We start from the raw sequence: 72,089 nt of genomic DNA, 5'->3' as shown, positions 1-72,089 counted from the left end.
CCAGGATCTCTATCTAGCTGGCGATACGTTGTGTCATCCATGCACCTGACGCATCCAGAAAGTCTGTGGACCACCTACCCCGCAAGATATCCATAACCGAGATAGTCGTGCACCGTCGTGAGCAGTGCGGCTCTCATAGGGAAATATTCTTTCTCTACGGCGTCCCACGTATTGGCTGGCGTTTTCCACAATGTGTCTAGCTCCTCTTTCAGCAGCCCCAGATACAGATTGATGTCGTTCCCTGGTTGTTTCGGCCCTTCAATTAGCATACTCATGTGAATGTACTTCCTCTTCATGCACATCCAGGGGGGAAGGTTGTACATCCACACAAACACAGGCCAGGTGCTATGTGTGCTTCTCTGGCTGCCAAACGGATTGACTCCATCGGTGCTCGCGCCCAACACGATGTTCCTTGGATCGTCCCCAAATTCTGGGTGTTCGAAGTTCAACGCTTGCCACTGGCTCGCATCCTTAGGGTGACTCGGCATCTTGTCTTTTTTATTTATCTCCGGATCATTTCCGTCATCTTCTCGCTTCTTCTCCTCCCTATCCGCGTCCCAACGCAGGAGCTTTGCTAGCTTAGGGTCCGCAAAATACTGCTGCAGATGAGGAGTGATCGGAAAGTACCACACCACTTTTCGAGGAGCTTTCTTCCTCTTCTTGTATCGAGTGACGCCGCACACCGGACATATGGTAGACTCCGCGTGCTCGTCCCGATAAATGATGCAATTGTTCATGCACACATGGTATTTCACGTGCGGTAAATCCAGAGGACACACAATTTTCTTCGCCTCCTCGAAACTGGTCGGGCACTTGTTCCCCTTGGGAAGACGTTCGTGCCAGAATGACATGTTCTCGTCGAAGCATGCGTCGGTCATTTTGTGTTTTACCTTCATCTCCAGAGCCATGAGTGTTACTTTCAGGCGGGTATCCTCGGGCCTGCATCCTTCATACAATGGAGTAACCACGTCTATCTCCAGTTGATCCAGCTTGGCTTTCTCTCGGGCGGCAGCTCTTGCGTTATCCGTCTGCTTGAGAAGCAGCTCTTGAATATGAGGGTCCTGCACCCAGCCTCCATCGTTGTCTGCTCTGGCATCTTCATCTTCATGATCATGCCCTTCGTCTTGATCTTCCTCATCATCATGTCCGGCATCTTCTACATGATGATTGTGTACAGCATCACTGTTGTGATCATGTCCTGGAGATTCTTCATCTTCTCGCCCGCCCTCGCCGCGGTGGTTGTCTTGCTGCCCTTCCTCATTTCTTGCCCGGCCCCCATGGACGACTTCATAGTCATCTTCATCACCTTGCCACCGATAGCCATCCATGAAACCACGCAAGAGAAGGTGGTCCCGCACCTTCCCGGAATCCGGGTCTGCAATAAGGCTCTTCAGCTTGCATCTTCGACACGGACATCTTATCTCCGTCTCGTTCTTTTAAAGCATCTCAGCCTTCGCGGAGCTCAAAAACCTACTCACGATGTCTTCAGTCATCATGCGGACCATGGTCGCCTACGGGGTAGAGCAAAACGATATTTTAGAACCAAGAAAAAATTTGGCATGACTTTCCCTAAAAATAGGACCAAAAAGAATGCATAGTGCCAAAATTCTCGCCGAAACGGAAATGAATCAACATTCCGGCAAAATATTGGCAACTATCGCATTTCAAATACAGGTACCTGCAAACACAAACATATGCAACACCACAAACATATATAGATCTAGCTAGGCCATAAAAAGTGCATGTGCACGTTGTTGGAGGGAGAAAAAAAGTAGATCTACAACATAAAGATAGCTTTCCCCTTACTTACCTATCAAAAAAAGGTAATTTAACCACTTAATTTGGATGAATCTATGGTGCAAATGAGGTGAGGAGGAGGAGGAGGCAGCCGAGACAAGCTTGGAGGAGGAGGTGGAGAGAATGAAGTGAGGAAAGTGAGTGTGTAGGTGTGGCTGTCCAAAATATCTAGTTGGTCCCAGGTTACTAATGGTGCACCACCCACAAATGCGCCATTAGTAACCCTGGTACTAATGGCGCACCAGCTTGTGGTGCGCCATTAGTAGTTTTTCAAAAAAATGATGGTAGTGGCGCACGTGGTGAGTGGTGCGCCATTACTAGTTAAACTAGTAATGGCGCACTGTTCCCTGGTGCGCCATTAGTATTTTTGGAAAAAAAATATGTTAGTAGTGGCGCACCATTGGTGTGGTGCGCCATTAGTGTGATAGACACTAATGGCGTACCAGCACATGGTTCGCCACTTCTATATAGTAGTAGCGCACCACATGTCTGGTGCGCCATTAGTGTCCATATTATCTATAGCCCTTTTCCTAGTAGTGTAGAGTTGCAACGAGAGGAGGTAAAATGGCTTGGGAACCACTTTATCTTGAGGGACACCTTAAAAGAATTGAACAAGATTCACAAAGAGCTAACACTAATGCACCTAGTTCTTCTAGAAAGAAAAAGAAAAAGAAGAATGATAGGACTTCACATGCTTCTAGTGAACCTGAAATAGAAAAACCTCCTGATAATGAAAATGAAATTTATATCTCTGATGCTGAATCTCAATCTGGGAATGAACACTCACCTAATGATAATGAAAAAGATAATGATGAGGTTCATGAAGACACTCAGCCAAATCATAAAGAACTAGGTGATGATGTGGAGATAGAACCACATGTTGATCTTGATAACCCACAAGCTAAAAATAAAAGGTATGATAAAAGAGACTTCATTGCTAGAAAACACGGTAAAGAAAGAGAACCGTGGGTTCAAAAACCTATGCCTTTTCCACCCAAGTCAACTAAAAAGAATGATGATGAAGAATTAGAATGCTTTGCTGAAATGCTAAGGCCAGTCTTTTTGCGTACTCGCTTGACTGATATCTTGAAAATGCCTCCCTATGCAAAGTATATGAAAGACATCATCACTAATAAGAGAAAAATACCGGAAGCTAAAATCTCCACTATGCTTGCTAATTATACTTTCAAAGATGGAGTACGTAAAAAACATGGAGAGCCGGGAATACCAACTATACCTTGCTCTATCAAAAAGAATTATGTGAAAGCTGCTTTGTGTGATTTAGGAGCTGGTGTTAGTGTTATGCCTTTCTCTTTATATAAAAGACTTGACTTGAATAAACTCACACGTACTGAAATATATTTGCAAATGGCTGACAAATCAACTGCCATACCTATCGGTATCTGTGAGGATGTAACGCCCTCGATGCGGCTATATCTCCCACGTGTCGAAGCACGACTTAGAGGCATAACCGCATTGAAAGCAATTTCGCAAGTGAGGTAATCTTCGCAAACAACCCATGTACATAAATAAAGGGAAAAGGTAAATAGTTGGCTTACACTCGCCACATCACACAAATACATAAATAAGTCATTACATTCATCCAATACACTCAAGGTTCGACTACGGAACCAAAATAAAGATCAACCCCCAAATGCGACAAAGTTCCCGATCGCCCCAACTGGGCACCACTACTGATCATCTAGGAAAGACACGTAGTAACAACGAGAGGCTTCATCGAACTCCCACTCGAGCTCGGTCATATCATCTGGAGCGGTATCATCGGTGCCTGCATCTGGTTTTGGAAGTAATCTGTGAGTCATGGGGACTCAGCAATCTCACACCCTCGCAATCAAGACTATTTAAGCTTATAGGAAGGGTAAAGGTATGATGTGGAGCTGCAGCAAGCGACTAGCATATATGGTGGCTAACATATTCGCAAAAAAAGAGCAAGAAGAGGAGGCAAAAGCACGGTCGAACAACTATGATCAAAAAGTGATCCTAGAACAACCTACGTCAAGCATTACTCCAACACCGTGTTCACTTCCCGGACTCCGCTGAGAAGAGACCACCATGGTTACACATGCGGTTGGTGCATTTTAATTAAGTTAAGTTTTAGGTTATCTACAATCGGACATTAACAAATTCCCATCTGCCCATAACTGTGGGCACGGCTTTCGAAAGTTCAAATCCCTGCAGGGGAGTCCCAACTTAGACCATCACAAGCTCTCATGGTCAACGAAGGATATTCCTTCTCCCAAGACAATCCGATCAGACTCTGCATCCCGGTTACAAGACATCCTCGACAATGGTAAAACTAAACCAGCAAAGCCGCCCGAATGTGCCGACAAATCCCGATAGGAGCTGCACATATCTCGTTCTCAAGGCACACTTAGATGAGCCAGACGTCGGGTAGGCCAGTCCAGAGTTGCCCCTGGTAGCCCCGGACATCGCTCAGTTGGACCAACACTTAGAGAAGCACTGGCCCCGGGGGGTTAAAATAAAGATGACCCTTGAGTCTGCGAAACCCAAGGGAAAAAGGCTAGGTGGCAAATGGTAAAACCAATGTTGGGCCATGCTGGAAGAGTTTTATTCAAGGCAAACTGTCAAGGGGTTCCCATTATAACCCAACCGTGCAAGGAATGCAAAATCTAGGAACATAACACCGATATGACGGAACCTAGGGCGGCAAGAGTGGAACAAAACACCAGACAAAAGGTCGAGCCTTCCACCCTTTACCAAGTATATAGGTGCATTAAGATAAACAAGATAATATTGTGATATCCCAACAATAAACATGTTCCAACAAGGAACGATCTCCAATCTTCACCTGCAACTAGCAACGCTATAAGAGGGGTTGAGCAAAGCGGTAACATAGCCAAAAAACGGTTTGCTAGGACAAGGTGTGTTAGAGGTTTGACATGGCAATTTGGGAGGCATGATAAGCAAGTGGTAGGTATCGTAGCATAGGCATAGCAAAATCGCGAGCATCTAGCAAGCAAAGATAGAAGTGATTTCGAGGGTATGGTCATCTTGCCTGCAAAGTTCTCAAAGTTGCCTTGATCCTCGTAAGTGAACTCAACGGGCTCCTCGATCACGAACTCGTATCCCGGCTCTACCCAAGCAAGAACAACAAGCAAAAAGGAACACAATCAACCACGTGCAATGCTCAAGCAACATGATGCAAACATGGTATGATATACGGGATGCGGTATGTGATGCATATGCATGATTTGAAAAGGAATGATTGAACTTGGCCTCAACATGGAAATCGAAGAGTGCCACTGGAAAGTTGAGGTGATTTCGGTCGAAATCGATATAAAGAACACCGGAATCGGATGCACGGTTTGGAAATGGCAAGCAAAATAAATATGGCCGCGGTCTGCGATAATCAGCAAGTGACCATCTAAATGCATCAAGAACAAAATGCTACAGCACTCCAACATAGCAACAAAATACATGGCAGGGATCCACTCGTGATGCTTGACAAAAGATGAACACTGAGCTATGGCTAATTCACTCATTAACAGGTTCAAACAAGCATGGCAACAGTGCAAAAGATTACTGGTTACAGACTTCGTGAAATTAACATCATGTCAGGAATTTATCATCAGGAAGCAATCTTTAGAGCATGAAAACTACATGCTACAGGAACATATCATGGCAAAGCAAGGCATGGCATGAAGCTACTCTAAGCATATAACAAAAGTACCTTAGTGACCATGAGCCAAAAGGGATCAGAAAATACAATTGCAAGCATGTGAACATAGCAAAAAACATAAACAGATTAAGACTTGGTGAAAAACTGGAGCATGCAAAACAGTTAACAAATAGGCATGTTTACGAGCTCGATGCACTCACTACGAGGAATTGCATGACAAACTAAGCATACACCCATCAAGAAGACATGGCATAGAAGCTATACATGGCAAGAACAACAACATAGAATGCACAGATCAACAACAACAAGCTCGGCAAAATCGCTAAACATGTTAACAATCTGCCAGGAACATTTTATAGCAAAAGTAGAGCTCGATTGACTCAAGCTAGGGTGCTCCATAATGTCAAACAAAGATATGGATGGATAGAGCATCACAATATTAAAAAAACATCCTTACTGATCATGCTCAAAAGAGGCACGGATCACTAGGAAACAACATGAACATATGGCATAAAAAGAAAGACAGGGCAAGGACTTAGTGAAATTCTAAGTCCCTGAAATCAGCATCATTGAGTAAGCTACTTTGCTTGCTTGTGCTAGTCACCACAAATATCACAAAAATACATTGCATACACCCCTGTAAAGATGGCATGGCATTCTATAAAACACATGTAGAGCTCAGGATCATAGCATGCACACATTAATCATAGCAAAAATGGCAAAAGTCTATTTGCTGAAACAGATCTGAAATAATCATCGCATATCCCTCTTCCAACAGCATTTCGGTCATCAACATGATCTCAAATGAAAATGATGCAATGAGATGAAATGATGTACTCGTCGAGATGAACATTTTGATATGCTACACGCACGAATCGGAGCTACAATGACAGAGTTATGACATGACAAAGTATGCAAAAAAATAACAGGAGGAGAGGGCAAAGTCAACCGGATCTAGGGTTTGCACGCGCCCCGAGGTCAGATCCGAGCTCGCCGGAGCACTGTTCGCCGGAGAGAGCAGGCGTCTCCGGAGTGGAAGAGGAGCCCGCCGGGGACGTCGTGGGTCGCCGGAGGAGGAGGCGCGGCGGAGGGCGGCGGTCTCGGGCGGTGCTTGCGCGGTGGTGCGGCGGCCGGAGCTGCTGTGGCGGTCGCCGGAGATGGGGAAGTGCGGCGGCACCGGCGGAGGTGCGGCAGGTCGGCGGCGAGGCACGAGGAGGCGGGGAGGCGGCGCGGCGTGGTACGTGCGGCGGTGGGCGCGCGGGCCTCGAGGGCCCCGGCCGGGCAGAGCGGGCCGGCGTGGCTGCGGGTGGTGGTGCGCCACGTGGCAGCCCCCAGTTGGCGCAGACGGCGGTGGCTGCGGGTGTCCAGTGCGCCCGGACATGTCCGGCGCGGCGATAGGGAGAGGTGCTAGGTTTAGGGTAGGGAAGACCCGAAAATTTCGGGGGGATGCCTTTATATAGGGGTAGAGGGAGCTAGGAGGCTCCAAATTGAGCACAGTTTGCGGACATGCGATCGTGATCGAACGGACTAGGTGATGGAGAGGATTTAGATGGGTTTTGGGCCACTTTGGAGGGGTGTTGGGCTGCAACACACACAAGGCCTTTTCGGTCCCTCGGTTAACCGTTGGAGTATCAAACGAAGTCCAAATGGCACGAAACTTGACAGGCGGTCTACCGATAGGAAACCAAGGCCACATGACAAGTCTCGGTGAAATCCGAAAATGTTTAACACCCGCACACAAAAAGAGGTAGAAAGGGACCACCGGAGGACATAGGTGCACCGGAATGCAAAACGGACAACGGGGAAAATGCACGCATGCATGAGACGAACACGTATGGAAATGCAATGCACATGATGACATGATATGAGATGCATGACAAAGACAAAACACATGAAGACAAAAACCCGACAACGAGGAAATAATATAACTTAGGGCCGGAAATGGCAAGAGTTGGAATATAAATAAGGTAAATTACATCGGGGGTGTTGCAACACTCCACCACTACGAAAGGATCTCGTCCTGAGATCTAGGACTGGAAAAAACTCTGAGTACTCAGAACGGAGGTGATCCTCGCGTTCCCAGGTGGCTTCACCGTCGGAATGATGTGACCACTTGACTTTGAGGAATTTGATTGACTTGTTGCGAGTCTTGTGCTCAGTTTCTTCAAGAATAGCAACGGGGTGCTCATGATAAGACAGGTCTTCTTGGAGATCAATGTCTTCGAAGTTGACGGTGCGGTCAGGGGTCTTAAAGCATTTGCGGAGCTGAGAGACATGGAACACGCCATGCACGTTTACAAAATTGGAGGAAGCTCAAGTTGATAGGCGAGATCGCCTCTCTTACTGACGATCTTGAAAGGACCAACGTATGTAGGGGCAAGCTTCCCTTTGATACCGAAGCGACGAGTACCTTTCATTGGAGAGACACGGAGGTAGACATGGTCTCCGATCTCGAAAGCCAAGTCATGATGCTTACTGTCATAGTAGCTCTTCTGGCATGATTGCGCGGCTTTGATATTATCACGAATGACTTTGCACATCTCTTCTGCCTCTGTGATCAAGTCATTGCCAAGAAGTTGACGTTCACCAGTCTCTGACCAGTTAAGAGGAGTACGGCACTTCCTGCCATAGAGAATTTCAAATGGGGCCTTGCCCGAACTCGCTTGGAAGCTGTTGTTGTAGGAGAACTCAGCATATGGAAGACAATCTTCCCACTTCATACCGAAAGAGATGACGCAAGACCTGAGCATATCTTCAAGAATTTGATTAACTCGCTCGACTTGGCCACTAGTTTGAGGATAAAAAGCTGTGCTGAAACGGATGTTGGTGCCCATGGCCTTCTGAAAAGAATCCCAAAACTTGGAGGTAAAGATGCTGCCCCGATCTGAAGAAATAAACTGCAGAATGATGTGCAGAGAGACAATCCGAGAGGTATATAGCTCTGCCAATTGAGCTGTTGTGATAGATTCTTTGATAGGAAGGAAATGAGCCACTTTAGTGAGTTTGTCGATGACAACGAAGATAGCATCATTGCCACGCTTGGACTTTGGAAATCCAGTCACGGAGTCCATCTCAATATGGTCAAACTTCCAGGGTGGATAGAGAGGAGTGAATTGTGAGCCTCGTTCATAATGACTTAACGAAGGTCACCTTTAGGCACAACAATGCGATCCTCGAAGAAGAGAGTATCCTTGTCATCGAGACGATAGCACTTGTACTTGGGTTGACTCTTGGCAATCCCAATTTTCACCTTCTTCACCATAGCATCAAGAAGTTGAGCTTCGCGAATCTGATCTTCCAAAGTAGGAGAGACCTGGAGGTTGGCCAGAAATCCTTGAGGAACAACTTGCAGATTGAGTTTGCGGAAAGCTTCACAAAGCTCGGGTTGGTAAGGCTTGAGAATCAGACTGTTGCATTAAGCCTTCCTACTCAATGTGTCAGCAATTACATTAGCCTTGCCTAGAGTATATTCGATACTCGGATTATACTCTTGAATCATTTCGACCCAACGAGTCTGCCTGAGGTTGAGATTAGGCTGAGTGAAGATGTACTTGAGACTCTTGTGGTCAGTGAAGATGTCCACTTTTCTTCCCAATAAGAGATGTCTCCAAGTTAAAATAGAATGCACAACTGCCGCCAACTCGAGGTCATGAGTGGGGTAGTTCTTTTCATTGGGCTTCAACTGGCGAGAGGTATAGGCCACAACTTTCTTCTCTTGCATCAACACTGCACCAAGACCTTGAAGAGAAGCATCACAGAAGACCTCAAATGGTTTGGATTCATCAGGAGGAGTCAGAACTGGAGCAGTGACTAACTTCTCTTTCAGGGTGTTGAAAGCGATGTCACATTCAGGAGACTAGACATACTTCACATGCTTCTAGAGAAGGTTGGAAAGAGGCTTCGTGATCTTTGAGAAGTTCTCGACGAACCTTCGACAATAGCTTGCGAGCCCAAGGAAGCTGCGGAGTTGCTTCACATTCTGAGATGGTTCCCAATTCACAATTGCAGACACCTTCTCAGGATTCACCGCTATGCCCTTGGCAGAAATGATATCCCAAGGTAGAGAACCTGATCGAGCCAAAACTCGCACTTTGAAAACTTGGCATAGAACTAATGTTCTCTGAGCTTATCTAGCACCAAATGCAAGTGCTTGGCATGATCCTCCTTGTTCTTGGAAAAGACCAAAATGTCATTGAGGTAGACCAAGACGAAGTCATTTGTGTAGGGGTTGAAGATGAAGTTCATCATGCGAGAGAATGTTGGCGGAGCATTGACGAGGCCGAAAGACATGACAGTGTATTCATATGAACCATAGCTTGTTCTGAATGCTGTCTTAGGGATATCTTGCTCACGAATGCGAATCTGATGATAGCCCATATGGAGATCAAGCTTGGAGAATACTTGAGCACCTTTTATTTGTTCAAACAACTCGTTGATGTTGGGAAGTGGGTACTTGTTCTTTATAGTCTTCTTGTTCAATGGACGGTAGTCGACACAGAGTCAGTCCATTCCATCCTTCTTCTTCACAAAAGAACACCACAACCCCATGGAGAAGAACTTGGTCGGATGAGACCCATCCGCTCTTGAATATCGAGTTGCTTCTTCAGCTCCTTCAACTCTTCAGGTCCAAGCTTGTAAGGACGCTTGCAAACAGGTTCCGTGCCAGGCTCAAGATCGATGACGAATTCAACTGGCCGGTGCGGAGGCATTCCTGGAAGCTCTTATGGAAAGACGTCTTGATATTCGCAAACGACTGGAATTTGAGAGATGGCATCCAGCTCACCCTTCTCATTGAGAGAAAACAGACGAATGGTATCATCCCTTGCGGCAAAGACAATTACATCCTCAGACGAATGAGTAAATTGAATCTGCCTGGCAGCATAATCAGGGTGAGCCTTGTGCTTAGAAAGCCAGTCCATTCCAAGAATAAGATCAATATCCAAGTTACCAAGGACCACTAGAGAGGATAGAAACTTATAGTCGCCCAACGTGATAGTAACATCCGGGGCCATAGCGCTTGCATTCATGAATTTACCCGGAGAAACAACTGATAACTGCCTAGGCAATTCTTGTAAAGACAACTCATGCTTAGAAACAAATGGTCTCGAGATGAAACAATGCGATGCACCAGTGTCAAAAAGAACTTTTGCAGGAATATCGTTCACAGGAAGGTTACCCATGATGACATCTGACGAGTCCTCTGCCTGAGCTGCATTCATCAAGTTGACCTTAGCAGACTTGGGGTTATACTTGACCACTGCGGTGCTGGCAGATCTCACAGGAGGAGGAGGAGGAGGTAGACGCCTCTGATTGAAGCATTTGTTGGCATAGTGACCCTTCTACTGACACTTGTTGCACGTGACCTCCGAGAGCGGACGGTGATACGGAGCACTTGATATTGGAGCTTGAGATGAAGTCTTGTTCTCAAAGCCTAGGTTGGGTGGGTGGGAAGATCCATTGCCACCTTTGCTCTTTTGCTAATAAGGCTGACGGAACGGAGGAGGAGGCAGCCAATACTTTTGCTGCTTAGCCACTTGAGTTCAGGAAGAAGGAGTTGCATCTCTGACTCGCTTCTTGGAAGCATCGCACTTGAGTTGAGCAGTCTCTTGTTTCAGTGCCATGTTGTAAAACTCATTGTACGTCTGAGGCTCAAAAAGGACGAGAGCTAGTTGGAGATCTTCTCTGAGGCCACCCCTGAACTGATAAATCATGATCTTCTCGTCAGGGACGTCTTGCTTGGTGAAACGAGCGAGCCTCTGGAACAGAATGTAATACTGGTAAACAGACAAACTGCCTTGCTTCAGGTTGCGAAATTCCTCACGCTTGCTTTCAACAACACTCTGAGGAATGTGATGAGCTCTGAAGTCTTGACGGAATTCATCCCAGGTAATCACATGGCCTCCTCTGGAATCTTTGTATTGCTGAAACCATTCTGCAGCTTGGTCTTTGAGTTGGAAGGAGGCAAACTTGACAAAGTCCTTAGGCCTGACGTTGCTGCACTCGAAATGCTTGCATATATCCACGAGCCAATCATCAGCGTCTGAGGCCTCGACATAGTTGCTGAAGGTCTTTGGCTGGTTAGCAAGGAACTGGTTGAGTGTAGCAAACTGATTCTGATTGTTGCCATGGCCATGATTCCCTTAGTTGCGCTCTTACAGAATTTGCATGATCAGCTGCGTGTTTGCTTTGGTAGCGGCCATCACAGCTTGCCATGCCTCCGGAGGTGGAGGTCGTGGTGGCGGGTCCTGATTCTGATTCTGACCCTTAGCAGGAGCCATCCTGAAGAGGTGACATCCGTTAGGATCTTGACAGACATATATTGAAGCTGAATCCAATAGATAGAAATTGCAACATAAAGTCTTAACATCCGAACAAAATGAACGAATGCATTCCAATTGAAATGGTCACACTTCCATAAATTGAGAAGCCACTTAGATAGAGGTAGAATAATAAAACAACAAGGTACAGACATGAACAAATACTTGGTGAGGATTACCCAATCACAAACCAAATATCCGCAGAAGAAGAACTAGAGCTACAAGAATTCCCACCTATGAAACTCCCGAACCTTTCCGGTTATGCAATCAGGTGTTGGGGATACAGGGGAAGCATAATATCTCACCCAAAGCTAGCAAATCCTACATCCAGCTGTATCCATCCTTCAACACATAACCAAGAAACCTTCGGAAATCATTTACCTCAACCTTCGAAAAGCATCCGTTATACAAGTTATGGCAATACTCCCGAACTCCCGCCCCAGTACTGGGTGGCATCGAGGTTATCTCACCAACAACTGCATAAAAGAGATTTTCAATGTCGGTGAAACTCAGGTATTCCAGAATTGCAACGATAAAATTGTGACGACAACACCTCGGAGCTCAACTCCCCGGGACACTGCCACAACCCCTAAATGATAGGAGGCACCAAGAACAATGTTCTCGTCACAAATCGATCGGAACGATTCCAAGATACCCGCGTGATCCTAAAAATTTTTTTAGTGAAATTTGAGAAGAGAAGAGTCAAAACTCTACGTCAGGATGCCTCACCAGAGCATCGAAGGGACTGAGGAGTAAAAAGAAGTCCTACTCTCCGATATATATAATTCTAAATGACTCAAAACATTTTTCTAGACTCAACAACGTCAACGATTCGATCAAGCAGGGGGCTCCTAAGGTCGGGGAAGGCTCTGATTACCAACTTGTAACGCCCTCGATGCGACTATATCTCCCACGTGTCGAAGCATGACTTAGAGGCATAACCACATTTAAAGCAATGTCGCAACTGAGGTAATCTTCGCAAACAACCCATGTACATAAATAAAGGGAAAAGGTACATAGTTGGCTTACACTCGCCACGTCACACAAATACATAAATAAGTCATTACATTCATCCAATACACTCAAGGTCCGACTATGGAACCAAAATAAAGATCAACCCCCAAATGCGACAAATTTCCCGATCGCCCCAACTGGGCACCACTACATTTTATCTGGGAAAGACACGTAGTAACGACGAGAGGCTTCATCGAACTCCCACTTGAGCTCGGCCATATCATCTGGAGCGGTATCATCGGTCCCTGCATCTGGTTTTGGAAGTAATCTGTGAGTCACGGGGACTCAGCAATCTCACACCCTCACGATCAAGACTATTTAAGCTTATAGGAAGGGTAAAGGTATGATGTGGAGCAAGCGACTAGCATATATGGTGGCTAACATATTCACAAAAAAAGAGCGAGAAGAGGAGGCAAAAGCACGGTCGAACAACTATGATCAAGAAGTGATCCTAGAACAACCTAAGTCAAGCATTACTCCAACACCATGTTCACTTCCCGGACTCCGCCGAGAAGAGACCATCACGGTTACACACGCGGTTGGTGCATTTTAATTAAGTTAAGTTTCAGGTTATCTACAACCGGATATTAACAAATTCCCATCTGCCCATAACCATTGGGCACGGCTTTCGAAAGTTCAAATCCCTGCAGGGGAGTCCCAACTTAGCCCATCACAAGCTCTCACGGTCAATGAAGGATGTTCCTTCTCCCAAGACAATCCGATCAGACTCGGCATCCCGGTTACAAGACATCCTCGACAATGGTAAAACTAAACCAGCAAAGCCGCCCGAATGTGCCGACAAATCCCGATAGGAGCTGCACATATCTCGTTCTCAGGGCACACTCGGATGAGCCAGACGTCGGGTAGGCCAGTCCAGAGTTGCCCCTGGTAGCCCCGGACATCGCTCAGTTGGACCAACACTTAAAGAAGCACTGGCCCGGGGGGGTTAAAATAAAGATGACCCTTGAGTCCGCGAAACCCAAGGGAAAAAGGCTAGGTGGAAAATGGTAAAACCAATGTTGGGCCATGCTGGAAGAGTTTTATTCAAGGCGAACTATCAAGGGGTTCCCATTATAACCCAACCATGTAAGGAACGCAAAATCCGGGAACATAACACCAATATGACGGAAACTAGGGCGGCAAGAGTGGAACCAAACACCAGGCAAAAGGCCGAGTCTTCCACCCTTTACCAAGTATATAGGTGCATTAAGATAAACAAGATAATATTGTGATATCCCAACAATAAACATGTTCCAACAATGAACGATCTCCAATCTTCACCTGCAACTAGCAACGCTATAAGAGGGGCTGAGCAAAGCGGTAACATAGCCAAACAACGGTTTGCTAGGACAAGGTGGGTTAGAGGTTTGACATAGCAATTTGGGAGGCATGATAAGCAAGTGGTAGGTATCGTAGCATAGGCATAGCAAAAGAGCGAGCATCTAGCAAGCAAAGATAGAAGTGATTTCGAGTGTATGGTCATCTTGCCTGCAAAGTTCTCAGAGTTGCCTTGATCCTCGTAAGTGAACTCAACGGGATCCCCGATCACGAACTCGTATCCCGGCTCTACCCAAGCAAGAACAACAAGCAAAAAGGAACACAATCAACCACATGCAATGCTCAAGCAACATGATGCAAACATGGTATGATATGCGGGATGAGGTATGTGATGCATATGCATGATTTGCAAAGGAATGATTGAACCTGTCCTCAACATGGAAATCCAAGAGTGCCACTGGAAAGGTGAGGTGATTTCGGTCGAAATCGATATAAAGAACACCGGAATCGGATGCACGGTTTGGAAATGGCAAGCAAAATAAATATGGCCCCGGTCTGCGATAATCAGCAAGTGACCATCTAAATGCATCAAGAACAAAATGCTACAGCAGTCCAACATAGCAACAAAATACATGGCAGGGATCCACTCGTAATGCTTGACAAAAGATGAACACTGAGCTACGGCTAATTCACTCATTAACAGGTTCAAACAAGCATGGCAACAGTTTACACACTTCGTGAAATTAACATCATGTCAGGAATTTATCATCAAGAAGCAATCTTTAGAGCATGAAAACTACATGCTACAGGAACATATCATGGCAAAGCAAGGCATGGAATGAAGCTACTCCAAGCATATAACAAAAGTCCCTTAGTGACCATGAGCCAAAAGGGATCAGAAAATACAATTGCAAGCATGTGAACATAGCAAAAAACATAAACAGATTAAGACTTAGTGAAAAACTGGAGCATGCAAAACAATTAACAAGTAGGCATGTTTACGAGCTTGATGCACTCACTACGAGGCATTACATGACAAACTAAGCATACACCCATCAAGAAGACATGGCATAGAAGCTAGACATGGCAAGAACAACAACATAGCATGCACGGATCAACAACAACAAGCTCGGCAAAATCACTAAACATGTTAACAATTTGCCAGGAACATTTTATAGCAAAAGTAGAGCTCGATTGACTCAAGCTAGGGTGCTCCATAATGTCAAACAAATATATGGATGGATAGAGCATCACAATATTAAAAAAAACATCCTTACTGATCATGCTCAAAAGAGGCACGGATCACTAGGAAACAACATGAACATATAGCATAAAAAGAAAGACAGGGCAAGGACTTAGTGAAATTCTAAGTCCCTGAAATCAGCATCATTGAGTAAGCTACTTTGCTTGCTTGTGCTAGTCACCACAAAGATCATAAAAATACATGGCATACACCCCTGTAAAGGTGGCATGGCATTCTGCAAAACAAATGTAGAGCTCGGGATCATATCATGCACACATTAATCATGGCAAAAATGGCAAAAGTCCATTTGCTGAAACAGATCTAAAATAATCATCACATATCCCTTTTCCAACAGCATTTCGGGCATCAAGATGAGCTCAAATGAAAATGATGCAATGATATGAAATGATGTACTCATCGAGATGAACATTTTGATATGCTACACGCACGAATCGGAGCTACGATGACAGAGTTATGACATGACAAAGTATGCAAAAAAATAACAGGAGGAGAGGGAAAAGTCAACCGGATCTAGGGTTTGCACGCGCCCCGAGGTCAGATCCGAGCTCGCCGGAGCACTGTTCGCCGGAGAGAGCGGGCGTCGCCAGAGTGGGAGAGGAGCTCGCCGGGGACGTCGTGGGTCGCCGGAGGAGGAGGCGCGGCGGAGGGTGGCGGTCTCGGGCAGCGCTTGCGCAGTGGTGCGGCGGCCGGAGCTGCTGCGGTGGTCGCCGGAGATGGGGAAGTGCGGTGGCGCTGGCGGAGGTGCGGCAGGTCGGCGACGAGGCGCGAGGACGCGGGGAGGCGGCGCGGCGTGGTAGGTGGCGGCGGTGGGCGCGTGGGCCTTGGGGGCCCCGGCCGGGCCGAGCGGGCCGCCGTGGCTGCGGGTGGCGGCGCGCCATGTGGCGGCCCCGGTTGGCGTGGATGGCGGCGGCTGCGGGTGTCCGGCGCGCCCGGACGTGTCCGGCGCGGCGAGAGGGAGAGGAGCTAGGTTTAGGGTAGGGAAGACCCGAAAATTTCAGGGGGGTGCCTTTATATAGGGGTAGAGGGAGGAGGCTCCAAATTGAGCACGGTTTGCGGCCACGCGATCCTGATCGAATGGCCTAGGTGACGGAGAGGGTTTAGGTGGGTTTTGGGCCACTTTGGAGGGGTGTTGGGCTGTAACACACACGAGGCCTTTTCGGTCCCTCGGTTAACCGTTGGAGTATCAAACGAAGTCCAAATGGCACGAAACTTGACAGGCGGTCTATCGGTAGGAAACCAAGGCCGCATGACAAGTCTCGGTCCAATCCAAAAACGTTTAACACCCTCACATGAAAAGAGGTAGAAAGGGACCACCGGAGGACATAGGAGCGCCGGAATGCAAAACGAACAACGGGGAAAATGCTCGCATGCATGAGGTGAACACGTATGCAAATGCAATGCACATGATGACATGATATGAGATGCATGACAAAGACAAAACACACGGAGACAAAAACCCGACAACAAGGAAATAATATAACTTAGGGCCGGAAACGGCAAGAGTTGGAATACAAATAAGGTAAATTACATCCGGGGTGTTACAGAGGATGTGCCCGTTGTTGTTGGTAATGTTACTATTTTAATTGTCTTTGTTATACTTGAGATGCCCGAGGATGACAACATGTCGATTATCCTTGGTAGACCCTTCTTGAATATTGCAGGGGCTGTTATTGATTGTAGAAAAGGCAAGGTCACTTTTCATATTAATGGTAATGAGCATACGGTGCACTTTCCGAAGAAACAATTCCAAGTGAATGGTATTAATGTTATTGAAAAATCTTCGACAATCACTATTGGAAGTTTTCAAATACCTCTACCTACTATCAAAAAGAAATATGAAAGGCTTATTGTTGGGGAAATGCATATCCCCACTGAGGTAACTTAGTGATTTGCGAAAGTTCTTCGGTTTCATACTAATTGAAAGTGGTTGTTAATAAGACTTGATCAACCTTATTAATGGATCATTTTTGAACGATATGAAGTTGATGAATTTAGTAAGCACTACTTTCTGTCCCTACTTTTTATTCTCTGTTTTTATTAGTTAAATAAAATAAAATTCCATGTTTTGTTTGTTTTCTGAATTTCCTGTGCAATAAAAAAATGACCCAAAAATAAAAGTTCTCAGAATGATCTGAAATTTAATACAATTTTTTCTGAATATTTGAGAATTTTTGGTGCAAATAACATCAGAGGGAGGTGCACCAGGTGGGCACAACCCACCTGCGCGCACCCTGGTGGGTTGTGGTCCCTATGTGGGCCCTCTCACTTATCTCTTTGGCCCACATTGTCGCCTACCTCCAGAAAAAATCACTCTTGCTCTCTCTCTCTCCCATGTTCTTGCTCATTTTGATGCTATTTTTTATCTCTTTGCTCGAAGCTCCGTTTCCGAAACTGTTTCGAGGGATTGTTGCTTGGTATGTGACTCCACCAATTGTCCAATTAGTTTTTGTTTTAGTGCTTTATACTTTGAATAAATAGCTACTCTTGGTGCTGTTGTAGATGCGCTTACATGTTCAATTCTTAGTGTTCTAAGTAGTTTGAATGCTTGTTATGGCCTTTATGTATCCCTATTCGTAGTTGCTATCAATCTTACAAAGTTTTGTTGGAAAAATTTGTGAACTAAAAATTCAGATTTTTGTTCATAGGAAAAATTGTATGCGGACATGAATATCTTTAGGAAATATGGCTCTAAGAAGAACTTCAAGGGTGTTATTGGGGAGTCTTCTGACAGTGATCTCTGCCCTCAGAGGTTGGCGGAGGTACGGCCGTGCGAATGGCCGCACGCTCCGTTCTTACAAGAGGCTGGAATTCATGAGGAGATAATGCAATATATTGCCAATGCCGGTCTCACCGACTTCATCGCAGATAAGTGTGACCAACATCAAATCCTCACAAACATGTTTGTTCAAAGTTTTACATTCATGCCTAAAAATAATCCTCCTAAAGTGAGCTTTGATTTATATACTGAAAACCATCAGATACCACTTACTGAATTTTGTGATATATGCTTGATCCCTTCTGATGGGAGCTTAGCTGAGTCTAGGCCGGCTGGGTTTCAGGATTTTTATCACACTTTGACAGTGGGAGATGAGAGGGGGGTGTCAGCCACTACGACTGCTAGCATACACTTTCATGTCTTACATTAGTTTGCTTTATTTGTTGCTAAGTGCTTGCTTGCTAGAAAGAAAGTAGGTGCGCTCAGTGCACCAGACTTTGTTGTTTTACACCGAGCACTAGCGGGCGACAACACCTATAGCTTGGGAGCTATTATGGCCCGTCGCCTCCATCTTAATAAATCACAAGGTGAAATACATGGTGGGATTTATGCTACTCGCTTGGTGGCTCACTTCGAGGCTGAGATACGCCCTCATGATTTCCCTCTGACCAAAGTTTACCTAGATCGTGCAGCCATGGATCACCACCATTTTACTGATATCGAATCTCCTCACATCCCTATTCCGTATAACCTGGTTTTTAGTGTGAGGACTCATGATTTTATTCCATCACCTGCTCCTGCTTTTGTTTGATTCTGTTACCAGGGGCGGATATAGGATTATGCCTGCAGACATCATCGTCTATCGGAACACTCAGGCTGCTGAGGAGGCAGCACAGGAGGAGGCTCCACAGTGGGATCAGTGGATGCCCGCTCCTCAGTACCCCAACTACTATCCGGACTACTGATCGACTACCAAGTTAGGCTAAAATCCTAAGCTTGGGGGAGTACGCACTACAAGGATTCCAGTCTATTGCAATAAAATTTATTGCTATAACTACGTTTTGTTCCAATTAAACACAATATTACCACAAATTCTCCGATTGTGGTAGTAGGCTGCACATATTGCCATAACTTAGTTTGTTCACGATAAATACTAAATTTGTTGCAATAGAGGCTTCATATTGCAACGAAATGTGTCGGCGTTGCAATATGGTGGCGGTATTGCGAAAAAAAAATCTGTTGCACGAGGGCAGTTATTTTGTTGTGATAGAGACTATGTATTTCAATAGAATAACTATTTGTGGCAATATTCAGAAAGATATTGCAACATCAGCGTGACATTGCATTAGTTACACATACTGTTGAAAGAAAGTGGCTACCTATTACAACAAACGGCATCGGCATTGCAATATGGCGGCGATATTGCAACAAACACATTCCGTTGCACGAGGCAGTCATTTTGTTGTAATAGAGACTAGGTATTTCAACAAAATAACTATTTGTGGTAACATTCGGAAAGATATTGCAACATCAGTGTGACGTTGCATTAGTTACAAGTAAAACAGTGGGAAAATATATTATTTGAATTTACAGATATTAAGTTATGACTTTTGCCAGCTTTAAGGAGTAATTAAATATTTTTAACTGTACCAATTCAATTAGGGAAAATTTTGTTTTTCCCACTCTAGATTTTGCCAATTTTCCTTATACCATTCTAGATTTTGACATATCACTTTTGCCACTCTTAGCTTTTGACAATTATCACAATTGTCATTCTGTGGGAAAAACAAAATAACTTTATTTCATTTTTGCCACTCTTAGCTTTTGCAATGTATCACAATTACCACTCTGAATTTTTTTCTTTTGCCACGGGAATGGCAGTTGTGGTAATTTCCAAAAACTAAGAGTGGCAAAAGTGAAATGTCAAAATATAGAGCGGCATAAGGAAAATTGGCAAAATCTAGAGTGGCAAAAATAAAAATTTCCCTTTTAATTAACCAAAACAGTGGAAAAAGTTTATAAATGGATAGAACACACTTTCTTGATAGGAATACATATTTAATTTGTTAAATTTGGATTTGAAATGGGCAAGTTCTTGCCATTTTAAAACTACGGTGTTTTCTGCCAAAAACATGGACTTGTCAGATAGAACTCGAAAATAGAGGATCCCTGGTGTGAAAATTGCCAGATCCATATCTGGAGCTAAATCTGATCGAGGACTTCTTTAGTTGCAGCCACTGACCTGCGGGCCCGGGGCCTCACTGGGGCTGACTAGCGCGGGTGACAACCACGGCGACCTCCAGGGGCGATGACAAGTGGGGCCAGCGAACGTAGTAAACCTAAAAAAAATTGGAGGCTCTCGCTTGGGCAGGAATTCGAACGCCCATCCACCATGTTGCACATCAAGGTTCAGACCACTGGGTTGTGCATGTGTTTGTTAAATTTTAGGGGTCACATTTTAAATATGTTGTACCCGTGAGGTTAACTGCGCGAAACTTCAGAGTTGCAGCCCCATCAAGAATTCAACCACCGAGGACTAGTGTCTCTTTCCCATTTAGTGGTTCGTGTCATTAAGTTGATTTAAAAAGGTTGAATCATATGGTTCGTTAAACTCTGAATAAATTGTGTCAACAAATAGCCAGGTCATGTCATCACGACGGCAGGACAACATCACGATCTTAGTCTTCGCTTTCCAGCACACCGGACCAATGAAGTTCTTCCAACAACAAGAAACTTCCACACATCCAGTACTCCAGGGAGCACATTGTAGGATCCTACAATAGTCACATCCAAATGGAATACAACAGTAACAGGTCCACTTATCGCCAAGTCATCTGGAACCGCACGCCTAGGTATGAATACATTTTTTTCTTTCTTATAGCAAATGAAAGAATAGGTTGTTTTTGACAAATTTGTGATATGCCAATAAGTAAATCTCAAAACTAAATTGGTTTGGTTGATACTCCCTCCATTTCAAAATAAATTTCTTTACATGGTTGAATCTCTATGATTTTTGTTAAAAAAGTGACATAATTGGATTTATAGTTGCTTGTGTTTTGGGTCACTTGGTGAACCAGCTCGGTCACACTGACGACTACTATGCGACCGACATGCCGTGTTGTTCTGTCCTGTCATCACGACAGCAGAACAACATCACGATCTTAGTCTTCGCTTTCCAGCCCACCGGACCAATAAAATTCTTCCATCCAGTATCTGCAGGCAGCACATTGTAGGATCCTACAATAGTCACATCCAGATGGAATACAACAGTAACAGGTGCACTTATCGCCAAGTCATCTGGAACCGCACGCCTAGGTATGAATACATTTTTTCTTTCTTATAGCAAATGAAAGAATAGGTTGTTTTTGACAAATTTGTGATATGCCAATAAGTAAATCTCAAAACTAAATTGGTTTGGTTGATACTTCCTCCGTTTCAAAATAAATTTCTTTACATGGTTGAATCTCTATGATTTTTGTTAAAAAAAGTGACATAATTGGATTTATAGTTGCTTGTGTTTTGGGTCACTTGGTGAACCAGCTCGGTCACACTGACGGCTACTGTGCGACCGACCTGCCGTATTGGTCTGTCCTGTCATCACGACAGCAGAACAACATCACGATCTTAGTCTTCGCTTTCCAGCCCACCGGACCAATGAAGTTCTTCCAACAACAAGAAACTCTCACATATCCAGTATCTGCAGGGAGCACATTGTAGGATCCTACAATAGTCACATCCAGATGGAATACAACAGTAACAGGTTCGCTTATCGCCAATTCATCTGGAACTGCATGCCTAGGTATGAATACATTTTTATTTCTTATAAAAAATGAAAGAATAGGTTGTTTTTTGACAAATTTGTGATATGCCAATAAGTAAATCTCAAAACTAAATTGGTTTGGTTGATACTCCCTCCGTTTCAAAATAAATTTCTTTACATGGTTGAATCTCTATGATTTTTGTTAAAAAAAGTGACATAATTGGATTTATAGTTGCTTGTGTTTTGGGTCACTTGGTGAACCAGCTCGGTCATACTGACGGCTACTATGCGACCGACATGCCGTGTTGGTCTGTCCTGTCATCACGACAGCAGAACAACATCACGATCTTAGTCTTCGCTTTCCAGCCCACCGGACCAATAAAATTCTTCCAACAACAAGAAACTCTCACACATCCAGTATCTGCAGGGAGCACATTGTAGGATCCTACAATAGTCACATCCAGATGGAATACAACAGTAACAGGTCCACTTATCGCCAAGTCATCTGGAACCGCACGCCTAGGTATGAATACATTTTTTTCTTTCTTATAGCAAATGAAAGAATAGGTTGTTTTTGACAAATTTGTGATATGCCAATAAGTAAATCTCAAAACTAAATTGGTTTGGTTGATACTTCCTCCGTTTCAAAATAAATTTCTTTACATGGTTGAATCTCTATGATTTTTGTTAAAAAAGTGACATAATTGGATTTATAGTTGCTTGTGTTTTGGGTCACTTGGTGAACCATCTCGGTCACACTGACGGCTACTGTGCGACCGACCTGCCGTGTTGGTTTGTCCTGTCATCACGACAGCAGAACAACATCACGATCTTAGTCTTCGCTTTCCAGCCCACCGGACCAATGAAGTTCTTCCAACAACAAGAAACTCTCACACATCCATTATCTGCAGGGAGCACATTGTAGGATCCTACAATAGTCACATCCAGATGGAATACAACAGTAACAGGTCCGCTTATCGCCAATTCATCTAGAACTGCACGCCTAGGTATGAATACATTTTTATTTCTTATAGAAAATGAAAGAATAGGTTGTTTTTTGACAAATTTGTGATATGCCAATAAGTAAATCTCAAAACTAAATTGGTTTGGTTGATACTCCCTCCGTTTCAAAATAAATTTCTTTACATGGTTGAATCTCTATGATTTTTGTTAAAAAAAGTGACATAATTGGATTTATAGTTGCTTGTGTTTTGGGTCACTTGGTGAACCAGCTCGGTCACACTGACGGCTACTGTGCGACCGACCTGCCGTGTTGGTCTGTCCTGTCATCACAACAGCAGAACAACATCACGATCTTAGTCTTCGCTTTCCAGCCCACCGGACCAATGAAGTTTTTCCAGCAACAAGAAACTCTCACACATCCAGTATCTGCAGGGAGCACATTGTAGGATCCTACAATAGTCACATCCAGATGGAATACAACAGTAACAGGTCCGCTTATCGCCAATTCATCTGGAACTGCACGCCTAGGTATGAATACATTTTTATTTCTTATAGAAAATGAAAGAATAGGTTGTTTTTTGACAAATTTGTGATATGCCAATAAGTAAATCTCAAAACTAAATTGGTTTGGTTGATACTCCCTCCGTTTCAAAATAAATTTCTTTACATGGTTGAATCTCTATGATTTTTGTTAAAAAAAAGTGACGTAATTGGATTTATAGTTGTTTGTTTTTTGGGACACTTGGTGAACCAGCTCGGGTCACACTGACGACTACTGTGCGACCGACCTTCCGTGTTAGTCCTTGGCACTAATCTACATCAGTAGATGTGTGATGATCCTATTAGTACTGTAGAAGTTCAGCCTTAAATGGGCTAGTTTTTTTAGTTGGGCCTTGTGTCGCCGCAAAGACTGTTTATCGCATTAAGCGATTCTACAAGGTAGTCTAGCGTCGAGGAGAAGCAGTGTCGGGCAGGCCATATTTGCGCGAGGAGGTTGAAAAAAAATCTAGAATAAAGAGAGCACACCAGGTATCGAACACAGGTCGCCAGCATAATAGCCTACGCCACTAACCAGTCCGCCCAAAAGTAGTTACTCGTTCGAAGTAGGATCGCAGCCTACTAGATGCAGCTGGAGGATGTCTTCTCTGGTTTTCTTTGTTTTCTTGTTTTTTTTCTCCAGTTTTTTCATTATTTTCTTTTTTTATTCTCCATTTTGTTTCATTTTTTCTTTCTTTTTTGATTTTTATTCTACACTTTTATATACATGTTCATCATTTCTTCAAATATTTGTTCAACATTTTTTAGTACATGTTCAACATTTTTATATACATGATCAATTTTTTTAAAATACTTGTTCAACATTTTCCTTTCTTTTTTTCATTCTACATTTTCTTATATGTCAATGACATTTTATGAATAAGTGATCAACATTTTTGTATAGACGTTGAACACTGTCCCAACGGTTATACAACATTTTTCAAATATTTGTTCAACATATAATATGTGTGTCAACATTTTTCAAATACATGTTCACATTTTTCAAATACTCGTTCAACATTTTTTAATACTTATTCAACATTTTTCAAATACTTGTCCTTGTCCAACATTTCAAAAAACACATTTGAAAAATGTTGAACGAGTATTGAAAAAAGTTGAATAAGTATTGAAAATGTTGAACAAGTATTTGAAAAATGTTGAATAAGTATTAAAAATGTGGAATTAGTTTTTGAAAAATGTTGAACAAGCATCTAGAAATTGTTGAATAAGTATTTAAAAAATATTGAATAAGCGCTCAGACAATTTTAATGTGCATACAATAAATGTTGATCGCTTATTAAGAAAATGTTTTTCACATATACAAAAATATAGAATGAAAACAAAAACAAACATAAGAAAAAAGAAAAAATGAAGAAGAAAAAAGAAAACCAAACAAAAAATGAGAAGAAAAAATAAAACCAAACAAAAAACAAAAGAAAAGGGGGAAAAGAAAAAACCTAGAGAAAACCGAGTAAAATGAAGAAAAAGAAAGAAGATAAAGAAAAATAATAGTTGTGGCATGCACTGCTTTGAAATTGGCCATCTTTGAGGAAGAATCTATGTTACGAGAAGGAACAGGTCAGTTGTGATGGTAAAGCGGTCATTGCATCATATGTCGACCTTAAAATGTTTCGTACACTTAATATACACCGTTGTATGATCCATGTCAAAATTTGAGATTTTTCAGGGTTCATTTGCCATATTCAAGTCATTTCATGCATTTCTTGGCATTTAATGAATACAATTCAATTTTGAATTGCAAGTGCATGAAAAAGTTGGCCAATTTGGTTTGAAAAACTCTACTTGTCTTACTGAGTCTATATTTGCGTCTTATCCAATGAAATAGAAGGAGTTACACACATGAGGGTGGCAGACTCGACCTTGAACATGGAGATTATTGATTTTTTTAATTCTATAAAATGCAAACGAAATTAGAAAAAATTGAACTTGGCATGGTGCCCTCGTATAACACTAGGAGGTTGTGATAAAAATTTGATATGGTTTCATAATAGTTGTGACTTAACCTTCTTAGAAACCGGGCCATCTTTGAGTAAGCATCTAGGTTTCAGGAGGGAATGAGTTTGATTTGAAGGCGAAGTGGCCGTGCATGAAAAGATTGGCAAAAATTGTTTTAAAAAATCCTATTTGTGTTCAAGAGTCTATATTTGGGGTCATATAAAAGAAAAGAAAAGGGGTTCAAAACCTGAGGTTGCCTAGACTTGACCCTGAACATAGAGTTTGTTGATTTTTTTTTTAATTCTGAAAATGCAAACGAAGTCTAGAAAACATGAAATTTGGCCTGGTACCCTCATATGACACCTAGAGGTCATGGAAAAGATTTGAAAAGGTTTTGCAAAAGCTATGGCGTCCGGTGCTTAGAAACCAGGCCATCTCCAAAGAAGAATCTATCTTTCGAGAGGGAACGAGCCATGTTTGAAGGCGAAACGACATATGCTTCATCCACTAGCCTTGAATTAATTATTTTCATAGAACTTAGTACATTTAGTACCTCCACTCTCACGTAACAACACATAAGCAGTATACACAAAAATTGCTAAATTTCTAGCAAGTATTTCCTACCACCGCACATCGTTGACAATGCCTAGGTCACTAGTGAGTTGATTTTTTATTGATTTAAGTAAAATCCATACAATACATAAATATTCACTAAAAATATGAGTAATATATGAAAATATTTACCAGTTATAATGGTCTACTTTAAATGTGGAAAAAACATAATTAGATTTTTTATTCATTTCTTCTAAAAAGATGTACTAATTGGAAATATAGCTTTCAGTATATGACCACATTTAGATATTTTTTCCCTTTATTGGTTGCGAATAGAACTTTGAATTATCCCCAACATAATTTTAAGTTATGATAGGGGAGATGTTTCAACTATTTTAAGCTATGAGAAAGAACAACACATATGTTCCTAATTGTTGGTTTGTGATTTTATGTTAACCTTATTTGATTTACATGCACCTCAAATTAACTTATTCAATAAGGAGACATAAATTCATTTAACCTATAACAAGTATTAAACAAATTCTAAGTTTATTGAAACTCCAATCAAATGATAACAATGTATTAAATCACTTTGAAAAAATCGAAACTTCTAAAAACAAAATATATGTGGTATGTAGATGTAAAAAGTGTGCTAGGGTAATATGGTAATTTTTTGCAAATTGTTTTAGAACGGTGCCTTACTTAGGTATTTGCAAAACAGAAAAAAATCTGGACTACCTTGCTCGTTGGTGGGCCAAGAGTCAACAAGAGCCCATTAGGTTCCTAGCTGAGTATGCATGTATCCTAGGTGAAGAAAACTGTGGCTTCTGATTGGTTCACTCTGCCCTCACACGGATTGCCGGTCACAGCCGTCAGATCCTCTCCAATCCAACGCTAGCAGACTGGTTCCCGTCTCCCGTGTTTCTTCTCCACCCACGAGGAGACGTATCCGCCGATCCTTCGATCCTTCCCAGATCCTCGCAGCGCCTTCCTTCCTCCTTCCCCTAATCCACATCTTCCTTCTCCCAGCATCTCCCTTCCACCATCCCCTCACCGAAGGCAAGCACAGCCCCATCGAGTCTACGACGCCTAGGCCGACATCGAACCCTTTGCGGGTACCACGCTGGGCCGCCGAGGGGTCTCCATCCACCGGTCGACGAGGAGCAGCACCATGGAGGACGCACGGCCGAACGGTGCGACGGCCTTCACTTCCCGAGCGTTGGCAGACGGGGTCTACGGCGCCAACGGGATGTCTTCCCGTTCAGAGCGACCGGTGCCCATGTCGCTGCAAGGCGCTTGCCGCCTCGATGACTGGCTCGTCCATATAAGCAGCGAGGCCCCTAGTATAGGAAGGCATGGAAGGTTGTCCTTTTTTGTTCTATTCTTTTAATTTTTCCGTTTCTCTTCCCGACCTAGACATGTTGAAGGCTCTATTTTTTGCAGGTGCTGCTCCGATGAGGAGAAACTGCTGCTACAGGACGTTCTCCCCCTCTCCTACCCCCACACGTGGTGAGCTCCAACCTCTCTTTCCACCCCTTGAACATCTGATCTGAAGTGGACATCAATTGCAATTGTTATGAACACAACATAACAGCAAATATTGGTTTAGTTTCTATGTGCAATTCGATTGTGATTGTGCTGGTTTGATGATGCTTGCTTCAAAAAAAGGAAATCATGGATAATAGAAGAGGGAAACAGCGAGCTTCCTTTCAAATTATTAATATTAATAATCATTTGGTTCATGAAACTTTCATTTCTTGCGTGAAATCTGTACGTACTATAAATGCCACCATCAAGTTAGCTCAAACACAGGCAGCTTGATTGATTTCTATATATGCTAGCAGCAGTAACTACATGTCTCCTATACTAGCTCGATTCAATTCCATACTAGCTCAAGAACACTAGCTATTACATGTTTGTTCGCTTCGGAGTAGCAGGCATCCTCCATGGACGATTCGGAGCTGCAGCATGCACATATTTATTCTGTTTGAACTCTGCATGACATGAAATAATTATTTTCAGTGTTTTTCTCAACTTGTTTTCATTGTTACTTGATATATACTTAGCTTGTACTTGAAGCTATGGGTTAATGATGATGATTTTGTTCTATTTGGAGGCATTGGTGCCCCATCATCGAGTGCACGGATGCAACAACAGCAACAAGATCATGGCCATGCGTATCATCAATCACACCATGGAGATCATCCATCTCCTCACCGATGCTAACTCAATCCAGATCACCGCCGATGTTATCATCCACATGTATCTCTCTTGGTTTCCTTTATTCTCTCCTGCCTTTGTGACGTTAGTATGTCTGCGCTGACTAGTATTGTTGGATCTTGCCAGTTGAATGGATGGTTGTGGTAGTAGAATGGCATTTTTGCTTAGGTACAATCATACTTATGGAGTAGTAAATAACATGTCATGTCATTCTCCAAGTCTGCACATAGCATTGTTATTTTAGGAGCAGATTTCTCATCCTTAAGAAACCTAAACTTTCTTATTTCTGGTATGCAATCATATGACATGTCTCATGTAAATGAATATGGGTTCTTGTCATTTTTTTAATCTACAATTGATCTAGTGTTTTTTACATGGTAGTTTAATATCCTCCTTCATTTTCTAATATGCAAACTTCTAATATGTGAGGTGCATAAGTGCATGAAGTGCGGTTTGCATTAGGCTGCTCCTGCTTGACGGCAGCCTGGTCCAGCGTCACTTAACCGTTGTGACCTAGCTGGTTTGGTTTAGCTTCGAGCTGCGCACCGCGGAGTGGGAGGCAGACACGCTCGTGAACATCAAGGCCGGATCAAGTACGATGGTGAAACTATAGATTGAGTCACAACTTAAATCAATAGTGGATGCTTTTAGTACATGTACTCGTGCTTATGCTTTAGACATTTACACTTGTAAAACTGTTCTGATCCCTGAGTTACATGCTTGTTGACACAGTATTATCTCAAGTTAGTTTGGCGATAGTTATTTTTAACAATGGGGCTAGAATAATTGTATGGCGTATGTTATGTTGGGCTCATTAACTAGAACTATTTTTTTTATTTCTTGATTGCAGGATCCAAAGGTCTAGCTCCATTGGACTCTAGATCATGGATAGTTTAGTCTTGGCCCTTAATTAGGATGGCTAAATTACATTTGAGTATCATTTGTTGGATATTTTCTATGAGAATTATGAATTTTATGAATCGACATATTATACATATGGTTTTGAATATTGTAATTGAATACCTGTATTTTTTTTATGGTTGCAATAAGCTATTACCACAACCCACTTTTGGTTGCCACATGTTAGCACCACAAAAAGTTTAAATTGTTGCAATTGTTTCTCGCAACAAACATTTCACCCGTTGTGATATCTATTTATCACCACCAAAACTAATATGTTGCAATTTCTTGTTACAATGATTGGAATATTTGTTGCCATAAGTTAATGCCACAAGTGTAGTGGTTCGTGGCAAAATGCCTAATACCACGAAAACAAGGATTGTTGCCATAGTTTATTGCCACAATTGACTATTGCCACGGAAGAGTATGCGCCACAAAATGAGCGTCGTTGGCATAGGTTGTTGCCACAAATGTCCTATCGCCACGAGCTATTAGTCGCCATGATTCGTTACATGTTGCATTAAAGCTATCTCCACAATGTAAATTGTGGCATCAGGTGAGTGTTGCCATGGGAAAACATGTGGCAACTTCGCACATGGTTGTTGCAATAGCAGACTTTATTGCCACGGTTGTTTTTTTGTGGCAATAACCTATTACCATGTGTCCAGTCGCAACGGCTGCCAACGAATGTTGTTTTGTGGCAATAGGTACTTATCGCCACAAATCGGCATGTATTGCAATGATCGATTTTGTTGCAATAGAACCGGATCCTTGTAGTGATGTATGTCTCACCGACATTACATTCATGTCCACTTATTTCATTTGTCGGTGTTCACACATTTTCATTGTATTATCCATGCTTAGATTTATTTTCTTGCTTTCTTCTTATGTGTTTGAAAAACTTTAGAAAAACCAAAAAAATTTAGTTGTAGTAATTTACTTTCTATGCATGCTTAGTAGTAGTGCTAAAAGAAAATCCAAAAAGATTTCCTTGTTCTTATTTTACTTGTTGGGAGCTTTCCCGTGTAAATAGCTTTTCTCGTTTTTGCTTTTTATTTGCTTGTTGAAGAAAAACCAAAAACTCCAAAAAAATTCAATGTGTTTCTCTGAATTTCTTTTCTTTTATTCGAGTTATACCAAGGAGAAGACCACGATGAAAATGTTGAGTGGCTATCATATGAATAATTGATGAACTAATAAAGAGCCCATTTTACCTTGCTCCTGTTGAATAAAATGTTTGCAGATTCTAGCTTAGTCCATGGCACTCTTGCACTATTATTATTTTCATATCATTCGGTCGTGCAAGTGAAAGGCAATAATGACGATATTTGATGAGCTGGTCGTGGCAAGGAGAAACTGGTATGAACTCAACTTGTCTTGTTTGTGTAAATATGTTTAACCTAGTGCCCATGATTCAGCCCGTTATGATTAAACAAGTTTGCAATGACAATTAGAGATTATAGTTTCTCATGCCATGCATAAGTAGCTGGGAGTGGATAATGATTTATCTTGGATATCAACATAGCATTAAAATGATTGTGATGTAGTATGATGATATGGCATCCTCCTACGAATGTTCGAGTGGCATGCTACCTCTTGAGCACTGTGTTGGTTTTCCCTTGAAGAGGAAAGGGTGATGCAGCAGAGCAGCGTAAGTATTTCCCTCAGTTCTTGAGAACCAAGGTATCAATCCAGTAGGAGGCCACGCACGAGTCACTTGCACCTACCCAAACAAACTCCTCGCAGCCAACGTGATAAAGGGGTTGTCAATCCCTTTACGGTCACCTACGAGAGTGAGATCTGATAGAAATGATAAGATAATATTTTTTGATATTTTTATGATAAAGAGAAATAAACGTGCAATTAAAATAAATGGAAAACGAAATAACTAAGTATTGGAAGATTAATATGATGGAAAATAGACCCGGGGGCCATAGGTTTCACTAGTGGCTTCTCTCGAGAGCATAAGTATTACGGTGGGTAAACAAATTACTGCTGGGCAATTGACAGAATTGAGAATAGTTATGAGAATATCTAGGTATCATCATGTATATAGGCATCATGTCCAAGACAAGTAGACCGACTCCTGCCTGCATCTACTACTATTACTCCACACATCGACCGCTATCTAGCATGCATCTAGAGTATTAAGTTCAAGAGAACAGAGTAACGCTTTAAGCAAGATGACATGATGTAGAGGGATAAACTCATGCAATATGATATGGATACCATCTTGTTATCCTCGATGGCAACAATACAATACGTGCCTTGCTGCCCCTACTGTCACTGGGAAAGGACACCGCAAGATTGAACCCAAAGCTAAGCACTTCTCCAATTGCAAGAAAGATCAATCTAGTAGGCCAAACCAAACTGATAATTCGAAGAGACTTGCAAAGATAACCAATCAGACATAAAAGAATTCAGAGAAGATTCAAATATTGTTCATAGATAAACTTGATCATAAACCCACAATTCATCGATCTCAACAAACACACCGCAAAAGAAGATTACATCGAATAGATCTCCACAAGAGAGGGGGAGAACTTTGTATTGAGATCCAAAAAGAGAGAAGAAGCCATCTAGCTAATAACTATGGACCCGTAGGTCTGAAGTAAACTACTCACACTTCATCGGAGAGGCTATGGTGTTGATGTAGAATCTCTCCGTGATCGATACCCCCTCCGAGGGTTTTGGCTCCGTATCTGGTAGTTTGGGGTACGTAGGTATATATAGGAGGAAGGAGTACGTCGGTGGAGCAACGTGGGCCCCACGAGGGTGGAGGGCGCGCCTGGGGGGGTAGGCGCGCCCCCCTACCTCGCGCCCTCCTGGTTGCTTTCTCGACGTAGGGTCCAAGTCCTTTGGATCATGTTCGTTCCGAAAATCACGTTCCCAAAGGTTTCATTCCGTTTGGACTCTGTTTGATATTCTTTTTCTGTGAAATCCTAAAATAGGCAAAAAAAACAGTAATTCTGGGCTGGGCCTCCGGTTAATAGGTTAGTCCCAAAAATAATATAAAAGTGTATAATAAAGCCCAATAATGTTCAAAACAGGATATAATATAGCATGGAACAATCAAAAATTATAGATACGTTGGAGATGTATCATGGCTTGACTTGGTACATGTGCATGCACGTAGTTGAATCAAATCCAACATAGCCTTTATAATATGTATGTTTATGGTGTTCATATCCTACTCATGCTAGTGTCCAATGTTACTTATGCATAATGCCTGGTTATGATCGTTGTTGCTCTCTAGCTGGCCGCTTCCCAATCTTAAATTGCTAGCCTTCGCCTGTACTAAGTGGGAATTCTGCTTGTACATCAAAAATCTTGAACCCAATGTTATTCTAGATGAGTCCACCATACCTAGCTATATACGGTATTACCCTGCCGTCATAAGTAAATTTGCATGTGCCATCTCTAAAGAACTTCTAAAAAATTATCCGCTTTGTGTGCCTGGATCGTTCATGGAACGACAGGAGGTAGTCGATATCTTCCGTGCTAAGCATATTATCCTCATGTCGAGTGTTTATTCACTCGCCATCACATGAGGAAATGGGCGGTAATAGGGATGCCCAGTCCCAAAATGCAAAATACAAAAAGAGTTCATCTCTTAAATAATCAAACAAAAACTCCCAATAGAGTCAAAATCTTTACTTTCCACTTGGGAACCGCCACTAGCGTGCTTAGCATGGAAGATGTTGATAACTGATGGTCATGAAGTGAATGAGAAGGGTGCATGTCTCAAAATTTCATTTATCTCTGTTTAAAAAATTGAGCTCTGGCACCTCTGCAAATCACTACTTCCCTCTGCGAAGGGACTTTCTATTTAATTTTATGTTGTGTCACCACCTTCTAAAAACAAGCGCCAGAAACTGAGTAGAGCACAGCGGTCATGATTTATGCATTGTGTATAGCTAATGTTGGGTGCATCATGACTGGATCTTTTCTATCATGAATTACAATGTTTAGTTGCTGCTTGAACTTCGGAGGTGCTCTGCATTTATGTTTTGCGGCGAGATACCATTATTGTCATATTATATCATGGTTGTTTTGACAACGTGTTGCTGTTTGAGATACCTTATTATTGCCCGCTAGCTGATTATGTCATTGATATGAGTCATTATAATCTTTAAGAGTTATTGTCGACGTGGTTAGTTATAATGTTGGCTGAAAATCTGAGTGTTGTTTAAGCTTATTTATGCAAACAAGAGCAAAAGAGTTCGTAAAAGTTTTTTTTCTCACTTTCAGTTTATCAATTGAATTTCTTGAGGACAAGCAAATGTTTAAGCTTGGGGGAGTTGATACGTCTCCAACGTATCTACTTTTTCTCACGCTTTTCCTCTTGTTTTGGACTCTAATTTGCATGATTTGAATGAAACTAACCCTGGACTGATGTTGTTTTCAGCAGAACTACCATGGTGTTATTTTTGTGTAGAAATAAAAGTTCTCGGAATGGAACAAAACTTTGCGAGGATTTTTTATACCAATAATAAGAATTTATGGAGCCAAGACCCACCAGAGAGCGGCCCCTGGCTGGGCACAACCCACTAGGGCGCGCCCCCTCTCCTGACGCGCCTAGGTGGGTTGTACCCACCTGATGGCCCCACTAATGACCCCCCTGATACTATAAAATCACATTATTCCAGAAAAACTCAAGGAGAAATAATTATTGCGATCCATGAGACGGAGCCGCCGCCAAGCCCTGTTCTTCCTCGGAAGGGCAGATCTGGAGTCCGTTTGGGGCTCCAGAGAGGGGGATCTTCGTTCTTCGTCATCACCAACCCTTCTCCATCGCCAATTCCATGATGCTCCCCACCGGGAGTGAGTAATTCCTTCGTAGGCTCGTTGGTCGCTGAGGAGTTGGATGAGATTCATCATGTAATCGAGTTAGTTTTGTTAGGGCCTGATCCCTAGTATCCACTATGTTCTTAGATTGATGTTGCTATGACTTTGATATGCTTAATGCTTGTCACTTTGGGCCCGGGTGCCATGATTTCAGATCTGAACCATTTATGAATTCATCATTATATCCATGTTTTAGATCCGATCTTGCAAGTTATAGTCACCTACTACGGTTATGATCCGGCAACCCCGGAGTGACAACAACCGGGCCCACTCCCGGTGATGACCGTAGTTTGAGGAGTTCATGTATTCACTATGTGTTAATGCTTTGTTCCGATTCTTTATTAGAAGGAGGCCTTAATATCCCTTAGTTTCCAATATGGACCCGCTGCCACGGGAGGGTAGGACAAAAGATGTCATGCAAGTTCTTTTAATAAAGCATGTATGACTATTTACGGAATACATGCCAACATTATATTAATGAACTGGAGCTAGAGCCGTATCGCCCAAGGTTATAAATGTCTCATGATGAATATCATCCAACAAGTCACCGATCCAATGCCTACGAATTTATCCTTATTGATCTTGCTGCATTACTATTGCTATCATCACTGTTACACTTGCTACAAATTACTGCTATCACTGTTACTGCTACCGTTACTGTTTTCACTACTATCAAAACTATCAAACTACTTTGCTACTGATCACTTTGCTGCAGATAATTAATCTCCAGGTGTGGTTGAATTGACAACTCAGCTGCTAATACCTTCAAATATTCTTTGGCTCCCCTTGTGTCGAATCTATAAATTTGGGTTGAATACTCTACCCTTGAAAACTGTTGCGATCCCCTATACTTGTGGGTTATCAACGTCGTAGCCGGTGCCAGAGGGGATACGACCGCCAGCGACGGATATGGACCACGACAGCTTTCGTCGGGTGCTCCAGAGCGGCCAGTAGCCGGCCACCAACCACCCATGCTGCATTGAGGTGATCATCGCGGCCTCTTTGCCACCACGACCGCAAGATGGCGGATTTAGACATATTGATGTATTGCTTTATAAGGTCCTTGTGAATAATTAATAAAGTGGTTGTATGCATCTCCAAGATGAAGAGGCCAGTTTCATCCTCTCTTTTTTAAATGCTATCCTCATGATATGTTGATGGTTACTATCAGGTTTATCTGAAACAAATGTTTATTCTGCTATGCACCATCTAAAGTGTTTGTTGTATGCTTTGTTGCTGCAATCGGTGAAACTCAGTTGGTTGTGGGTTTGTGGCGGGCTCATGTGGGCAGGCCGGGAGTTGTTGGCACCCGCTTAGGTGTTTGGCATGCAGCCGCATCACGCCTGGCTTGCATCCTGACTTCTAGGAAATGTTTAGTCAATGGTACGTCTCCAACGTATCTATAATTTATGAAGTATTCATGTTGTTATATTATCATTCTTGGATGTTTTACAATCATTTTATAGCAACTTTATATCATTTTTTAGGACTAACCTATTGAAATAGTGCCAAGTGCCAATTGTTGTTTTTTGCATGTTTTTTACATCGCGGAAAATCAATATAAAACAGGGTCCAAACACCGTGGAAGTTTTTGGAGAATTTTTATGGACCAGAACACCCAGGATGGGCCAAAACAGCACCTGGGGTGCCCCAAGGGGGGCACAACCCACCAGGGCGTGCCTGGGGGCCCAGGCGCGCCCAGGTGGGTTGTGCCGACCTCGGTGGCCTCCCGCACCCCCTCTTTACTCTATAAATTCACAAACATTCCGAAAACCCTCGGGGTTAACCTAGATCAGAAGTTCCACCGCTGCAAGGCTCTATAGCCACCGAAAACCAATCTAGACCCTTTCCGGCACCCTGCCGTTGGGGGGAATCATCTCCGGTGGCTATCTTCGTCATCCCAGCGGCCACCATGATGAGGAGGGAGTAGTCCACCCTCGGGGCTAAGGGTTTGTATCAGTAGCTATGTGTTTAATCTCTCTCTCTCTCTCTCGTGTTCTTGAGATGTCACGATCTTGATGTATCGCAGGCTTTATTAATATAGTCGGATCATGTGGTTTTTTCCCTCTCTATCTTGTTATGGTGAATTGAGTTTTTCCCTTTGAGATTTCATTGTTATCGGATTGAATACTTTTATGGATTTGAGAACACTTGATATATGTCTTGCAATTAAATACTCGTGGTGACAATGGGGTATCGTATTGATTCACTTGATATATGTTTTGGCACTCAACTCGCGGATTCCCGAGGTGACATTGGGGTAAGCTATGCATAGGGGTTGATGCACATTCTTGTCTTTGTTTCTCCGGTAAAAATCTTGGGGCACTCTTTGAAGTTCTTTGTGTTGGACTGAATATTATGAATATGAATTTGCTTTGGTGTTATTTTAGTACGAACTCTTGGTTAGATCGATCGGAAAGAATAGCTTCGTGTTATTTTAGTACGATCTCTAGGATAGATTGATCGGAAAGAATAGCTTTGAGGTGTTTCGTACCCTATAAACAATTCCGTCTAATGTTCTCCGCTAGATAGGAACTATGGAGTGATTCTTCATCGCACTTTGAGGGGTGGTTATATGATCCAATTATATTAGCACTATTGAGAGATTGCACTAGCGAAAGTACGGATCCTAGGCCTCATTTTCAAGCATTGCAATACCGTTTTTGTGCCCATTTACTATTTGTTATCTTGCTGTTTTTATTTATTCAGATTCTAAAAATATATTTCTACCTTTCATACTACACTTTTATCACCATCTCTTCGCCGAACTAGTGCACCTATACAATTTTCCATTGTATTATGTGTGTTGAGGATACAAGAGATTTCATGTATTTGATTGCAGGGTTGTTTGAGAGAGACCATCTTCATCCTACGCCTCCCAAGGATTGGTAAACCTTAGATCATCCACTTGATGGAAAATTGCTACTGTCCTACAAAACTCTGCGCTTGGAGGCCCAACACGTGTCTACAAGAATAAAATTGCGTAGTAGACATCGGTATAGTATGGATTTGTCTGACAAGGCCCCACCTGACTTCTAGGAAATGTTCAGTCAATGGCATAGTAGTGTTCCATTGTTTTTGTCAAAGGGATTATAAACTTCGTGTGTACCTTACAATGTTCGTTCTCGTACGGTAGCTAGGTTCATGAATTATGAACGTGGGCAAATGTCAAGCTTATTCAAGACTGCACCCATACCTCCGTCTGACTAGTTTGCACAACAAAACCTCAAAACGAAAACGACCAGAAAAACTAAAATAGAAGTTTAGATAAAATACTAAAAACTATACATGAACATGATTTAAGCCATGACCGAGTAAGGTTTAGATGAGAAGTCTGGGTATTCGGCTCACACTTTCTGCACTCCTTCATCAATGGATAGGAGTAGCGACAGATATTGCCAAGATGGCGAATTTAGACATATTTCTGTATTGCTTTATAAGGTCTTTGTGAATAATTAATAAAGTGGTTGCATGCATCTCCAAGATGAAGAGGCCAAGGGTCATCCTCCTTTTTTTGAAAAATGCTATCCTCATGTTATGTTGATGTTTACTATCAGGTTTATCTGAAACAAATGTATATTCTGCTGTGCACCATCTAAAGTGTTGTTTGTCGTATGCTTTGTTGCTGCAATCGGTGAAACTCAGTTGGTTGTGGGTTTGTGGCGGGCTCATGTGGGCAGGCCGGGAGTTGCTGGCACCCCCTTAGGTGTTTGGTGTCCAGCCGCATCACACCTAGCCTGCATCCTGACTTCTAGGAAATGTTTAGTCAATGGAATAGTATGGATTTGTCTGACAAGGCCCCACCTGACTTCTAGGAAATGTTCAGTCAATGGCATAGTAGTGTTCCATTCTTTTTGTCAAAGGGATTGTAAACTTCGTGTGTACCTTACAATGTTAGAGTCAAGTCACGTTCTCGTACGGTAGCTAGGTTCATGAATCATGAACGTGGGGAAATGTCAAGCTTATTCAAGACTGCACCCATACCTCCGTCTGACTAATTTGCACAACAAAACCTCAAAACAAAAACGACCAGAAAAACTAAAATAGAAGTTCAGATGAAATACTAAAAACTATACATGAACCATGATTTAAGCCACGACCGAGTAATCGCACCCCTTCATGTTTCTGTATTTATGTTTGCATTATGTAAAATTTCTAAATAAAGAACTAGCTTATCTGTTTTTTGCATCCCTAAAGCATACACAATGAATTCTCAAAAACTCAGCATAAAGAAATTTCACCTTTTTTGAGAGTCGCATAAACAATTCTTGAACCAATCACCATAGTGTGGCGTGCCGCCGCGCACTACCTGCTAGTGATGTACAATGGGTTATCTCTTATTATTATCTACAATATACAAGATATATACCTAAAAATATGATGAGAGATATTGTTACTAAGAGATCATTTCTTAACATGTATTCTGCCTAGTCCTTTTCATGGCTCCATGCTTCAAATCAAGTGCAAATGTCCATGCAACACTTCGTGTCAACTAAACTTCTAGTTCAATTTGGTCGATTGGATCGAAAGGAAGCAGAATCAAATGGCAGTTAACCTTTTGTGGGCCGATGTTTGAATGCATGAGGCCATGAAAATAGGATCATGGAACCACACAACATGCAAACGGAACTCATCAACTGACAAACATTGAAGTATTTCCAAATAATATAATATCACAGACAATATACCTAGAAATCATTTCTGGACTCCTTGTGAACATAAGAACATCAGTTAAGCTCACAACACCATCTCATATATACAACTCTAACTGCTAGGATGAAGGTGCATTATTTCTTCTTCGGGCCATGAGGTAAAGATCTAGCCATCATTGGATGAACCGACGATGGTGAGATCTGCCTTCACAACGCAGCTCGATCCCACAACATAGCCTCCAGACGGGTCCTTGAGTTCCTTGAGTCCAAAGAAGTCAGACGATCCCATTCCCTGTACACATACTAATTTATGTCCTTGTCCACATACCCAGAGACCTACGATTCACCACAAAAGTAAAGATCAATTGTAATCATCATGAGGTTACATATACTAGCTGCTTGAATCGCACATATCAGCTGCACTGATACTTGCTAAGGAGAGCTGAACCTGAAGTTGCAGTCCGGTGTTTCACATTCTTTTGGTTCAGGATGGATAGTGTCAATTCAACCACCTTGGCAGACTCCAAAGGGAGCTCAACCGAGTCATCCAGGGATAAGTACAAGCTGAGGCAATCATTATTGTGCTTGTCACCACGTGGATACATACGGATGTACCTGTTGACAAGAATGGGAAGTGACTCTTCAAATATACTAATTGGGTACCCGGGAAAGTGGTTGGTTACTGAAAGCAGAAACTTTGACCACAACTTGGTGGCATTACAATTGTACACACAAAAAAAACAAAGCAAAGCATGACTACAGTACAATAACAATTCGAGAAAATAATTGATATGGTATGTGACACTACTATGATAATGAAATTTCTGGATTTTTTTTCCTCCTAAACAACATACAGCCATGAAATTTTATACGCCAACATAGATTTTAGTACTAAATTGTTTCTAATTCGTTCCTGAATTTTCTGTACGCCATGCAAAAATCCTTCTGTATTGAAAGATTGAAACTGGGATGTGCTACCATGTCTGTAAATATCTTGGTTGCACGCTTAGAGATCAAGCTAAAATATCCGGTTGGAATATCTGAAGAACTGATAAGCTAAAGGATACATATAAGCTAAAATGTTGGATAACACATGCATGCTATTTATATAAATCATCTGTGATGTAACTACCCAGATGTATACCATTTAAGTCCGCCAACTTCAAATGTAGGAGAGCGGACGGAGTGCTTCAGGTCCAATTCAAGGAAATTATCCATGGTCCAAGTGTATGTCCCTTTAATGAACCCTTTCTTCTGGATAAAGAGATTCTGAACTGTGGTAGCCTTCTTCTGAACCACAACATCCTTCTTTTCAGGAGAAGAGACATCGATTTTTAATATCTCCACACCAAAGACACAGCTATCATCAACTAGAAAAGCAGATGATTTCAGTAGCTCCTGAAGAGGAATCAAGCAATGCGGCTTCGAGTAGGTATTCTTGACATCAAAGTTGTAGCTAGCTGTATTTAGGTAAAGGTTAGAACTTATAGAAGATTAGAAAACGAAGAAGTTGTAGCTAGCAGTGTTTAGGTAAAAGTTAGAAAATTAGAGAAACAAGAACTTGTATGTAAGATGAAAATATCCCAAATAACATATAATCAACTTTTCCGCGAAATAAAACATTTAATCAGCTTTCCCCCTGGTTAGCATTTAAGGAGAGGTCATCAAAGTAAAAGAGAACATGCATGTGTACTTTGGAACGTTGTTCCAATCAGAAGAATAATCTCAAGTGTGTGACGCACAGTACAGAAGGTCGACGGACAAACTTAACAGCAAAGAAAATATGAAGCGACTTGCTAATGGAAAAAGCAATTGATTATGTTACAGAACTTGTAGGTATTGATTTGTAATGATGGAATCTATAGCTCAAACTTGTGATGCACACAAGACTGTGTATGGACTCCCAGCTAATAGGATGGATGCACTCTTTTTTGCGGGGAAATTGGATGGATGTACTTGAAGAAACACATTCACGAGTCTATATACCTTTGCATCCACAATACTCTCCTTTTGAATGGTTGAATATTGACAACTCGAATACTGCATGCACTGTGTGAACTTGCTCCAACCATGCGTGGTATATCTCGAGAGAAAGAGCCACATATGGATTTCCCATAACACCTTGTTTGTGCTTTGGAGTCACTCGCAGGAACCTGGGATGGGAATTGAAGGAAACCAAGTAAGTCTATACAAGTCATAACTGAATCAAGCTTAATATCTTCACTTGATGCATCCTATATATATCCAGCTTCATCGTCTGGCTGTTTATATGGGGTTGTGAGATTGTGGTTGCTATTTCAACCTGACTGAAACATGATTTCTGAATAATCAACACCCCGAAATATTAGGTATTTAGTTAACAGACAGTTACTTTCTCCACTAGGAAAACCCAGATGATATTTATACATCTAATACGTTAATTCTGTGTTGCTATTGCGAGTATGATGCATACGTACCACCTGTACCCAGAGCATTCAAAAGCAGAGGAGACCGCCGATGCAGCGTTCGTCTCAAGTAGCGCTGAGAAGTCATGAACCTTCCATTTTAAATGTGGAACATGGGTCTCTCCTAAACTTGCAGGAGCTGAAATTTTCACCAAAGGAGGCAACAACTCAAAATTATATTTCCTTGGGAAAATGTAAGGGTACAGAATAATTGTCTATGTTAAAATTATATGAATGAGAATCTTGCATACAGTGATTTGTTAGAAGTGGCCACTAATATATTGCAGTAGTTACCACTTCACCAGTCACTAGTCAGGGTACACAAACGACAGAACATGCGTTTTTTCCCTTGTTTTTTTTTAATACAGGAGGCCACTTTTGCATGTATAGATAGTACTATCTACTATTGGCTCTAATGAATAAGCATTGCGACCAACAATGTGATGCATTCACAGGGATTCAGTTCATCAACGTGATGGTGACGAGGGCAAGAGCTTCCTCAATTTAAAGCTATTTGAAGTACATATAGTCTGAAGTTTGAATTGTGCAGAGAAAGATACCTGTGCTCCCGGCGTTGCCCATATTGGTCTGCCCCTTCCTCTTGTCTCCTACTGTATTGGTCTGCAAGTGAAATTAATCATGGCGCCTTAGCAAAAAGGGCATAATGGACAAGATATCTAATTAACCTAGATCAACACAGTTACTGCCAGGCAGGTATACAAAAACCATGCGTATGTGTTGGGACTACCGTATGTATTGCCACAATGCGGAGGTACAAAACAATTTTGACGGTTCGCGAGGATGTTAAACCCTAATCAGATCGGAGAGATCAAAAGGTCTAAGGGGGGAACACGCCACAGGTTGGGAGACTAGAAAGAAGGGGCCCGAATCTTGTTTCTCAAACGATGACGAAGAAATACTGAAAGCCGTCGAAACCTAGAAGGCGAAAGCAAAAGTCAGAGAGAGAACAAATACCTGGATTTGGCGCAGGTTGCACAATGGCTGACTTCCTGGGACGGCGTTTGTTGGAGCTGCGAGAGGGGTTATGCTTTTATGGACTAGTATACCGCTAACAGACAACTACAGCAAACTCCAATACGACTACACTACGTACAGAGGGAGGACTTTGACTAACTAATCAACCTAAGCCTAATTAGTAATTACTCTAGGACGCGCGGGCCGAGTTTGAGGAACTGAACCATGACTCTCATGAAACCATGACTTGTTCCTTGAAGTTATGGCATTGGTGGACAGTGACATGAGAAAGGCTCAATTGGGCAAGAAGAAGGAGCTGATTGCTGAGATTGTGCTAATTGGTGGAAGCACCATGCATGATCCCCAAGATTCGGAGCACACACGCACATCTGCCATGCACAGTCTTATTTTTGCAGATCGTCTTTTCTTGTGTTTTTTTCGTTTCTTCTCCAGTTTTTTCACATATTTTTCCCTGGTGTTTTTTTTATCATTTTTTGCTTTATATTTTTAAAAGTTTTCATTGTTTTAAAAGTGTTGTAGCACTGTAAAAATATTGCCAAACATGTATAGAAAAATGATTCTGATTTATACAAAAATGTGTAACATGCATGTAGAAAAAAATAGATGTCAAAAACATCTATTTTAAAAAATGTTAATCATGTATCTAATGCTATATGTGTATAATTAAGTGTTCCTAATGTGTACAAAATGTACAACGTGTATGAAAAAAGTAGACATCACAACATATATTTGAAATAAATGTTAATCATGTATTTGAAAAGTGTTAAATGTGTATCAAAAATTATTTCATATGTATATTAAAAGTATACAACGGGACGGAGTGGAAGAAGGGCGGAGATTCTCGACGAATATGGGAGCCTAGAAAACGAATATGGAAACCCAGAGAACGAATATAGGACTTTAAAGAAAGACTTAGAAGAGGAATATCGGAAATAAGCAGACATCAAAACATGTATATTTAAAAAAAAATTAATGGTGTATTTGAAAAATATTAAACATGTATACAAATAATGTTTCAGATGCATACAAAAAATGTACAATATGTATGAAAAATAGACATCAAAACATGTATTTGGAAAAAAAAAGTTAACCATGTATTTGTAAAAATGTTAAACTTGTATAAATAATATTGGTGATGTATACTAAAAATGTACATTGTGTGTGAAAAAAAGTAGATGTGTGTTAGAAAATGAAAAAGGAAAAAGAAAAACAGAGAAAATAAAATAAACCGAAAAGAAATATAAAAACTGAAAGAAAGCCAAAGAAAAAAAGAAATGAAAAGGAAACCAGAGAAAACCCACGTAAACCGCTGCAAACAGCGAAAACAGATAAGCAAAACCGTAGGGAAAATACTCTCGCGTTGTAGCTACAGTAATGAGCTGGCCTGATTCAAAGGCTCCCAGCTTCCCACATCCGCTTTCTTCATTCCGCCCAGCCGCTTCCACTCCCATGGGCTAAAAAAAGCCCGCTTTCCCACAGACACCGTCACCATTGTTGCTTCCTTCGTTCTGCCCGGCCGCTTCCACACCCACGCGCTAAAAAAAGCCCGCTCTCTCACAGACGCCGCCGCCGCCGTGAAAAATAAAAGAGGCGTCCGCTTCATTTTTCTTGTGGGAAGTGTTTGCTTCCGCTCTTTCTTTTACCTAAAAGAAAAAGGCGCTTCTGCTCCGCCGCTGTCGCTTCGTGTCGACATACAGGCGTCCATTTTTCCTTTTTTATTGGGGGAGCGTTTGCTTTGGAAAAAAAAGTAGGATGTCCATCCATCGCCGCCTAACAAGCGAAGGCCATCCGCCATTGCTCATTAGCGCCTTCGCACGTCTGGCCCCCTCGTCTCATGGGTTAGCACGCTCGCATCCCCTCTCCCCTATTGCTTCTATGTCCTTTCTCTTCCCGCCACCTGAGCTAACCGCCGCCTCCATCCTACGAAAACCGACCTCCTCTCGCAGCTCCCCGCCAAGTCCATCCACCGAGTGCGCCTCCAAGCCACCTCATCTCCCACTGTAACCACCGCAAAAGCTAGCTGATTATGTATAGTTAGATTGCTTTTTTGATGCAAGTAATTGTTTATCTATTTATCACTGATCCTATCAAAATGTGTGTGCTTGCAGGCTGAACTAGAATTCGGGCCGCCGATGTCAGAGGTGGTGGAGGCGTTAATCCGGCTTGTGCACAAGGCCAACATGACCAAGTGGATGCTTGACAGAGACAACTCCCTGCAAGGCGACGACCAAGACCAGGATTTCATATGATGCTATCGAGGGAACCCTTGCATTGCATTTGAGATTGTATTAATTTTTACATATTTCCTGTAGCACATAGTCTGAGAGAAAAGTGGAAGAACAAAATAGAGATAGTGTCTGGTTCCATCTGTACATATGACATAGGTTTTTGCTTGATATACCCAAGTAAAGGTGTTGTTTGTGGGTGTTGCTTGAAGAACACGTCGCTTGCCCCGAGCTTTGTCGTGCGGTTGTATTACACAAACACCCGCAAGCTAACTACTTCCTCCGTCTCATAATATAAGACCGTTTTTTACACTAGATAACTAAAGCACATGCCTGAGATGATGATATTTGTCAAGAAGAACAAGAAATCAGTTTAAAATCTATACCTACTATTAAAGGGAATAGATATTCTTAATTTGGTTTAGTCCTTTATATTTAGTTTACACACGTTAAGCGATCTGGACCAGCTACTTGTATGTTGATGGGCCTTTTATGGGCTTTCATAGAAAGACCGCGAAAAATAATTGGGTCAAAATAAATCAACATTGTGGGAATTGAACACAAGACCTCCTGTCTATCTCTTAGATGTAACAACCAAAGACTTATGCACCTTCCATATTTACTAATCCCAACTCACTCTAAATATACGAGTGGCAGTCATCATGTTTATTTATTTATTTTTGTGAGAAAATGAGTTGATATTAAAACGGCCAAATTACTGAAAGGCTCACACAGAAAAGGAAATTACAACCAAGCCCCTCTGCAACCCGACTACGCCGGCGCCGTGGACGAGCCGGTGACGCGCCGTTCGCCGCTCGCTGACGCCTTGGATCGAAGCAGCCCCTGGGCGGAACGGAAAGTCTCTGATCAACGGTCCCTGAGGGTCTACATCCATGGCCATCGTCGTCGTCGCACTGCTCAACATCGCCTTCCTTCTCCAGATCTTCAACCGCCGGAACCGCCATCCCTCGATCTCCGGCACGGGGGAACCGTGCACGGCCTCTCCACCGAGCAGCGAGCACGAAGAAAGGAGCTGGTCCACGGCGGAGCTCCACCTGAACTTCGCTGTCAAAGGGGAGACCAACACCTGCAAAAAGCTGATCCAGTCACACCGCTGCCTCCACGACGCCACCGGCTGGCTCCCTAGGCACTCCTACACTATGTACACACTGCAAATCGGGCCTCCCCCGTCCTCCCGTCGCCGGAGCGTCCGGCGGAGGGCGAGGGAGCCGCCGATTCGGCAACGGCGAGGTGGAGAGCCCGGGGTTCGCACAAATCGCCCTTCGTTCCTGTAGATGGGGAAGGGTGAGGTCCAAGGCTCATGTTTAGGGAGAGCTAATTAAGCGAATGAGCTAATAAAGAAAGGATTGTGGGCTTAAATATAATATTTAAATGAATGTGGCTAATTAAAGAAAGGATTATGGGTAAATCGGTGGAATAACTATTAGAAAGATTATGGTATTAATAAATCCTACATCAAGGATTTGAGGTAAAAAGGTAGGATAATTAAAAGAAAGGATCTATAAGCCTTAATGTGTTGGGGCTACTAAATTAGAAAAGAAAGATTTGATTCCCGACTAAAACGGGTAAGGACTTCATGGTAATTAATGAAAGGATCATACTTAAATGCCATTAAAAAGAGATTGTATTTAAATGAAATCAGTGGGACATTACGCCCCGCAAAGAAAATATGAACACGACTAAATTGCGACGTATTTTTTATGTTCATTTTGTAGAAGGACGATGTTGCGTTGCAACATGTTCTTCATAATGAATCCAATGCTATGGGACATTATGCTTGTGCAAAACATCAATTTTCCCCGTTGCAACGCACGGGCATATGTGCTAGTTAATAGATCAAGAAAAGAAAGCAAGCAACATCATCATCGATCGGTGCACGTAATCCAAAACCAAAAGCAAAAGATTCTTCTCTAGAAAAAACCGAAAGTTCAAAACAACCTCCACGCAACAAGAACTTGATCAAAAAGTCATCCAAAAGTATATTTTTTTAATATTAATACAGACACAATCGCTCATATACTCACCCCTATAAACACACACACGCACACCCTACCTCTATGAGCACCTCCAAAAGATTGAGCCAACATGTCATCTTGAAATTTACGTAGTCACCGTATGTGCTACATCCAAAAGTAAATGAAGCCCACAATATGGACCGGGCTAGCAATAGAACAGAGGACGACAAAAATACGGAACAGACTCAATATTATAGGTGTATTGATGAATGAAGGATATAAAACGAGAACAGGGCAGTGTCCAAATGGTCCGGGTCGCAGTAGTTCGACCCCTGCGTGGAGCGAATTCCTGTATTTCTCTCGCTAAGGAGTGATCTCGAAAAGGAGTTAAGGAGGCTCCTAAAATTCCTTCGAGTGGCATTTTTTGTCCGTCGCGACGTCCCTTTGTTGTTTTTTTTGGAAAAAATTCCCGCAATCACCTCCTCGCGTCTCGACGTCCTCCTCCTCGCTCCCGATTCCTTCTCTCCTCGCCGCAGCCCCCGTCCCTGTCCCCTTCTCAAAAGCTCCGCCATCCATGTCCCGTACTCCCTTGGAAAAGCTGGATTTTTTCGACGGGAGGAGCAATTCCGGCTTCATCCGGGCGTGGCGATGCCGGATCCTGCGACGACGCCGATGCAAGCCACCAAGGGCATCACATGCCCTCTGCCGGCCGCGCTTCCGCGAAACCCTAGCGTCCCGGCGACCATCTCTGAGGCAGTTTCTTTCTGTAGCAGCCAACCCGAGGAGAAGGCCGGCCCGGACAAATTCTCGGAGCAGTACGCCCGCCGCTCCAGCAACTTTCCTCACCGCCATCGTCATTAAGGTCACCCCCATCCTTTAAGAATCATGATTTTTATTTCCCATAGGAATTTTGACTTTAACTAGCAAATATGCCTGTGCGTTGCAACGGGAGACAAAAAATTATGGCTAACCAAATAAGTATGACTCAATATCCTGATATATGAGTGCACTCTATTTTCACATAGTGGTTCACCATGTTGCTATTTTTTTCTCACCTTAGCCGATGATGGCCGCGATGTTCACGTGATCACAATGCACTCGACGTGATAAATTCCAAGGCTATGAGTTTGCCAGTGCATGCCACACTTGTCACTATGTTGCGCAAGGGAACGTTTAAAACTTTAAAAACAAATCTCATTGACCACGAGCTACTCCCAACGCCAAGACATATAAAGACTTTCGAAAGACTAACCAAATCCTAAACATAAAATACTTTTGAATCAGTGAACAGTTTTTCGTAACGACAAATATTTTTTTTAATTTTTGATTTTTTCAAAAAATTCATGAACATTAGTTTTGTTTACAATTTTTTTGAATGTATGAACTGGTTTCGTATTGATTAACATTTTTTGACTCGACAAACATTTTTTGAATTGATGAACTTTCTTTTAAATTGGGGAACAAAATTAAAAAAACAACTATTTATTATTATTATTGTGAACATTTTCTAAAATTTCAAGGACATTTTTTTCCAAATTCCTGAATATGTTTTGAATACACGTTCATTTTTTCAAAATCATGAACATGATTTTATTTACCGACCATTTTTTACAAATTGTGTTTTTTTTTATAATTTTGCGAACAGTTTTGCAAAACCACCAACATTTTTTGAATGTGCAAACTTTTAATGATTTTCTAAACATGTTTGAATTCACATATATTTTCTGTTTTTTTATCAGACTTATTTCCAGAATTAATTTTTTAACTCACAACTTTTAGAATATTAAAATCCAGAATTAATTTAAAGATGAAAGAAGAAAGAAAACAGAATGAGAAAAGAAAAGACAAAAATGAAAAATGAAAAAACTCAAGGGGAGTGAAGCCCCACACATGGGCCGGCCCATAAACGCATACATGAGTAGGACATGTGTGAGAAAAGAAAGATAAAAATTGTGGAAGTTGGGGATCGAACCCTGGTCTCACCGATAAAAGAGCGATCGGCCAACCACTCCGCTGCTCCTCATTTTGTGACCCCTACTCGTCGCGCCCGTATAAAATAACGAATGAGGTGACGTTTTTGTTCCAAAAAAACGAATCGTTTTTCCACTTACGGGTGGCATTGGTGGGTAATTTTAACCAACTTGAAGGGTAATTTTAATGACGGACGACCAGAAGCGATAGCCGCTTTATTAATAGGTAAAGATTGGAAGAAGGATAGGAATGTCTCGTTACCAAGTTGGAACGTTCATCCTACTACCTTTAGCAGTCAAGTGGTGCCCTTGTATTTGTAGCCAGAAGTCACAATGTATTCTGCAAAATCCACAGTACGGCTGTTGGTATTTCTTGGATAATGAACCAAGAGTAGTGAAGTTCTGTGAAGCTGTAGTATTATTCAACCTCACCGTTCAGCTAGTAATTAATTTGCATAGAAAGGCTCAGCGGTTCTTCCGTATTAACCTTAACATTCAGCTAGTAATTTCAATTTGTATTGCCAACAGAAAGGTGGGTGGTTCTACTTCTTTGCTTTGCTATTCTAATATACTGTGATGTGTGAGCTGACAATTAACTCGATGAAACTGATGATATACCAAACAACCACATATACTAGATGGCTATCGTTTAACGACATGCGGTGGTTCAGAATCCACCGAGTGTCTGTTGCTGAACTTGGTCATTCTGTCTGAAGCGGCATGCAGCTGTTTATTGAGGTGAGTCCAAGACTCCAAGTCGAGTGAGCAAGCAGAGTAGAGAGAGAGATCAGATGAATAATTCAATTTAGTCCGATGGGATCCTTGGACCATGGCATCTTATGTTGTTATGACAATGCGATGTGTCTGTGTTGTTTTTTCAACAGTCACATGAAGTTTAGATGCCGTTGCACCTGATTTATCTGGTATATTCATGTTTTACAATCATCTCCAGTTTAGTTTCAGGTTTCAGATAACAAAGCAAACGATCTGACTTAGGTGAGTGTTTTGTTTTCACAGGGAAATCTAACTTACTGGCCGTTATCTGTCTGAGAAAAACTCCCTCACCACTACTACTTCTCACATAGCAAGGGGTATCTACCTAGCTTTTTCCACTGGAGCAAGTCTGCAAGTACCACTCGGTGCTCACCACCACTTCTCTCAGGGCAAGCTATACAGAGGACTAATTTTTATTTGCGTGCTTGTTGTCAGTACTAGGTCAAACCTGAGCGAACCCTGCAACCAATGGCGGGGGTTCTGAGATGCTTTGGCATCCTACGTGACCAGCATGCTCGCCGAGATGGCCAAAGAGGAGGTGGCCATGCTAATCGGTGTGTCCAATGGGATCAAATACCTGGGCATCAAGCTTGGGGACCTCAAAAATTTCCTTGCTGATGCTGATTGGATGAACATCATCGATGAGAATATGCGGGGGTAGGTGGGGCAACTGAAGCGTGCCATGTACCTTGCCACTGACATCATCGACCTATGTCAGCTCAAGGCCATGGAGCAAGGTCAAACCAAGGACAGGGGGTGCCTCAACCCTCTGCTCTTTTTCATGTGGAATCCCCTCCACGCTCGCGACATCGGCACCCGCATCAAGATGCTCAACCAAAATTTGGATGATATTTGCAAGAGGGACAGCAGTTTGAATTTCATCAAGATAGAAGCCTATGAAGACCGAAAGATTACTCAATCTCTCGCCACTAACCGCAAAACTGATTCATTGATGGAGCAGTCAGGTGCAGTTGGTGAGAAGACCAAGCAGGACATGAGGGCACCTGTGGAGGTGCTGACAAGGGAGGCAACTGGTGACAAGGGATTCTGGTTCTGTCAGTATGGACAAATCATATGAGAAGAGAAGGCGCAAGCCTCGGAGTTCTCCTCGGTAGCCTTATGCAAGTGAGTGCAACAAGGAAGCTCCATGTATGGCTTATGCTAAGTGAGTTCTCCGAGGTGGCCTTATGCTCGTTCTGCTATCTATGGCACCCCCAGCCTCCATATGTATGGCTTGGCCCTCCGCCACTCAGCGTTTGTACCTCCAGAACTATTGCCAATTAATAAGGTTGTGACTTGTGAGACTCAAAAAAAGGTGACAACGCAAGACCAAATCTTCAAATATGTGTCAGGCCATACTGCAGAGCGCGCAAACAACCAAATATACCTTAACGATCAGAATATATATTTTCAAGGTGCCAAGCACAGGTTTTGATTTCCCACAGGAAGAGACTACGGTTTATTACAAGCGGCGGATGCAGATCGGTAACACGCCCCCCGAGTACCAATAGTTGAATGGTAACGATAACCCTGTGAATAATAGTTCAGATAGGATGATGAAATGCCAGCGACGAGAAGGGCTGGATCAGTTTAGTCCATGGTAGCAGGGAGGTAGACGCGGTGGAAGCTGTTCATGGTGAGTCCCCTCCAGCAGGCAGGGCACCTGTTCTGAGCCTGGACGGAGAACTTGATGCACTTGTGGCAGAAGATGTGGCCGCAGATAGTTGATGACGCATCGACCAGCTCGTCGAAGCAGAATGGACAGCTGAACTTTGGTTCCTCTGAGACCTCCTTCTTAACAGGTGCACGGATTGCCTGCGTTTCCATATATAGGTAGTAGTGATGAGCTGATAAAACTAGCGTAACACGTTACCATGGGTGAAGTCCAGTGTAGTGTTCTTACCAAGTTGCTGTTCGACACTTTTGAGTGGTCATCGCTAGAGTTTATCCCCAGAGATAGTAGTGTGTTCACAAGCTCGTTGGAGGTATCCCCTGGAAAGAAAGCAACGCAAACCAAGCTAATAAATTGGAAGCATGATTTACAGGGCACACTAGCTAGCATAATGCTCTATATAAGATTAATAGCATATAGATGGTCACTGACAGTGAACATTTTGATATCTCAGCTCTGCTCTGGTTCATACGTTATGCTAAGCAAAAGGGAAATTAAGAGTCTGAAGGAAGAAGATACGTCAAGCTAATTCCTAATGGTGGATCTTTAAGGTTAAAATTTCACTTTGATCTTTAAGCTAATTGCAGAAGCTCAGTAAATAAAACATCATGTGCAAATTGCAGTGAGGTAACTGGATGGAGAACCAGGATTATTGCAGCAGATGTTGTTGTCTGCCACAAAAAACATTCAACGATTTGTAGTAAGCACCTTGCGTGACACCAGGTGCCGGTATCATGCCCCCATGAGCATACGCAGTGGAAGATGCTCTCTGCCTCTGAATCTGAGCAAGCGAGGTCACAGCAAACTCGAAATGTGGCTCAACTGGTCCATTCGTCATGTTGCAGTACTCCCACTGCCGAAACAACAGGTGAAAGGTGATATCATCAGAAAAAATGATGAGACAGCGATTTACATGTCGGGTCTAAACCCTAGCTCTCTCTCTCTCACACACTCGTGCTCGAACGGAGGAAGAAGAAAGAGGGGGCAGTGGTGGTTTTCGGCGACGAAAGCCTCGCTGCATAGACAGCGTTTCTTCTCAAGTTCAAACTCCGGCACCCTGCCGTTACAACGAACAGAACACGCGAATATGGTGAATCCTAACGCTTTGCGCGCACAACACGAATCCCTAGCATTGCTTATTCATGTGGATGCGTGCCCCTTGCATGTGCATGTTTCTTTCCTCTCTCTCTCCCTGCACACACGCTGCACATACTGACACATGCATGCCTACTTTATCTTCCCTCTCCCTTCTAATTAAATCACCTTTTATTTTGCTCTGACAATTTAGATGATTCATATCTTTCAAAGCAAAATTGCGTTTTTTAAACTTTTTACATATTTGAATTCGTGGTGCCAAGCCCTTTAGAACAAGATCTGGTTTGGATACATTTGAAAAATATTTTTTTTGAAACAGTGAAGAACTTTATAGATTGTAGGTCCGCACTTTGTTAGAAATATTAAAGAACTTTGCTAGAAATTTTATCTGAAGCCGAAGAACTTTGTTAACACAGTTTCTGAACTTTGCCATAAAAAATAGAAGAACTTTATATACACAGTGTGATTGTTAGTTCGTGGTGTGTGAAAGAAAGGAATCCCAAAATATTAATTCTGAATGTGAGATCTTAATTAGCATCCAGGTTGGTTAGGCGCCCAATTAAAAAGTATTGCAGTCTAGTATTACCATCTCAAAACGTGATGAATGCAGCCACTTCTGACAAAGAATATAAAGGACTTGCATGGCTGACACGATGGTGGCCCATGTCGATTGGACATCACGCTTGATGAGTGGCAGCGATTTCAGTTGTGTGCGCATAGAGTTAGTAAAAATTCATGTCCCAGAACACGGGCTTTATACCCGCGCCAGTACTAGGGCACGACCCTCACGCCTCCTACCCACTCGAGCGCGCGATTCGGTCGCTCTGGCCGTGCCCACGACGCGCTCCCACGTGTGCATGACGCGGCGGGCCCGCAACAGATCGCCACGCTCACCCCTCTATCTACGTCAACGACCTAGCCCTACGCTGGCGGACTCGAACACGAGCCTAGCTCACGCACCACCACAACACGCACACACGCACGCCTACGGACACGACACGGCCACGCACCAGTGCCCGGCTCGACCAGCACGCGCGCGCACACACACACGCCTATGGACACGACGAGGCCACTCACCAGCGCCCGGTTCGACCAGCACGCACACACACGCACACTGATCACTACCACGGTGGCTTATTCCTAACATTACTTCCTAGTCAAGAGATGGACGAGGGATATACTTACATACAAAAGAATAAGTAAAAAGATGCTTATTCCTAACATTACCTTCCTAGTCAAGAGATGGACGAGGGGTACATACGTACAAAAGAACAAGTAAACAGAGCGCACCTTGTTTGGGTGTTTCTCAAACAAGACTTTCTCGACCCGCCTAGCAAGTTCCGGCAGCCCCCGCTGCCAGTCAGCAGGTACCCTCTTTCCTTCATATAATCTCGCAGTTACCTCCCATCGTGCATGCTCCATTCTGGCAATTCAAGAACAAGGAAATAGAATCAAATAAAGAAGGCTTTCATGTGCCCCCACCTCGCGTGTTTTGGAAATTATGTCAAACAAGACCTTGCAAAATAAGGGAAGGTTATCAACCATCTTTTTTTTGAGAAAAAGGAAGGTTATCAATCTCGGTGCTGTGTGAAAGTTGATTCTAATTCAGTGCATATATACACTTGAAACCCCTGATTGAATAACTAGTGGGCACCACCACATCCTACATAAATTTCTACGGAGATAGAAGTAGTAAAGCACTTACATCCTCTGGCGGTAATTGTTGCGCAGCGCCACTAGCATGGGATCGCCAAGGCCCATCACATCCTCCCTCCGCTGATGCTGCAGCGGTGGCACATCGGCGCCGCCAATGCCACTGCCGCCCAACCGATTCATCTGCACCGCCTTCCCCTCGCTCACCTTCGCAGCCAACCGCAATCAAAACGTGGGGTCGACTGATGTGGCGAAGGTTTCTAGAGTAAGGATGAGCACTTGTAGTGCCTCGTCTATGATGAGATCGCGTTGATTTGTATCAGGGACTGGAGAATTCGGGGAGAGAAGAGACGCTGAACAGGATGAGAACGCGGGGAAGAGGCGAGGTGTTCACAAAAGCTTTCATTCAGCATCCCTTACACACACGCGCTTTTGCTGCATAGCCAGCTCATACCCATCCCAACTACCCTTTTTGTTTATTTTGTATCCGGATAGCTCCTTCTCGTCGCCTTTAGCAAGGGAGGCGTGACACTCATCGTAAAGCGGCGCTTGAGTACGACGTGATCTTCTCACGTCACGACACCAACAGATAGGGTTGACATTGGACCTTGACAAACATCATCGCCTCATTGCCTTTGGTCACGATGCGAAGATAGGTGGGCCCAATAACACATACACACTTACCTTCATGTCCCACAAATTTTCCCGTTTTTTTTATATTTTTTTAGTGGGTGACCTCATTTTCATAGGCGGTAGCATGGGATGTGTGACACTTGTCTCCCTTGAGGCGAAGCCCCTCCCGAAAATGCAGATGCCGGAGAGCGACACTTGAGAAGATCATTATCTTCCTATGTCATGATAATCCTCTATTGTTCGATCTTGTTCGTGTGTGTCTTCCTATGGTCTTTATCTTGATATGTGTTTGAAAGGACACGCGCCTCTAATAAGGATTTTGGTGTTAATTACATTATGATTAGATGACAAACTATGTTTTGAGTGTGTGCTTTTAGTATACACATCATTGGAAACGGAACATAAAGTTGGTTGGCGGCCCCTAAGCTATAACGATGAAATAAGACAACACATTAATTCTTTTTAGAATAACCTGAATAAACATCATTCAGAGTTATGGGTACATTCAGCGAGCCATAGCTCACGTACATCATCCGAGATGTTATCGATTTTGTCCTGGTTGCCTTTTGTCTTTGTCAGAGCCGCTAAGGAATTGGCTAGGCCATTGCGGCCGCGTTTAACAGCAATCACCACCGTAGACTTGAACCATTTCTGCATGAGCTTAGGGCCCGTTCGGGAACACTCCGGCTCCCAACTCCGTGGAGCTGAAGTGGCGGAGCGGAGCGGAGCGCAGTTCATTTTGGTGAAGCTGCCATTCTGCCGCTTTGCATTTCAGCGCCGAGCGGAGCGGAGCAGCTGGAGCGGTTCGTTGCCGAACATGCACTTAATATCATGGATCAGTGGTAAGCACTCCGAGGACACTGGCTCATTGGACGTGAGGTCTTTGACCACCGCCGCACAGTGTAGCTCTAGAATCAAGCCCCCCGGGTACAACTTCGTTAGGGCAGCCACTCTGACGGATGCTCTGCCAGCCAATCTTTGGCGACTGCACCTACTGTACTTTGTCTCGAATCAGCCTATATCACCTTGGGGGTGGGGGGGGGGGGGGGATCCACCGATTTGTCACGGCTAGTTCTGCCTATCTTAGCTGTTCAATGAACAGGAACCCCTTTTCCTTGTGAGGTTACCGAAAAGGCTGATACGTCCATTTTACATCATATTTTTATATTGATATTTATTGTATTGTGGTAGAAGAGGATTTTAAAGCAAGCATTAATATTTCATTCATGTGGGTGTTGACTTAGAATACGATACATCCAACAACGCTAGCCACATGCCAGTGCCGGTGGTAACGAGAGGACTTCATACTTTTTTGGGTACTTAATACATTTGCAAAAAGGTCGAGGGGAAACTCCAACGAGGATTAGCAAATCAACCGCAAATCTCGGTCCGAACAATTTTGGTCATCCAACCAAGGTCACTTAAAATATCTGGACATATTTGGACGTCCGCTACTTCGGAATCTGACAGCACGACCCAACCAAAACCCTTCTTTCTTTGCGCCGTCTCGAGGACCCTCTGCGCATTTTGAGCGGACATGGCCGGCCGACTGCCCGTATTCGCGTCTCGAATGACCGGTCATTTGCCAACCCTGCATTCACAAGGGGTGAAGCCCGAGAAGCCTACTCCGACGCTCTGCATTCAACCCTTGCTCTACCTGACCTGGTTATTTAAGCCGGACGGTACTGGCGAGAGACATGAAAATAGACCCAGCTTGGACCCCCCATAAGGCAAGTGTGGTTGCACTGGTTATCTGTCATCTCTATTTTATTAGAAGCCACACAACAAAATTAAGGATTCATTTAAATTACTCACATCAATATTTTATTTTTTGCAGGGTTGACGAGAAGGGCTCATGGTAGTACAGTGCCGCCATGGCGTCCGGCTACAACGCGTTGAAGGAGTTAACCATGAGGCCGTCGGCTTGGGCGAGCACGCGGCCGTTGGCGACGAAATGTTGGGTGAAGAGGTGCTCTGGGTCGTGCAGCTCCTGCGCGAGGGAGGCCCTGGGGACACCCCCACCGCGTCGACGTCGTCTTGCTCCTGCGCCTGGCGCCAGCGGGCACGTCGCCGCGGAGGCTGGTCTCCTGCGCCTGGCCCTCCTGCCGTGTTGCACAGCCTGGTGCAGCGGGGTGTCGCCGGCCTTGTTGGCCATGAACAGAGGCCGCTGCGCCTCCGTTCTTTTGGCGCCGAGCTCCACGGCGCGCCGCATCAGGCCCGTCCTCGCCTCCTACGACGGCTCCCCGTCGCCTTCCCCTTCCCGCGCTGCGTCGGGCCTACCGCCGCATCGGGGACGTTGGGGCAGCACGGGAGCACATTACTCATGACCCGCCGCAGCACGGACGCCGGGGCCGGGAACGTGACCCGTGGCGACGCCGCCCCGGACGGCGCGCGGACCGTGGAGAAGACCATGAGCAGGGACATGCATGTGAGCAATGCGAGGAACACGACGAGCCAGAGGCGGCGGCCAGAGATAGACGTGGCTGTCGCTGGCGACAACACCCCGTTCTCGTACTTGTTCGAGGGCTGGCGGACGAGGAGCAGCTTCGGCCCGAGCATTGCCTTTATCTCTCCCTACCCTGGGTAACCAACCAAGCTAATCAGCAGAGCAGGCAACTGGAGTGGTTGGTGCTCGAGTTCTTGTGCCCCTGTTTTTCTTGTGCTTCGAGGGAAGAGCTCCTGTTGGCGTGCTTCAGCGAGCCTAGCTTGGCAGGCTTGCCACTTGACAGTGAGCAGGGAGCAGGAGAAGGAGGAAGAAGGTCACCGGCGCCACGGGCTGCCTCTGCTCGCTGGCGTCGACAGTGTCACGGTGGTGCAACCCGATGCACATAAGGTGCTTGTTGAAATGTCAAACAGAGAAAGAGAGGGAGGAAGAAGAAGGTTGATGCTGACATGTGGGCCCCACCTGTCTTAACGGTCAACTTAATAGTCCGGCGTAATGGCCCCGCCACGTTAGCCCTGACAAGCGGGCCCCTCATGTCATTATCGCGTTTAAATCATCTAAGTCGGTCGTCAATCTTTTTCGGTAGTTTTTGGGGACGAATTGGAAAAAAAGTGGTAGTTTTCGATCAAAAATTTGAAAGTGGTAGTTTTGTGGGACGGTCACCCCAATTATGGTAGTTTTTTTTTCTCAAATACTCTAATTGTGGCCGCAGTTGTTGGCGGCAGCTTGGCGGAGGTTCTCGGCATCCTCAGAGTCGGAGTCGAAGTCTTCATATTTTGGTTTCTCTTTGATTACTTGCTTATGAGTTGAAGTATGGTATCCAACACATTGGACAAAACCCTTTTTTTTGCCTTTTCTTATTGCTGACACTTGTATTGAGCAGTATTATGTGAACTTGTTGAGTACCTCATATATGTGTTGTTGTCAATAGTAAGGGCTCATCTAAACTGTATTTTGATCAATGGGAGCAGTGCTACCATCAAACTGCATTTTGCTGTTGGAAGAAGGAATGGATCTCCGGTCAGATCTGTTCTAGCCGGTGCGGCCTGCTCCATGCGCGACGACGGTGATCGGTAGCGATCCCGTGCACACGAGGCTAGATGGAGATTCCTGTTGGGGAACGTATGATCACGCAAGATCTAACTAGGACATGCATAGCTACGAGAGGGGAGAGTGTGTCCGCGTACCCTTGTAGACCGAAAGAGGAAGCGTTTAGTAACGCGGTTGATGTAGTCGAACGTCTTCGCGGTCCAACCGATCTAAGCACCGAACGTACGGCACCTCCGTGTTCTGCATGAAGGAAATATGCCCTAGAGGCAATAATAAAGTTGTTATTTATATTTCCTTATATCATGATAAATGTTTATTATTCATGCTAGAATTGTATTAACCAGAAACTTAGTACATGTGTGAATACATAGACAAACTGAGTGTCACTAGTATGCCTCTACTTGACTAGCTCGTTAATCAAAGATGGTTAAGTTTCCTAACCATATACATGAGTTGTCATTTGATTAACGGGATCACATCATTAGATAATGATGTGATTGATTTGACCCATCCATTAGCTTAGCACGATGATCGTTTAGTTTGTTGCTATTGCTTTTTTCATAACTTATACATGTTCCTATAACTATGAGATTATGCAGCTCCCGAATACCGGAGGAACACTTAGTGTGCTATCAAACGTCACAACGTAACTTGGTGACTATAAAGATGCTCTACAGGTGTCTCCAATGGTGTTTGTTGAGTTGGAATAGATCGAGATTAGGTTTTGTCACTCCGTGTATCGGAGAGGTATCTTTGGGCCCTCTCGGTAATGCACATCACTATAAGCCTTGCAAGCAATATGACTAATGAGTTAGTTACGGGATGTTTCATTACGGAACGAGTAAATAGACTTGTCGGTAACGAGGTTGAACTAGGTATGATGATACCGACGATCAAATCTCGGGCAAGTAACATACCGATGACAAAGGGAACAACGTATGTTGTTGTGCGGTTTGACCGATAAAGATCTTTGTCGGTGTCAAAACCGGCGGATCTCGGGTAGGGGGTCCCGAACTGTGCGTCTAAGGTGGATGGTAACAGGAGGCAGGGGACATGATGTTTTACCCAGGTTCGGGCCCTCTTGATGGAGGTAAAACCCCACGTCCTGCTTGATTTATTCTTGATGATATGGGTATTACAAGAGTTGATCTACCATGAGATCGGAGAGGCTAAAGCCTAGAAGCTAGCCTATGGTATGATTGTATGTTGTCCTACGGACTAAAACCATCCGGTTTATATAGACACCGGAGAGGGTTAGGGTTACACAAGGTCGTTTACAAAGGAGGAGATATCCATATCCGTACTGCCTAGCTTGCCTTCCACGCCAAGTAGAGTCCCATTCGGACACGAGACGAAGTCTTCAATCTTGTATCTTCATAGTCCAACAGTCCGGCCAAAGGATATAGTCTGGCTGTCCGAAGACCCCCTAATCCAGGACTCCCTCAATAGCCCCTGAACCAGGCTTCAATGACGTCGAGTCCGGCGCGCAGTATTGTCTTCGGCATTGCAAGGCGGGTTCCTCCTCCGAATACACCCCGGAAGAATTTGAAGACAAGGATAGTGTCCGACCCTGCAAAATAAGTTCCACATACCACCGTAGAGAGAATAATATTTCCACAAATCTAATCTGCTGACACATTTCGGCAACATGACGTTATGTCATGGCCCGGTGATTATTTGAACCGTTTCCTTTAACTAACTCTGCACATAACGCGAGGCGGTTTCTTGACATGTCTTGTCAAAGCAGAGATCGTGTTCTCCTAATTACGGGATTCTCATCAATACGGTCATGGGTAACCCAACCGTGCCTAGGACTCCTAGATTTTAGGCAAGTCCCAAACGGCTACGGGGAGGACGCTTGATATTCACCCTCTTTATAAAGGGACAAGGCTTTTACTTTTTTCCTCCTGTGCTCAATCGAATCCTTCCCCCGCCTCGAGTTCTAACACCCAAAGCCTAGGTCAGGTGCTTCGGACCTTCAATCATGTCCGGATCTAGCCTTCAAGGCCGGTGGATGCCCTCCTCCGTTACGGAAGATGATATCAAGAAGTTGAGGGAGGCCAGATACCTGACCGTCGAGGTTTCGCATCGGTTGCCTGCCCGAGGGCAGGTCGTCCCTACTCCCAAACCCAACAAGAACATTGTGTTCGTCTCCCACTTCCTCCGAGGCCTAGGCCTCACTCTGGATCCCTTCGTTAGGGGTTTGATGTTCTATTATGGGCTAGATTTCCACGATCTAGCCCCAGACTCCTTTCTCCACATCTCGGCATTTATTGTCGTATGTGAGGCCTTCCTCCGCATTACCCCTCACTTCGGCCTGTGGCTCAAGACCTTTGACGTGAAGCCGAATATGGTTGAGGGGCAGCATGTAGCGTGGGGAGGTGCATTAATAAGCAAGATCGCTGGAGCTCCATGGCCAAAGGGTTCCTTTCCAGAGCTGTCCGGATTATGGCAACGGGAGTGGTTTTACATCATAGCTCCCAGAAGTGCCAAGTGGGTGGCTGCCCCTGCCTTCCGCTCGGGCCCTCCACCACAACTAATGTCATGGATTAGCAGAGGGATGAGCTGGGGTCCAGCCAAGGACGTGCCTATACTGCAGAGCCGCATTCAAGATCTCTTCGAAGGAGATTTCAGTCTGGTTATGGTGGTGCAAGTCATGCTGGTTCATCGAGTCTAGCCTTGCAAACACCGGCCCCTCCGCATGTGGGAGTTCAACCCAGAAGGACCGCGCACTATCCAGAATTTCCTCGGCCTGACACACGAGGAGATGTATAAATCATTCTTCGGACCCCAAATTGAGTGTCCGGATACTAACGAGGACGTGGGCCTAAGCAACAACCGCACCGTCGACCAAGTAAGTAATCCTCTAGCCGAACACACCGTCTTTCATTTATCATGACGTCATTCCGAGAAATCGCTCTTTGACGAGGACTGGCTAACAAAGGCGAAGATGATTCGGTGTTCGACCCCCCTTCCTGAGGGTGTGGATAATCCTGAAGGAAATATGCCCTAGAGGCAATAATAAAGTTATTATTTATTTCCTTATTTCATGATAAATGTTTATTATTCATGCTAGAATTGTATTAACCGGAAACATAATACATGTGTGAATACATAGACAAACAGAGTGTCACTAGTATGCCTCTACTTGACTAGCTCGTTAATCAAAGATGGTTATGTTTCCTAACCATAGACAAAGAGTTGTTATTTGATTAACGGGATCACATCATTAGGAGAATGATGTGATTGACTTGACCCATTCCGTTAGCTTAGCACTCGATCGTTTAGTATGTTGCTATTGCTTTCTTCATGACTTATACATGTTCCTATGACTATGAGATTATGCAACTCCCGTTTACCGGAGGAACACTTTGTGTGCTACCAAACGTCACAACGTAACTGGGTGATTATAAAGGAGCTCTACAGGTGTCTCCAAAGGTACATGTTGGGTTGGCGTATTTCGAGATTAGGATTTGTCACTCCGATTATCGGAGAGGTATCTCTTGGCCCTCTCGGTAATGCACATCACCTAAGCCTTGCAAGCATTGCAACTAATGAGTTAGTTGTGAGATGATGTATTACGAAACGAGTAAAGAGACTTGCCGGTAATGAGATTGAACTAGGTATTGAGATACCGACGATCGAATCTCGGGCAAGTAACATACCGATGACAAAGGGAACAACGTATGTTGTTATGCGGTCTGACCGATAAAGATCTTCGTAGAATATGTAGGACCCAATATGAGCATCCAGGTTCTGCTATTGGTTATTGACCGGAGACGTGTCTCGGTCATGTCTACATTGTTCTCGAACCCGTAGGGTCCGCACGCTTAAGGTTTCGATGACAGTTATATTATGAGTTTATGAGTTTTGATGTACCGAAGGAGTTCGGAGTCCCGGATGAGATCGGGGACATGACTAGGAGTCTCGAAATGGTCGAGACGTAAAGATCGATATATTGGATGACTATATTCGGACATCGGAAAGGTTCCGAGTGGTTCGGGTATTTTTCGGAGTACCGGGGAGTTACGGGAATACGGGAGAAGAAGTATATGGGCCTTATTGGGCTTTAGGGGAGAGGGAGAGGCAGGCCGCACGCCCCCCAAGGCCTAGTCCGAATTGGACTAGGGGGAGGGGCTGCGCCCCCTCCTTCCTTCTCTTCCCTCTTCTCCTTCCTTGTCTCCTACTCCTACTACATGGAAGGACTCCTAGTTGGACTAGGAAAGGGGGAATCCTACTCCCGGTGGGAGTAGGAATCCCCTAGGGCGCGCCATAGAGAGGGCCGGCCCTCCCCTCCTCCACTCCTTTATATATGGGGGCAGGGGGCACCCCATAGACACAAGTTGATCCACGTGATCGTTTTCTTAGCCGTGTGCGGTGCCCCCTTCCACCATAATCCTCGATAATATTGTAGCGGTGCTTAGGCGAAGCCCTGCGACGGTAGAACATCAAGATCGTCACCACGCCGTCGTGCTGATGGAACTCTACCCTGACACTTTGCTGGATCGGAGTCCGGGGATCGTCATCGAGCTGAACGTGTGCTAAAACTCGGAGGTGCCGTAGTTTCGGTGCTTGATCGGTCGGGCCGTGAAGACGTACGACTACATCAACCGCGTTGTGCTAACGCTTCCGCTGTCGGTCTACAAGGGTACGTAGATCACACTCTCCCCTCTCGTTGCTATGCATCACCATGATCTTGCGTGTGCGTAGGAATTTTTTTGAAATTACTACGTTCCCCAACAAATCCGGTACTGGAAAAGATGCTCGAGCTAGCGCCTTTCCCGACGCCCTCAAAGGAAGATAAAGGGGGGAATGATGAGGGCGAAAGCAGGCCCCCACCGCTACCAATTCCAACCGAGTGAATAAGCGCCTCCGTGAAGGAGGATAACCAAGGGGAAGAATCTGACATTCTCTCGCTCCGGGGAAGGAAGAGGACTGCCTCTGAAGATCCGGAAACCAAGGCTTCCAAACGGGAGAAGAAGTCTCCACCAGAGGTCCTACCTCGGAGGGTGCTCTTGCTGCACAAAGTCCGAGCAGGGATCAGCCCTCTAACGAGCCGTAAGTGATAAAAAATGCTTAATAGTAAAGATATTATACCTTACTTCCGAGGAAAATAACCAAAGCGTTTATCTTGCAGTTCGGATCTTAGGCCTTCTCAACAGAGCTCGTCTTCAGGGGATCTTCTTCCGGAGATGATGGAGAGCGAAACGCCTCCCCTGGACTCCCCCGCTCAAGAAGCGGGCGACCTTGAGGTGTCGTCACGGAGGGCCTCCCCGGGTCCGGTGAGGCCAGAAGATAATCCTATGGTCACCCGAAGTCCCCAGCCCTTGAAGAGGGGAAACAAAAGAGTCCGGCGCCGTCTTGTATGCGGTCGGACGCACTGAGGGATCTGTTGAAGTGAGCGACCATCTCGGAAGAACACCGTATGTTGATGGGCACGGTAATGGAAAGGATTTCGTCCACCGAAAGCGGGTTGCATGACGCCTTTATGAGTCTACTAACGGGCTTTGAGGTATGTAAAATGATATACATTTGTGATAGTACCGCACATTTTTAGGTGTGCCCTGTGTAGGTAGTAGCCCCTGAGACTCTGGTTGTCGCCGAGAACGGCGGCAAACAAAGGATCGTAGTCCCAGGTAATAACCATACCGCTTTTATGTGCAGGTGGTGGAAGCTCCGGTGGCTAGCCGGACTAATGAGTTTGCCGAACTAAAGCGGCAACTGGATGCGGCAGATGCCGACATCGAGCTTATTAACAAGTGGCTTGACGAGGCACGGGGTAAGTGATGTTTTCTGGTGAATGTCACATAGGAAGAGCAGCGTGATGCCAGTATCTTTAATATGTTGTGACTGCAGATGGAGCTGCCACCGTGGAGACCCTTCGGGCGGAACTTGCCCGAGCCAAAGAACAAGCAAGGAGTAGTAATGCGGCTGCTTTGAAGGCGGCCGAAGAGTTGAGAGCCGAGAAGGCCGCGCATTGCGATAGCAAAGAGAAAATGGCCAAGATGGTTGTAAAGTTAAAAGACACTGTCGACCGTTGCCAGATCCTTGAAGAAGAAAACCGAACGAAGGCGACGGACCTTGAAAAGGCCACGATGGCAACCAAAGACACCCACTCTGCTATGAGAGCGAAGAAGGAGGAGCTGCGTGAAGCCAGGGATATTGTGGCTGGGAAGCCCTTTATGCTGCGGAGGAAGTTCGGAGATCCGCGGTATGCCCCTCTAGATCGGCTGTGGAGTTCGGCAGACGCATATCTGGACTTGGCGGCGAGCGCGGTCGATGCGGCCGAATACTTCCGAGATCAAACGGATCGTGAAGTGGACAAGCTATTCTGGTCACAGTTTAACGTTCCAGAGCGTCTGCTTCCATTGACTGATCGGCTAGCCGAATGGGCCAAACTCAATAGGTTGTCCGGACTCGCCATGAGGTCTGTCGTGGATCAGCTGTGGCCGGAAAGGCCAAAGCCAAACAGCTATTTTAGCCTGGTGCAGCAGTTCCTTGGTGCGGTGTCGCGCATCAATGCGATGAAGAGGTCAGCGTGCATAGAAGGCTCGCGGATGGCCCTTGCCCGTGTCAAAGCATACTGGGCGGAGATGGATGCTACCACTGTTGCGGCGCAGGGTTCGGCCATAGGCCGAGTGGCTGCCGAGCACTATTTTGAAGTTCTTGAGGGTGCTTGTTTGATAGAGGCCCAGTTCTCGAAGAATATTATGTTTGAGTGACATGTATTCCCATTGTAAAAACAATGTTTTAGTAAATTTATCAAGGCTGTATTTATACTTTTCCCCAAAAGCAATATGATGCCTCCTGTGCGGGCGTTTACGTATGTATATCCTGAAAGATTGTAGTCGTCGGCTTCAGCCCCCGCGCATATAATGCAGGGGTGTTCGCAGAAGATGCGTGTTCACACTTAATCCAACGTCTTGGTCCTATTAAGGAGGTGATAGCGCAGCAAACTAGGCAACCAGACTATAATGCTTTAACACTTTCACTTAGCCAGAGGAGTTTGACAGTGGGGGTACCATATAGCCCCTCGTGGCTCCGCACTCACCCGAATTCGGGGTGCGTACATGCCTGGCTGGGAAACGGCCCTTCATTAAAGCGGAGGAATTCTAAGATTCCAATAGGTCATCGAGTGGTTGATCAGTCTCACGCTATATCATGATAGTCAGTTTTCGGCTTTCTCTACTGAGGTGCTTGTCCGGATGAACCAGGGCACAATCGCAATAGTACTCCTGGTGCCGCCTTAGCCGATAGAGTGGAACGTAAGGCAGCAAAACACAGGAGCTGGGCAAACCCAACATTTGACCAAAGACATGATTCGGAGCTGATGCATATAAGGACAAACTCGCGACGTCGAACACTCCCTAAGGTATTCGGTCTTTATGGTGTAAACCGGGCCTAAACAGTGCCCTTTGTAAGAAGCCCCTGGTGTCCAGGTACGTGCATTATTCTAACGTGGCCACATGCCAAGACGTCAGCATCCTTCTCAATTGTACTAAGAATCCGAGGGATGTGTATCAACAAGAGACAGTAAAAAAGGTTGGCGTAGGGTCTAATCTAGAAAGAATCCTTGGAACGGGTCCCTGCTGCACGTCTGCGCCTATGTCTCCGTTGTGCCGTATCCTGGACGGGTGTAGCACGATGGTCATCTGTAAAAGAGAGGAACTTAGGTGAAACGTTGTCATGCAAAAAGGTAGGTTTAAAGAACCATGTACAATTCAAGATGAGTAAAAATTGCCACTTGTCTGCACGCGTTGAGCCCCTTGTATTTGTAATAGGGGTGTGGCCATCAAACCTGTATGAATTACATATAGCTACGTCGGACTCGTCTAACCATGTACGTAGTCTTGACGACCTATCGAATGCTTTAGTTGGTGAGGCCGTTTTAGTGTGCGGCTGCCTTGGCAGCCGCACTCTCTTCGGCGTGCAGGGATCGCTCAATATTTCCATTTACTGTAATGATGCCACATGGACCGGGCATCTTAAGCATGAGGGAAGCGTAATGCGGTATTGCATTAAAGCGAGCGAAAGCTTCGCGTCCAAGTAGTGCTTGATAGCCACTTTGGAACAGAGCAATGTGGAAGGTTAAATTTTTGCAACGGAAGTTACCGGGGAAGCCGAATATAGCCTCTAATAGCAGGGAGCTTGTGCAATGAGCCCCTGAGCCTGGCATTACTCCTCTAAAGGTAGTATTGTTGTGGCAAAATTTTGATGGGTCTATCCCCATTTTGCGGATTGTGTCCTGATATATCAGGTTTAGACTGCTGCCACCGTCCATCAGGACTCGTGTGAAGAGGTATCCGTCAATTATTGGGTCTAATAACAAGGTAGCCCATCCTACACGACGGATACTTGCTGAGTAATCCCGATGGTCGAAAGTGATCTGTTGAGACAACCAGTGGCAGGACTCCGCGGTGACAGGCCCTTGGGCATATTTCTCTGGGAGTGCCGCTTTGTTTCTCCCCTTGATCACGTGTAACACGTTTACTGTTTTGACTTCTGGTGGAAATTTCTTTTATTCCCCAGTGTCTTGCTTGAGAGGCTCATCCTCATCTTCGCTTGGTGTATCCTCCCCCTTGTGTACGGCGTTGAGCTTGCCGGACTGCTTGAAGACCCAACATTCTCTGTGGGTATGATTAGCGGGTTTACCAGGGGTGCTATGGATCTGACATATTTGGTCCATAATTTTGTTTAGGATGGATAGTTCGTCTCTGCTGCCTTTAGAGGGCAGCTTTTGCTGACCTGGCCGAGAGCTTCTGAATACGGCGTTTACTGCCGTGCTCTTCGGGTTGTCTTCTTTATTCCGGCGCTTATTATTTTTGCTGCATCGGGATTTCCTGTTTCCATCCCTGTCTTTGGATGTATTTGGGTCGCTGGTGCTGCATCGGGCTAACCAGCTGTCCTTGCCCGCGCAAAAGCGGGTCATGAGGCTTGTTAATGCTGCCATTGTTTGCGGCTTTTCTTGGCCGAGGTGTCTGGCAAGCCATTCGTCACAAACGCTGTGTTTGAAAGCTGCTAAGGCTTCGGCGTCTGGACAGTCGACTATTTGGTTCTTTTTAGTAAGAAACCTGTTCCAAAGCTTTCGGGCTGACTCTCCGGGCTGTTGAGTTATATGAATCAAATCGATCCGGTGGTCGGACATAAGTCCCTTGAAAATTTGCCCGAAAAGCTTCTTCGAGCTCTCCCCAAATTCTGATGGAGTTTTCAGGGAGGCTTTTAAGCCAGTGCCAAGCTGGCCCTTTGAGCTTGAGGGGTATGTATTTAATGGCGTGGAGATCGTCTCCTCGAGCCATATGGATATGGAGGATGTAATCCTCGATCCAGACCCCCGGGTCTATTGTTCCGTCGTATGCCTCTATGTTTACGGGTTTGAATCCCTCTGGAAACTCATGGTCCAGCACCTCGTCGGTGAAACATAGGGGGTGTGCGGCACCCCTGTATTTGGGTGTACCGTTGTGTTCGGATGTTCGTGGATTTGCATTGCATGCTGGAGCGCGTTTGCGTGGTCCGTAGATGGATCTTGTTGCGCCGTCCTTTTGATGCGAGCCCTTACGCGGGTCGCATACTGGTTCATGTGCGGCGTTGTTTGCCGCTCTATGTTGGCCGTGAGGTCGACTATCCGGCCAGATGGCCATTTTAATATTTGGTTGCGGGGGATCTAGGGCCTCCTCATCGAATTCAGGTAGCAACTTCCGCTTCGGGTAGCTCTTGGTGTGGCGATTACCGCCGTACTTCGCTGCTGTGTTGAGTACTTTACTCCATCTGATTCTGAGTGTGTCTTGCGCAGCCTTGAGCCTTTGCTTTTGCTTTTTTAGACTCCTCACGGTGGCAACAAGCCTTTGATGGGCATTCTGTTGCTCCGGGTGTCTGTCCGGTGTGATGTCGTCCGGACTATTGTTTTTGATAGAGTCGGGTTGTTCGGTTTGATTATCCAAATTGCCATGGACAGGCGATGGTTCGCCCCGCTCTAACGCTGGGTCTATATGATCGTTGTTTCTGCCGAGGCGGGATTTGGGGCGGCGCTTACGCCGCCGCTTCGACTGCTTCTCGAGGGGACAACCCTTCGTTGCGTCCTTCCGTTCCTCGTCGTCATCTTCTTTTGGTGTGTCCACCATGTATACGTCATGTGATGAAGTGGGCGCGTCCAGTAACCTGTGGGCTGTGGTTCCTGTTCATCTCCTGCATCGTCGTCCATACCATCGACGTCTTCGGAGTCAGAGTCGAGCATGTCGGTTAAGTCATCGACAGAGGCTACTAAGTGGGTGGTGGGTGGGCGGCGAATTTCTTCGTCATCCGCATCCCAATCCTGCCGAACATAGTTTGGCCCGGATCCTCCTGACAAGGAGAGAGACCTTAATGAGTTCAGTATATCGCCGAAGGGAGAGTGCTGAAAAATATCCGTGGAGGTAAACTCCATGATTGGCGCCCAACCGGATTCGATAGGAACGGGCGCAGGCGGTTCGGAGTCCGTGGCCGGAGAAGAATCCGGCAGTTTAGCAACACGACTCTCGTAAAGGGTAAGGTCGATATTCGACTCGATTGCCGTTGGGGATATGGCCTCTGTGGCGGGGTCTATCCACCCGTCCATGGGAGGCGCAACTGGCTCCGAATTAAGGGTCGGAGCGGCTGCCGGTGCGATTTCTTGAACACTGTACGATGGCAGAGCTAAATCGTACTCATCGTGACCGCGTGGCGCACAAGGCAGGGGCTCGAATCCATCGAAGATCAAGTCTCCGCGGATATCGGCCTTGTAGTTTAAGCTTCCAAATCTGACCTGGCGGCCAGGGGCGTGACTTTCGATCTGCTCCAGATGGCCAAGCGAGTTGGCCCGCAGTGCGAAGCCGCCGAACACAAAGATTTGTCCAGCGAGAAAAGTCTCGCCCCGGACTGCATTGCTATCGATGATAGTGGGAGCCATCAATCCTAACGGCGACGACACAGAGGAACTCTCAATGAAAGCACCAATGTCGGTGTCAAAACTGGCGGATCTCGGGTAGGGGGTCCCGAACTGTGCGTCTAAGGCGGATGGTAATAGGAGGCAGGGAACACGATGTTTACCCAGGTTCGGGCCCTCTTGATGGAGGTAAAACCCTACATCCTGCTTGATTTATTCTTGATGATATGGGTATTACAAGAGTTGATCTACCACGAGATCGGAGAGGCTAAACCCTAGAAGCTAGGCTATGGTATGATTGTATGTTGTCCTACGGACTAAAACCCTCCGGTTTATATAGACACCGGAGAGGGTTTGGGTTACACAAGGTCGGTTACAAAGGAGGAGATATCCATATCCGTACTGCCTAGCTTGCCTTCCACGCCAAGTAGAGTCCCATCCGGACACGAGACGAAGTCTTCAATCTTGTATCGTCATAGTCCAACAGTCCGGCCAAAGCATATAGTCCGGCTGTCCGGAGACCCCCTAATCTAGGACTCCCTCAATCTTTGTAGAATATCTAGGAACCAATATGAGCATCCAGGTTCCGCTATTGGTTATTGACCGGAGATTACTCTCGGTCATGTCTACATAGTTCTCTAACCCATAGGGTCCACACGCTTAACGTTCGATGACGATCGGTATTATGAGTTTATGTGTTTTGATGTACCGAAGGTAGTTTAGAGTCCCGGATATGATCACGGACACGACGAGGAGTCTTGAAATGGTCAAGACATAAAAATCGATATATTGGAAGGCTATGTTTGGACACAGGAATGGTTCCGGATGAGTTCGGGCATTTTCTGGAGTACCGGGAGGTTACCAGAACCCCCCGGGGAGTCAATGGGCCTTATTGGGCCTTAATTGGAGAGAGAAGGAGGTGGCCAAGGTGGGGGCGCCCCCTCCCAAGCCCAATCCAAATTTGCAAGGGGGTCGGCCCCCCTTTCCTCCTCTACCTCTCCCTCTTCCTTCTTCTCCTACTCTAACTAGGGAAGGGGGGAAACCTACTCCTACTGGGAGTAGGACTCCCCCACTTGGGAGCACCATGAGAGGGCCGGCCCTCCCCTCCTCCACTCCTTTATATACGGGGGAGGGGGCATGTCGGTGTACTAGAGTAGGGGTACCTTAGTATCCCGAACTTGTGCATGGGCAGTCGCAGCATCCCGCGGCAAGGCTTGCCGGGTGACCACCAAGGTCCTCCGTGGTTCCTTTAGAGCCATTCAAGAACAAAGTGTCCAAGCCAAGAAGACAAGACCCCGGCAAGAGGAGCTTGCCGGGAAGGCTAACAAAAGCATCCCAAGACCCCGGCAAGAGGAGCTTGCCGGGAAGGCCACCCAAGGCATTGCAAGGAACTTGCCGCGGCGCACCACGCGCCCCGGCAAGGCCCGGTGAGCGACAAGCTCCCAGACGCGGCAAGACAACGACATCGGCAAGGCGCTTGCCGCGGCAAGCCACCTCTCCGTGCCCGCGCTCCAGCACATCCACCAACGTGTCGCTCTGGGGCCCTTCCAGGCGTACGTGGCGGAAGGCTGTGCAGCTAGGGGCGTGCGGTGGCAAGCGGCGCTGACAAGATCGCCATCGTGGCGAACGGTGGCGTCCCTAGCGGTCCCTTTTTGCACTGTTTAGGCGACACAGACGGGCATTTAAGGCCCTTGTCCCCTGCCGTCAGGGTTAGGTATGATACACTGTAGCAGGTAGCTGTGCCTACCACGGCACCTTTCCAGTTTTGCCCTTTACCTCCGTTGCCACCTGTCGGTGACCCCTTGAACATATAAAAGGAGGCCCGTCTGCAACGTAGAGGGGGGTTGGCTAGCTCAGACTCACCCACGCTCGGCCTCGTTAGCTGCTGAAGTGTACTGTAGCGCTTCGGGCTCCCGAGCAAGAAATCAATACAAACCACAAAGCAGGAGTAGGGTTTTACGCATCCGTGCGGCCCGAACCTGGGTAAATCGCTCGCGTGTATCGCCTCGATTTGCTCTTTGCACGATCTCCGCCCCCACCGAACCGAAAGGGACCCGGTCCGTCGGTCCCATAGGTGCCCGTGGATCAGTACCCCGGCATCTTTGGCCTTAATCTTGTCGGGATTGGCTTCAATTCCACGCTGAGACACAAAGAACCCGAGAAGCTTGCCGGAGGGGACTCCAAACACACACTTCTCTGGGTTGAGCTTGAGGGTGATCTTGCGCAGATTTGCAAAGGTCTCGTCTAAATCTTGGATCAAAGTTGATCTGTCCTTGCTCTTGACTACTATATCATCCATGTAAGCTTCCACATTTCTGTGTATTTGTGGCTCAAGAGCGACATGGACTACTCTTGCAAATGTTGAACCAGCATTTTTTAATCCGAAAGGCATCCGTACGAAATAGTACGTGCCACATGGAGTAATAAATGCGGTCTTCTCCTCATCCTCTTCTGCCATGAAGATCGGATGGTATCCTGAGTATGCGTCAAGAAATGAAAGCAAATCACATCCGGCTGTGGAGTCAACAATCTGGTCAATGCGCGGCAAAGGAAATGGGTCTTTGGGACAAGCTTTATTAACATCGGTAAAATCGATACAAAGTCTCCATTTCCCGTTTGCCTTGCGCACGACTACAGGATTGGCTAACCACGTGGGATGGAGCACTCCTCTGACAAGGCCTGTGGCTTCCAATTTCTTGATCTCTTCTGCAATGAACTCTTGGCATTCCACTGCCTGCTTCCTGACTTTCTGCTTGACGGGCCGCGCATGAGGACAGACGGCAAGGTGGTGCTCAATCGCTTTCCTGGGAACACCGGGGATGTCAGACGGTTGCCACGCAAACACGTCGACATTCGCCCGCAGGAAAGCAACGAGTGCGCTTTCCTATTTAGGATCAAGCGTGGCACTGATGGTGAAGGTACCACCAGTGCCGTCCTCCTTGGTGGACACCTTCTTTGTCTCTGGCGGAGCTGCCATCGTCTTCCTACACTTGCCGGTGGAGCTCGATGGTGCGTCCTCGATGGCAGCGCAGCACTCCGAAGAGGTGCGCTTGCCGGAGTAAGCATCAGAACTCTTGCCGGACTTGGTCTTCTTCCCCCCGGGAGCTTCAGCGGCAAGTGACTCGCGCTCTGCTGCGGTTGCTGCTTCTCGGTAGATCTTGTCGGCACAGATAAGAGCATCCTTCTTGTCGCCAGGGACAGAGATGACGCTTATCGGGCCTGGCATCTTGAGCATGTTATATGCGTAATGAGAGGCTGCCATGAACTTGGCGAGTGCTGGACGGCCAAGTATCCCATTGTAAGGCAATGGAATATCGGCAACGTCAAATGTGACCCTCTCAGTCCTGAAGTTGAGCTCGCTGCCAAATGTTACGGGCAGCGTGACTTTCCCCTTCGGTTTGCTCCTTCCCGGGTTAATTCCTTGGAACGTGCCGGTCTCTTCGAGCTCGCTGTCAGGGATCTGGAGTTTCTGGAGTACAGTGGAGGAAATCAGGTTCAAGCCGGCCCCGCCGTCAACTAACATCTTACTGACCTTGAGGTTGCGGATGGTTGGTGAAACCAACATCGGCAAGCACCCGACCGCAGTTGTGCGATTAGGGTGATCCTCAATGTCAAAGATGATAGGCGTGCTGGACCATTTCAGAAGTTTGCGCGATTCGACAGGTGGTTCTGCTGCATTGACTTCTCGCACTCACTGCTTGAGTTGGCGGTGTGAAGTGTGCAGAGAAGCACCGCCGTCAACGCACAAGACCTCTGTGGCTTTCTGAAACTCCTGCTCACTGGTCTCAACATCATCCATGTCTTCGTCGTCGTCGCGGCCGCGGGG

The 72,089-nt window shown here is 44.8% G+C and overlaps 2 protein-coding genes, 1 long non-coding RNA gene and 1 pseudogene across 8 annotated transcripts; 2 read left to right on the top strand and 2 right to left on the bottom strand.

Annotated features, from left to right (window-relative positions):
* Positions 1-26,790: 26,790 nt before the first annotated feature.
* On the top strand, positions 26,791-29,107 carry LOC125528476 (uncharacterized). 3 transcript variants are annotated; one of them, XR_015599867.1, is made up of 4 exons: positions 26,791-27,177; positions 27,259-27,324; positions 27,932-28,077; positions 28,474-29,107. It is a non-coding gene; the product is annotated as an uncharacterized LOC125528476 (long non-coding RNA). The 3 variants fall into 3 exon arrangements; XR_015599868.1 differs by having other exon boundaries at positions 27,932-28,628; positions 28,886-29,107; XR_015599866.1 differs by having other exon boundaries at positions 27,932-29,107.
* A 9,431-nt stretch (positions 29,108-38,538) lies between these two features.
* On the bottom strand, positions 38,539-41,461 carry LOC125528477 (ubiquitin C-terminal hydrolase 12-like). 4 transcript variants are annotated; one of them, XM_087517022.1, is made up of 6 exons: positions 41,440-41,461; positions 40,888-41,018; positions 40,422-40,620; positions 39,580-39,895; positions 38,884-39,050; positions 38,539-38,771 (listed from the first exon to the last, which is right to left on the bottom strand). In XM_087517022.1, exons 1-6 carry the CDS (start codon positions 41,459-41,461, stop codon positions 38,602-38,604), a joined length of 1,005 nt encoding a protein of 334 aa, XP_087373148.1. In that variant the 3' UTR covers positions 38,539-38,601. The 4 variants fall into 4 exon arrangements, with proteins under 4 accessions (XP_087373148.1, XP_087373149.1, XP_048548903.2 ...); XM_087517023.1 differs by having other exon boundaries at positions 38,539-38,738; positions 38,869-39,050; positions 40,422-40,588; positions 40,892-41,018; XM_048692946.2 differs by having other exon boundaries at positions 40,422-40,588; positions 40,892-41,018.
* A 5,263-nt stretch (positions 41,462-46,724) lies between these two features.
* LOC147981065 (putative disease resistance protein At1g50180) lies at positions 46,725-49,898 on the top strand (annotated as a pseudogene).
* A 287-nt stretch (positions 49,899-50,185) lies between these two features.
* Positions 50,186-53,705, bottom strand: LOC125528478 (putative histone acetyltransferase HAC-like 1). Its single transcript, XM_048692947.2, has 5 exons — positions 53,293-53,705; positions 52,878-53,010; positions 51,201-51,345; positions 50,724-50,812; positions 50,186-50,635 (listed from the first exon to the last, which is right to left on the bottom strand). Exons 1-5 carry the CDS (start codon positions 53,421-53,423, stop codon positions 50,411-50,413), a joined length of 723 nt encoding a protein of 240 aa, XP_048548904.2. The 5' UTR covers positions 53,424-53,705; the 3' UTR covers positions 50,186-50,410.
* Positions 53,706-72,089: the final 18,384 nt, after the last annotated feature.

The sequence above is a fragment of the Triticum urartu genome, chromosome 3A, assembly GCF_056163025.1.
Source record: "Triticum urartu cultivar PI428250 chromosome 3A, HENAU_Tu73, whole genome shotgun sequence".
Taxonomy (NCBI): domain Eukaryota; kingdom Viridiplantae; phylum Streptophyta; class Magnoliopsida; order Poales; family Poaceae; genus Triticum; species Triticum urartu.
This window is presented reverse-complemented; position numbering and strand designations above follow the sequence as displayed.

Bases quoted from the DNA above. Each gene is read 5' to 3' on its own strand.
- LOC125528477 (XM_087517022.1), bottom strand. From the start codon at position 41,461: ATGGGCAACGCCGGGAGCACAG. The intron at 40,621-40,887 runs GTATGCATCATA...TGACTTGTATAG, and splicing joins GCTCTGGGTACAGGTGGTAC to ACTTACTTGGTTTCCTTCAA. The intron at 39,896-40,421 runs GTATATAGACTC...ACCTAAATACAG, and splicing joins AGAGTATTGTGGATGCAAAG to CTAGCTACAACTTTGATGTC.
- LOC125528478 (XM_048692947.2), bottom strand. From the start codon at position 53,423: ATGAATCGGTTGGGCGGCAGTGGCATTGGCGGCGCCGATGTGCCACCG. The intron at 51,346-52,877 runs GTGCGCTCTGTT...TTGTTTCGGCAG, and splicing joins TTGAGAAACACCCAAACAAG to TGGGAGTACTGCAACATGAC. The intron at 50,636-50,723 runs GTAAGAACACTA...ATGGAAACGCAG, and splicing joins AAGTGTCGAACAGCAACTTG to GCAATCCGTGCACCTGTTAA.